General features: G+C 39.9%; 1 protein-coding gene across 18 annotated transcripts; it reads left to right on the top strand.

The window, feature by feature from the left end:
• Positions 1-32,336: 32,336 nt before the first annotated feature.
• On the top strand, positions 32,337-59,079 carry LOC308066494 (uncharacterized protein). 18 transcript variants are annotated; one of them, XM_080393849.1, is made up of 11 exons: positions 32,337-33,547; positions 35,773-35,862; positions 41,244-41,372; positions 50,386-50,509; positions 51,179-51,239; positions 51,517-51,579; positions 52,773-52,871; positions 53,585-53,689; positions 54,927-54,950; positions 55,540-55,619; positions 56,279-59,079. In XM_080393849.1, the coding sequence occupies exons 5-11, from the start codon at positions 51,185-51,187 to the stop codon at positions 56,384-56,386; spliced, it is 534 nt and encodes a 177-aa protein (XP_080249975.1). In that variant the 5' UTR covers positions 32,337-33,547; positions 35,773-35,862; positions 41,244-41,372; positions 50,386-50,509; positions 51,179-51,184; the 3' UTR covers positions 56,387-59,079. The 18 variants fall into 18 exon arrangements, 10 of the variants coding, with proteins under 10 accessions (XP_080249975.1, XP_080249978.1, XP_080249980.1 ...); XR_013929172.1 differs by lacking the exons at positions 32,337-33,547; positions 35,773-35,862; positions 41,244-41,372; positions 52,773-52,871 and having other exon boundaries at positions 50,306-50,509; positions 51,543-51,579; positions 53,564-53,689; XM_080393852.1 differs by lacking the exons at positions 32,337-33,547; positions 35,773-35,862; positions 41,244-41,372; positions 51,517-51,579 and having other exon boundaries at positions 50,306-50,509.
• The last annotated feature ends 13,010 nt before the right edge of the window (positions 59,080-72,089 follow it).

The raw sequence follows: 72,089 nt of genomic DNA, 5'->3' as shown, positions 1-72,089 counted from the left end.
CCTTACTCAAAGGTTCTTTTCCTTCCTGTATTTGCATGTTAGGACAACTGATTGATTGTTGCAGGAATAGATGTAACCAGTCAGCCAGTTGCACTGATAGATAACTTAGTTTTTAATGGCCTGAAGCCTATCAGTAAAGCAACCCCTGTCAGAAAGTTGCAGAACCGTGAAAGTTCAGTGCAATTTTCAAATAAGGTTGTATTTTCACTACTGGTTTCATTTCTGCTTGATGGAACATAACAGTAAGTTTGGGGGTGGGGGTGGGTTTTTTATCAAGTCAATAAAAATATAACTCAATAATAACATGAAATAAGTGATGCTTTTCTTAAAAATGTCTGTCAAGTGAAATGAATGATACTTTACCAGCAGTTTAGCAGAGTAACTACTATGACAGGATCAGTGTCTTGTGCTTTAAAAATAAACTTCTTTGCTCAGAGTCAACATCTGCTTTGCCTTGGCCTTCATTTAGCAGCAGGAGACCATTATCCTGTGATGACTTTCTATTCCACTGACATCTCATCTGGTGCACCGATATTCTTAGTATTTTACTCCCCTGCTGTGCCCTTTCCCCTCAGCCACACACACACAAACACTCTTTATCTCTGCCTATAGAATGCTATGTTCTGCTCTTTCTATGAATAGGAGATTACACATAATGTAATCAATCAGTTGCTTCTACCACTAAGGAAAAGTGTGTCCTTCCAATTAACTTCTTATATCCTAATACGCAAACAGCAACAGTCTTGGATAGGTGCCTAAAATCACAAACATTTATCTAAACTGCGCTGACATTCAGAATCTGAGGTGTGGGGTTAGACCATCAGAGAAGGCAAACTTTCTTGCAAAAAGTTCCAGCCTTTCAGACCTGGTATAGTTATTCCCAGGGATAGGAGAATGGAAAATAATAATGAAATAAACCAACTGGCTTTTTACAAAGGCTTGACTTGTTTTAGTTTTTGGGCAAATATTTGGAGGCAAACTTGTTTCCCCAGACTCATTTGAGATAAACTATTATTCAGATTTACTAAATATGTTAAGTTTATGGTTTTGGGGCAGTTAATTTCTAATTCTGTGTCGTTTAATACAAGAGAATAAATACATCAAAGCAGAAGTTTCTTCAGTTTGACTTCATTTTTTCTTTTCTTTTTTTTTCCTCCACAAAGGAAAAGAGAACATAACGTCCAAATGTAGCAGGGCTTGTACTGGAGCAATCCGGAGGTCTAGTTAACCTAAGATGTCAACAAGAAGATGCTTCAGGAAAAAGTGTAAGAAATAGGGTGAGGATTGTGTGATTCTACAGCTTTCCTGCTTTTATGATGGTGCAAGAACTAGATGAACCCTGGGGGCAGGGCAGGGAGGGGAATTGCTGTTATGGTTTGCAGAGCTTCTGGAAGCACTCAGTGCCTAATGGGGTGAGAAGTTTCCTCCTTCTGTGTCATTGTCTTTTACACAGACATGCATATGCCCACATGGCTGAAGTAATGGAGAACCACTATGGGATAGGAGCTTGTGCATGCTTTAAGTTGGTTTTTTTGGATGCACCCTGAAAGCCCACTGGGTGAGTCAATCAAAATGCACCCAGTTTCACTGTGTGTCCTTTTGAAGTGCCTGCAGTGAATACCAAAGCCAAAACCTATCCTTCAGTATTATTATTTTTAATCTAAGTAGGACTAAAAGAGGATGTGTTATATGATGGGTTTACAGGCATGTTTTGAACCTATCACCAGCAGCAAATTTTATCTCTCACATTAAAATATAACCTCCTCAATACTGTTTATTATACCTGAGTGTAAGCTGATTGTGATGGACCGTGATTGTCAACTGATGCAAGTAAGCAAGACAAAGATGCCTTTGTTTGGTTTTCTTTTTTTCTTTGAGAGGTTTAAGCTAATGCATCTGTATGTGAACAACTGAAAACCTCTTTTATTTACTTTTTTCAATGTGAAAGTATGATCCCTACATTTTCTTTTCTATCTTGCCTTCTTTAAAGAACCACTGTGGGAACTTGCAAGATAAAACTGCTGTTGCTGCCTCCTGCTTCAGATTATTTAGTCCATCCTGCAGAACCACTGTGTGTATTTTTCTTGTTCATGGGTGGTTGTTTCACTGACTCATACTTAAACAGCTAGAATGAACTGGCATTTAGGATTAGTAACTTACTCTAGGTGAAGTTAACATACAAGTCTTTACAGCAAGTCTTTTACTAGTTTCCATTAAAACAGCGTTTTTCCTAGTTCAGTTTTTTGACTGTATTGTAGATTCCTACTCTTCATCTATTGCCAAATGTTACTGACCCTTTTGTGGAGGTAATTAAGATGGGAAAAGAGAGAGAGACTACAGACTTTCTTGCAAATGTGTCCTGGTTTTGTTTGAAACATTGTCAGAAATGGTATTTTCATCCTGTACTTGAGCATCATGTATGTTGGGTTGTTTACAGTCATGTTATGGTATATACTCTGCCAGGTCAGGTGGTCACATCAGGAGAAAGGTCACCCAAATCATTCCCTTCTGTGTTCAACCTTGCGGTAGATGTAGGCTTGGTGCATGGTATCTCTTGAGATGGCAAGACACGTCACAGAAAAAAGCTGTTGAAAAATGCTGATTTATCCTGGAAGACAAACTGAAATGAAGCAATTTGAATCGAAGGCTGTGCTTGAACTCTGCATAGAATGTACCTAGTTTTTGACTAACTTAGAGAGCATCCCAATTAAAGCACTGTTTCTGTTAGTTCTCACTGCTTTACCATAAGAGGAAGCAGATTAATGTGACAGTGGGATAATGATACTCATATTTTAGACTGTTTTCCATATTGTCTTACAGTTCATTGCCATATTGAAAAATAGCAGTTTTCTGACCTTAACCTACATATTTCAAAAAGGTGGGCTGCCTGAATTCAGCTTGGGGTAAGGTTCTTATACTTGTATCTCAGGCATCCAATGTGTAAGCTGCCAAGTTTACACCTGAATTTTCTGGTAGAGGAATATATACGGATACAGTTTAGAGCATTGGTAAAGTATGTGGCAAATACTTGATTCAATTTCTGGACACAACAAAGTAGTGCACATGAGCAGATGTATTTGAGAAACATGCATTTATTGTGCATGCACAAATCAAATGTATGATGCAGGGCAGTAAACCTGGTACTTCTAGAAAATCACACCCTCTTTTCTCATGCATTGTGCAGTACAAATGTCCACCTGCTGTGGAAATGCCGCTTACCAAACTGCACAAAACTACCAGCTGGACTGCCAGGTATTCAGAACTTGCAAAGGCAAAACATCATTGTCTGCTTCTAGAAGTAAATCTTCAATGCAGAAAAAAAGAGCTTGTCTAGAAAAATAGAAAGTTGTCATAGCTTAACATGTTTTTCCTTCATATGCAAAACTGCTCTGCTTTGTGCTTGTGTGAAAAGGAACTATTTTCAGAAGAAATTACTTTGCCATTTTTATTGACATCAAGGAAGATAAGCACTTACCCAGTTCATTTACAAAAAAGTCCCTCGGCCCCACCTGTACATCAAGAATACCAAAGGAAAGATGAAGAGGAATGAAGGGTGAATAACCCAGTGCTTCAAAGAAGTTAATGCCTTACTGTGGAAAAATGTTAGGATCTCTCTCACTTGCTCATGACTGTGAAGTTGTGTCCTTGGAGAATGAGATTGTTTCCTGCCTTAGAAAAATAAGGCTGCTTTTATTCCAGAGAGGTGCTACAAAGAGAAGACGCAGAGAGGTTAATATGAAAAAACAATGACCTGTGAAGCAGGAAAAACTGGCAGCATGATTCTTTCCCTCCCTTCTGGATTGGAAAAAGTACTCTGTCAAGGCAAACTATTGACTTAATGCACAGCAACATACCAACTGTTTTATTGGAGGAAGACATTAAGCTATCTAGGCCAGCGCTCTGTCTTGACAGTGACCAATAGCAAATGCTCCGAGAAGAAACAAAACCAAAGAAAGAAACCAAGAAACCCAAACAACAAAAAAAGCCATAGTGGAAGACTAAGAATATTATGTCCAGAAAGGAACTTTCTATCCTAGGATATTATGGTTTAGCGTATTTCCTAAAGTACATGAGTTTATACTGTTCCTAAAAAAGAAAAAAAGTAAAATTGAATGCAACTTTTGATATTTTCATCATCCACAGACATGTCTAATCTTGCTCTTTCCTGAATTCCCCAAGAATATAGTTATTTCCAATTAGGTGACTTTGCTTTGTAAGGAGGAGAACATCTCGAACAACTCCAGCAAGCTTCTTTTCTTTCAAGGTTGGGATGGGACCTCTTTAAAGGAGAGTGTAGGAGATAATCAACATAGAAAATTTTAAATGTTAAAAATGCCAAATTTGTGAATCCTTGATGTTAAAATATGTCTTTATAGGAAAGGTACATTTATGGAGCACACTAATTGTTCAAGGAGTCAGGCCAGTGAGGTTCAGGGTTCCGTATGCACAAGATACCTTGTTTTGATAGCTCTATTCATGCCTTTGGCCTTGATTTTGGGAATGAGGCAGTCCTTACCGAGACAGTAAGGCACTGGATACCCATTAGACAGTTCTTTGAATGCTCCACTGAGGCCACGTTTGCTGTCCAGGCAGATGGTGAGCCTGCAAGTGTGGGAGCCAACGTGTGTTACATACATGTTGACTCGCATTGTTATTAGGTGGTTTGGTATGCCACACAGATAATTGTGCTTGCAGGCTGTCTGAGGAGGTGAAGGGTACATGTATGGAAGGTGAGAAAGTCAAGAATATTCATACTTTTGGAGTGTTTCCTGAAAGGCTTTATAAACATAGTTGTTGCATCTCATCCTTTAAACAACTGTAACTTCCAGACACAAACATTAAAGGTATTGTTTTGTGTTTAATATTCTCAAAAATACTAATGGAGATTTTTTTTTCTCTGCAAATACAAGTAATATTCATTATTTTGAGTATGAATGATGAGGTAAACCAAATACCATCCAAAGCACTTTGTGGTTTTATTCAAATGGATGTTTGTAAATACTTCTTGCAAAGGGTTTCTTTACCCTGTATTTGCTCAGCATTAATCCTTGGGAAAAAGAAAATCTTGTGTGGTCAATGAAGACATCCAGTAGAAAATTGATCTGCTGAAGTACTTCTCTTAGAATAAAATCTGGTTATATAACATTCTTCTTTAAACTTTTTTTTTCTTAAAATCATACAAACTCCATATGTAATCTATTCATACAACTCTCTCTCTCTCTCCTATCTTCCATGCTGTCATTTCATCTGCCTAGTTCCTTTTCTCTGTTCATTTTTTGTCTTCATGTTTTTTTCCACGCTGCTGGTTGAACTTAGGATATCAGCTTTTTATTCATGTGCTTTTTCTAGTTCTTAGTCCAGCTAACTATGTAATATGTATTGAAAAATATAATTTCTCAATATTTCCCAGCACGGATTCTTTTCCAGTGTTGACAGTACACTAAAGGATGTGTGTAAGCAACAGCTCTGCTGGGACATTTAATGTCCTGTCTGGCTACAGCTATGTCACACTCACACACACACACAGAGCAATCACACACACACACACACAGAGCAATCACTCACAGAAGTTTTAGTCTTCTTCAGCAGTCATTCTTTGATGCTTCTGGAATGCAAAGGATTCATTTCTAGTCCACACAAGATATATTGCAGAGTATATAGATGTACGGAAATCGGAGCTTAGCTGTTTTTTGGGACTGCCAAAGTTTCGCTGCAAACACAACTTCAAACAGAGCTGCTTTCTCTAGACTTAGGTTTATCCTGAAATTCACAGCTTGTTTTCATTGTGAATGTGCTTGTGGGAGAAGTCTTTTATACTGTAGAGAATTTTCATGGTTGCCCAGAAATCGTTGCTGTACAGCTAGGTACGAGTAGACTGTTTGGGCAACACAGGCTGTTCTCTCTGGATTTTATTTGACTGTGTTGGCACTGGATTCGAGCCCGGAAGGTAAACTTGATGGTTGGTGTTATAAAGGCCTGTTCCTGCTTTTGCTGAGGTTGCAACTGAGTAACTGTAGTAGTTTATAAACTATTGAAATTTTCAGCAGTTCCAGGTCCTGGATCCCTGTCTTTGCTATACTAAGAATTCTTCCTAGTGTTGGAACAGCAGAAATCTTCAAGAACCTGGGCTGCCATCTCGTTAGCTTGAGGCAGCCTGTGTTCATGAAAGTCCTGCATCTGTCACTCAGCACCAGTAATCTTTGCTCAGGACATCTTTCTCTCACCTGAATATCTCTCTTATTTGGCATTCTGTGTCAGGTCGAAACAGTCCTTTCAACAGCTTGAATTCTTTGGCTCCGTACACAAAAAGTAAACATGGACAGTGGGTTTCCATCTTGGCTGAAGATAGATTTGAATTGATATGCACAATACACCTGAATTCCAGGGTGCTCAGAACCTTCTTCTGATTCATTAACGACCATCATTAATCTTGATAGAACCTCTAATGGACATAGTAATATTTGCATTTTGTCCAATCCTATTACTCAGATAACTGCCAACAGTCAGGCAGTACTGTGTTATCCTAGAATTAACAGATAAATCTTCCCCATGCGCTAATGCCTAAGTAGCTGGAGTTTGAACAGAACAGTTAATGTGACAAGTCTTATGATGTTAACTGGGGCAGAAAATGAAATATTTCTACTCGGTAGAAAAGAAATAATGTCCCAATTTAAGATGCAGACAAATTCCTGACTTGCCTGCAACTTAAAAAGAAATGCATGTGGCCATCTTTACTGTTGTGTGTGTCTAAGCTTGCGTTATGCAGGTTGTCAGAACTGTTTTTCTCAGCATAGTATTTAAAGGGGGGAAATAATAACTTGCAAGGAAAGATTTTTACTTCACACAGTATTAATTTATCTGAGCAGCTTACACGTACATTGGATGACCTGTAGTTCTTATAAAAACATAATCTGAATCTAAAAATTACCCGTCTTGCACAACCATGGATTTGAATTCCTTGCCCAAATAGGCATGTGAATGTCAGTACATAAAGTGCATTCATGTAGCATGTAATCTGTTGATGAGCACTGACAGCTTCACAGTAAAAATCCGTATGTAACACTTTTTTTGTATGCGTGTACGTTTGTGAATTTTTTTAACCATGAATTCTTTTAAATGCAACAGGAAAACATTTTGCTTTTAAGCTAAGTAATCTTCAGAAGAACTGGAGGTGCTGATAGAGTAATTGTGTTTATTCTTCCAGTTTCACAATTTCTGTCTTATAAACATTGTTTTGCGTTATTGGGCTCCACGTTTCCCCTTCTCATCTGATGTTTTACAAATATTTTTCTAATTGCTTGAGACAGTGTGGTCCAATAAAATTACATCGACTTTCTGCTGAACTTGTTTGTCTGATCCACTGCCAAAAGTTGTAGGCAGCTAGGCAGCACACTTGGTCTCACTTTCTTTCACTCCCCCTCCTCTAAGGCAATGCTTTCAGACAGCCCTCTACCCTTTAAAGAACATGCGTGTATGTGAAGACTTAGGGTTGTGAAGCATTTACATTCCTAAGCCATTCAAATGCTTCAGCAAGGCACTGCATCCCAGCAGATTTTTAAGATGACTGAATCTATTTCTGTCTTTAGGTTGTTATGTGATGGAGTTAATACAGGTAAGTTACGCATTGTATTTTAAAGCAGGAGTACTTGTTTTGGCTCTGGGCCCGTTCATGTTTCTGCTTAACAGCTACTCTCAGCCTTAATGCATTTTTTCTTCATCTGATAAAAGACAAATTACAGCTAGAAGTGTCCAGAAAGTGAGGTACTGTGTTGCGTTATCACCCTGAGAGCCCACATAAAGAAGATACAAGGGGATATAACAGCTGACACATATAGCTATAAAGTGTTCTGTATTTTAACAGTGACAGGGATATTCAGAGGACAATTGCAATCCTGTGGTTCTGAGCATCTGAAAGAGCTAACAGGACAATGAGCTATTATTCTTGAGTCTTGATAAGAGAGGGCCTTATAATGAGAGATTAATTGTAACTAGCTGTGGAGTGAAAATAGATCCTTCCCTTTCATTGTCCTGAACATATTGCTGTTTATGATCAGTTTGCCAGGCATTTTCTTTATATTACAGCTTTTCAAATTTTTTGCTCTCATGTAATGAGATGAGTCTGTAATTTCTTTCTTACAGTACATGGTTTTGTTGTTTTTTCTTTTGGAACAGCCATGTGTACATTGTGCACCTCATTTCATGTGCATTTTTGAGCATTTGCTTACCATGTGCCACATTTTGTGCGATGGATCATGATCAGGTCCAAGTTCGCCTAAAATAATTGGTTGCTTGATACCTGGAAGCATTTTTAAAAGTACCTTAAGGAAAAAACCCAAAGCAAATAGTGCTGGTTTGCCACAGTGGAACAGATACGGTATGTGATCAGCTAGCTGCAGCCCCCAGATAAACACAGACAGACAAGCTAGCAAGCATAAACAGAAACCACATTATTGTTCCACTCAGACTTCTGGCCTCGTTTGTTAAGTGATTTCTAGGGTCTGGAAAGCAAAACAAGAATTTTCAAGTATGAATAGCTGAATTTGACATTATTTGATATTAGGCGTCTACAATTCTTTTTAATCTTCAGTGTCAGTCATTTTTCAGTTTTCTCTCCAGTTGGTAATAAAGGCGTGGGTTGTATAATGGATGTTATTTATCAATGCAACCTCATTTAACTTTTAAGAGCTGCATAAAGCATAAACATTGTATCTCTGGCCTGGGCATATTACTTGACATCCTTAGTAACATAAGAATACCTAATAGTAATTTCAGAGAGAGTTTGTTGGAGCCTCCAGATGTCAGGGGCTATGGAAGTGTAAAGTATTATTACAGATGTTTCTCATAATAATAATACATCTGATAGCAGGGCAGAAAAAGGAATTAAGGGCCAAGTACTGCAGTCATTAACTGAACTGAACTCCCACTAAGGTCTATGTGAGTTTTGTTCAAATAAGGATTACAGAATTCAAATGTAAGTAATTATTTCCAATATGGAATGATTTATACTGCTTTTCCAGCCTTGTCTTTCTAGAGTCTTGAAAACAGAGTCAGAGTATATTGACTCACTCTACACAGAAAGAAAGCTTGCCAGCATAAGGCTGGGTAGCATGAGGAAATTTTGACTCAGGCATAGATAGACAAAATCAAGCAGGGTGACTTATGTCTGCAAAGCAATCAGAAGTGTGCCTGCAGCAGGAAGAGACATATCCCAGCTAGCTTGAATTCAGCTGGCATGAGTACCACGATCTCATGGGGTTATACAGCCTGTGTTGAAATCTTTGCTGCTACATTTGCAGTGCTATTGGCAAGATTAGGGCTCACTCACGAGTGCTTAAACATACCCCTGTTGCACCTCTGGCTGCACTGTGGGCATGTTTTTTGTTAAAGACACACTAAAGAACGAATGGATAAGGAAGCTGCTCTTCAATTTAATAAATGTGTTTTCAGGGAGAGCTTCACCTTTGTGGATTTCAAGCTCTAGGTTTTTTTTTAAAACTATTTCATAAACAGCTTTAAATAGGCCATGTACTTGTGGGGAAAACACCACAAGTAGCTGCTTTCTGGCAAAGTCCAATTACAGTAACAGCTCTAAACACATTAAGACGCAGTTGGCCTTAGAGTATGGACAGCATTGAACTTCTTGTTCAAGCAGTGTTCCTCAACGCTATGAAATTCTGAGAAATTTTGGACATTTAGAATGAGGCTGAAACTTTGTAAAATGTTGCCTTTACAGGCACGTGGTGACCTGGTTCAGGAACGGCACGGCGGCCGACCCCTGGCCGTGCGGTCCATCAGCTCACAGACACCAATGTGGTGGATGGCAAATGGTGTTTATTGCTGAACGACGTGACACTATATAGCCTAGGTTTACAATGTCACTTCCGTCTGCTTACATCATAAACTAAAAGCTGTTGGCTACCTGGAGGGGGGGCCCTGTGTTTCCGTACAGCGCGAGATCTTCCGGCCGCCAGGCCCTACCTAGCAACATTTCCCCCCTCCCTTATGCTTAACTAAACAGGCTAAAATAGTAAAAATATTTCTAAAAAAGAGTATAAAGATAAGGCACACTGAGCAATTGGCACTTGGGAAACGACTGGGGGTAATGGAGTGTAGCTTGGGATACTTGGGAGAGCCAGGGAAAATCGGGGGAAATACTGATCAAGTACATTTTTAAAGCAGTTGTTGGTGTTCTACAAACATGATGTTGACCCTTTCTAGCCGGCTTTGGACAAAGGACACTAGCTTGTTTAATATACAGGGTCCGAAGATCAGTGTCAGCAGGATTATTGCAATCGGACCTACCAAGGTGGATATCAGGGTGGCTAGCCACGGAGATTGGTTAAACCATGATTCAAACCACCCTTGTTGGGCTTCCCTGTCTCTTTTTCTTTGAGCCAATCTCTCTCTTAATTTGGCCATCGAGTCCCTAACTACTCCGGTGTGGTCCGCATAGAAGCAACATTCCTCTTTCAAGGCGGCACAAAGGCCTCCTTGTTGCATAAACAGGAGGTCTAATCCCCGCCTATTCTGCAAAACAACCTCTGATAGCGAGGAGAGGGATTGTTCCAAAAAGGTAATGGATTTCTCGATTCTTTGTAGGTCTTCATCGATGGCAGCTTGTAGTTGAGACAGGCCTCGTCGTTGGGTCACTAGGGAGGTCACTCCCGTGGCCGTGCCGGCTGCTCCTAAACCAAGCAGCGTTGCTATTGTTACAGCTGTCAGTACTTCTCTTTTTTGAAGCCTGCTATTGGCTTCTCCCCAGTAGCGGTACATTTCTTCTTCTGGATGGTATAGGATCCTAGGAACAACCAGAATTTGTACACAAAAATCAGCAGAATCGCCAAAGATTTTGAGGGACACACAGGGGGTTACTCCTGATCGATGGCAGATCCACATTCCGGGTGCCGATGGGATCGCCCATTTACGGGTCCTGTCAACCGCAACGGTTCTTGCGCAGACAGCACTATCCCAGCTTGCTAGGGCAACATTACCAATACATACGCCCAGGCCCCTGACTTGGTTCAAGGTAACTCCTTTCCATGGTGTATCCCACCTACACTGGGTTGGATTGCTGTCTGATGAATGGTCAAAGGAAGCATCAAGGGCAATGCCCTCGTAAAAAGGGGGATAGACGTCATAACATAACCAACAGGAATTCATGAGATCTGGGTTTGACTGATTTAGCGACCAAAAGGTGGCATCTAACACGCTAAAAAATGACTTGTCGGGTAACTGGTGAGAGTTCATGTTAGGTTGGCTTGAGGGAACTATCTGCTTGGTTAGTAAGGGATCGGCTGGGGTGAGCTTGGCAGTCTGCAAGTTTTCTTTTCTTTGCTGTCTATCGCTTTTGATCACGACGTTGGGGCCAATTGCTGTTCCGCTTTTTACTTCCTGTTTTTTAATAAAAAACAGTCCCCCCCTATCTGTGCCGGGTTGCCAGTATCTAACGCCCCAAGTTTTGCCGATGGTCCATCCTAGGTTGTTTTCATTGGTTACGTTTAAAAAAATATATTGGCAGTCACACTTCCCTCGGCATACTGTCCTTCCCATCCCACTTGGTCTCCTAGGGGTGCAGCCTATTGGTCCCCAACTGGCCTTAAGAAACGGGTCTGGTTTCGCTACCTTCCAGCCAGATGCAATGGTTTCACAGCCCCAGCGAGAACAGTAATACTGATAAGGGACGTTACAGTAAGATTTGCTGGGGTTAGAGCTGGGACACATATAGTACATTATAGTGTTCGAACAGGGGGTTGAGAGGATTAGGTCACAGAGATATACTTGAAAATTAGGGGATCCCGGGGTAACTATCCTTTGCAGTATCTTTTGGTCTTCCCATCTTGCCAGTACCCATTCCCACGGCTGATGTTCATACAAGCCGCTAGACGGCGTTATGAACCCCAAAATTGAGATCACACAAAAACATCGCAGCCCCGCCTTGCGGGGGCTGTTTCGCCGTTGTCTGGACTCTGCCGGTGCAGAGCTCTCAGATGCGGACAGGCCGCTTGTCGACTCGTCGTCTTCTCTTGACACATGGGTATACTGGTTACGGGGGTGTCCGATGATCCGGTCCTGCAGATAAAAACTCACAGTTTTCATTAGTTTTATTCTGGAGGTCTGGCTTGATAGATTTAAGTGGACGCCATTTGATTCTGCTATCTTTTCTGACCGCAGCATACCCTCGCCCTGTCAGAACTAATTTCCACCCTTGTTCCCACCCTCCTAGCTCATTTCTGATCATGACGTACGGGCCTTCTTCTAGCGCTCGAGTGGCCCAGTGCTTCTGGGCAGGGCTATTCACCTCGTCTCCCCTGGAGAACTGGTTTAAAGCTAACAGGGCTGTTGCTAATAAGCGTGCCTGGTCCCTTGAGGGAATGACGTTGGTAAAACCTTCTGTTTTTGCTAATACCTCTAATTTAGATTTCAGAGTTTGATTTGCCCGTTCGACTATGGCTTGTCCTGTACTATTATACGGGATGCCGTGTATCAGAGTGATACCCCATTTCAGAGCGAATGCCTGGACTGATTTAGACACAAAATTTGGGCCGTTGTTTGTTTTGATCTGATTAGGGATGCCAAGCCACGCCATGGCTGTTAGCCAATGTTGGATGGTTGCCTTAGCGTCGGTCTTAAGGTGTTGGGTCACTACGATCACCCCGCTATATGTGTCTACAGTTACTGCTAGCCATGCTCGAGGTTTTAGCAATTGGCAGAGCGTAAAATCTGTCTGCCACACCTCGGAGGCTTTAAGACCTCTGGGGTTGACTCCGCTAGACCACAATGGTGCTTTTTGACAGTGGGGACATGTAGCTACTATATGTTTCGCGTCAGTGGCCAAGATCCCACATCTCTTTGCTAACGCTTTAGCTCAAATGTGGAGGGACTCATGTAATTGGCGGGCATCTTTCAGTGTCCACAACCCTTTTGCAGCGGCATCTGCTTTGTCGTTGCCGATTTGGAAAAACCCTTTGATTGGGTTATGGCTGTTGACATGGATAACCGATACAGTGCCCTTTCGGGAAAAAAGTGCTTCTTCTAGCATCAGAGCTATTGTGGATGTTGACACGCCGGGCCCTGACATGGCTAAGCAAAGCTTGGCCACAAACATTGAATCAGTTACTATGTTGAGATGTTCTGTTGGGAACAGACCGCATGCCAGCACTACAGCTGCTGCTTCCAGCTGTTGGACGGAGATCGCACGATCGGTCATTTTGACACAGTGCCATTCTCCTCCCGACTGCCATACTGCTGCCGCGGTTGAGGTCGCTGAGGATGCGTCTGTGAAGACCGTTGGTCCCTTTTGGGGCCGGTCCATGATTTTCCGCGGGAGGTCGACGTCGACAATAGCTAGCATTTGAGTCCAGGGGGGCTTTGTGGCATACCGGACTTCCCCCCCAAATCCGGCGAGGGCTATAGCTAGATATTCTGACATTGCCACTGATTGTGTTGGGAGCTGTTTGCGAAAGGGTAGGTATATTCTGGCTGGCTCAATGCCCAGATGCCTTAGGGCGAGTTTCCTGCCTTTCATGATGAGGTTACCAAGGCACTCGACTCCTGGAGAGAAAGCACGTGACGTTTTTCCCAGGACTACCCATTGTATTGGCTGAGCTTTTTCAGGAGGGCCTTGGGCCAGCGCTCCTACTCCCCCCCCTTCCGTGAAGTGCACATACAGATCGAGTGGCATAGCTGGGTTCCACCTGGCGAGCGTGTTTGATGACACCTGTTGTTCGATAAAGTCGAGAGAGTTTACTGCCTCTGTCGTCAGAGTTTTTTGTTCCCATGGGTGTTTCCTTTTCAAGAGATCGTACAGGGGGGCCATGATTTCGGGAGGGATCAGGACAACATTGCAGAGCCATTGCAAAGACCCCACTAACTGTTGCATATCATGGAGTGTTTTAACGGTTTGACGGATTTTTATTTGAGGAGGTGTCATATAAGAACTTGTGATTCCCATTCCCACGAAACTGACACAGGGTCCTCTTTTGATTTTTGCACTCGCGATTTCAAACCCATTTGTCTCGAGGGTTTCTGAAATTATTGTCACCAGGTGGTCTACCTGATTGCCTGATGACGCGGCAATCAGGATATCATCCATATATTGAATGATAGTCGCAGTCGGGTCACTGCGCCGTACCGGTGCCAGTGCTCGATCTACTGTGATTTGACAGATAGTGGGTGAATTGATCATTCCTTGGGGCAGCACTTTCCACTGGAAGCGCAAGTTAGGGCGTTGGCTGTTTGGAAACACTATAGAAAAAGCAAACCGCTCTTTGTCCGCCTCATGCAGAGGTATTGAGAGAAAAAACAATCTTTAATATCAAGGACAGCACAAGGTTGTCCCTCCGGAACCATGGAGTTCATGGGCAACAGTGTTTGAATGGGACCCATTGGTTGGATTTTTTTGTTTACCTCGCGCAGGTCGTGGAGGAGACGAAACCCCTCGCCTGCTCGTTTGGGTATTACAAAGACTGGGGTGTTCCATGGACTAGTGGAAGGCTCTATATGACCTCTTTGCAGTTCGCGGTCAACTAACTCAAGAAGGGCATCCATTCGAGGCTTTGACAGGGGCCTTCCGCTTGGGGAGGCGCCTGCCTTATAAGGACGGTTTTGGGGAGGGTCATTCTGATTAGCTTTCCGCCCCTCGCTCGTGATCTTTTCCCTTTTTTGGTCATGCCAATCACTCTTTTCCTTCCCATTCTCCTCCCACTCCCCTTTGTGTGCGCTTGTTAACTCTAGCGCTCCCCCCCTGCTCCCGCCGGGGGTGGTCTCGCCCCACCCTTCTTCTTGCTGCTCGGCGACATCTTGGGGCACATATGGTGGTGGTTCAATCCGTGTATTTTCAGCCTCGGCTTTCGCCTCAGCACCCCTGGCCTCTACCGCCAGTTTGCCCCAAAAGGAGTTCACCGAGGAGTCTGTGGGCGAGCTGAAGATGTTAGAGTCTTTCGGACGCTGAGTGGGCGCGTCACTTTTCTGTCGGCTTTGAGGGTCGACGGAACCCTCCTCAGCCGGGGGGCGTGAGGTTTGCGTAGCCGCCCCAATTCCCACCCGCGGGGTGGTTAACAGACAATCCCTGGCAGCTTTCCAGGTCTCCTGCTCGTGTCTAGCTTTTTGGAGAGCCTGGACGATTTTCCCCCACGCTTTCAGATTTTTCCCACTACCAGTAGACATCGTTTCATCGCATAAAGCGCGGGAACATTTGTCCCACACATCTGGGTGGAGTATATCCACCGGCTGGTCAATGACCCCCAGCTCCAAAAGTCTCGCAACTGCGAGAGTAAAATCTTTGGGCTTACAGTCAATACCCCACTGCTTATGCAGCTGTAATACGACCTTCGCAAGAGCTTCCATCCTCTTGGCTGGTCCGGGAGCGTCCTCCCCGCCGGGCTGGTCCTGCTGCTCCGGCCGCCGTTCACCCAACTCCAGGTGATTTTCCCGGGTTTCGGCACCACTTGTTGCCTTTACAGGCACGCGGTGACCTGGTTCAGGAACGGCACGGCGGCCGACCCCTGGCCGTGCGGTCCATCAGCTCACAGACACCAATGTGGTGGATGGCAAATGGTGTTTATTGCTGAACGACGTGACACTATATAGCCTAGGTTTACAATGTCACTTCCGTCTGCTTACATCATAAACTAAAAGCTGTTGGCTACCTGGAGGGGGGCCCTGTGTTTCCGTACAGCGCGAGATCTTCCAGCCGCCAGGCCCTACCTAGCAACAGTAAAATATGTTTAGGTATGTATTCATTGTAGAGCTTGTAGTTGTGCCATCTTGTGCAGTCAAATCCTGCAAAATACTTCTTTTTCTTGATGTGAGTAGTAGGTTGCAGTGGTGTACAGAGCCTTCTGAAACACTGTTGCTCGAGGTGATAGGTGGAAGATTATTTCTGGCAACTCTGAACTTTCTGAAAGCCTTCATACTGCTCCACATCTGTGTCTGTGACAAAATTGTAGTTCTTTAGCACTGGTGTATCTGTTTATACACATGGAGAACAAAAAGAGAACTGGTATAAACAAAATGTCATATACATTCAAATACGATAAAATAATCAATCTGACATCATCACAAAAATTGAGTGCCAAAAAATATTCATCTGCTAGCTCATGAAGGGCAAGCTTCACCTTTCTGTGGTTTGGTTCGTTGAAGCACTGAGAAAGTTAGACATGTTCATGAAACTTCAGAGTTCCAGGCCCTGTTCCTTCTTCTTCACAAAGTGTTAGAGGCTGAAACCATCATGTTCCTTTCTGTTCTTCAGTAGCTCCAGTTCAGGTATCCTGGGCAGGATTCACCTTTGCTTACTAGACATGAGCAGTATAGGACCAATATATGAACTATCACCAAACTCCCTTTAAAATCAGTGGTAAAAACCATAGGCATTTCTTGAGTGTATTTCATCTAACCTGTGTAACCTTGGAATGAGATGTCTCATGCCTTGATAGTCCTGATTTTTCATAAAGGGATTGTCTGATGTAGCAGTCTACGTCCCACATGTCTACTGGCTACCTTCCAGTACTCTCGTGTTCAGCAGCCTAACAGCTGAACTTCTTTCAATTTTGCTTTGAAATTATTGGCATTATTGTGGTGATGATCAACAGCAGGCAAGCAATTTGAAATTTGAAATTACTGCTGGAGCAGTTTTTTCACAATGCTCTAATTAATATTTAACATTATTTTGAATTTTTATTGTTTACCACTCTAACTGCTCCATGCCCTATGTCATGTAGTGCAAGAGAGTAAATTGGCTAGCACTGCTGTATTTCTGATTTTGGCAGATGTGTAAATAAAGACATTGTTTTCTATACTTCAGGTATTTATTGTATCAGATATTAATGCCTTGTATGCTCTATGAATTCAATAGATGGAAGTTTTTGCCTGGTCAGCTATAAGTAATTGTTTTCCTATAGTAGGATTAGTAGGATTTACTTTTCAGGAAGTAATATGCTCAAAAGCAAGTTTAGGAGACACTTCAAAATTTACTGGAATGGTGATATAAATTGCAGGATTCTTAATGATCAAAACTTTGAAATACTTTGGAGTAAGTCTCAGTACCCCATGATATGAGTTAGATGACAAAGCCAATGAGATATACTTGGTTGCTTTATGAGGAGCGCTGAAAGAAGCTGTTATTAGTTCAGGAACAGCAAGATTACCCAGAACTCACAATTCGACCAGAACTTGCCATGTTTGAATTACTTTATGGTTTTTGCTAAATTAACTCAACAATGTAAATGTAAAATGTGCATCTGGAAGAATAGTGATAGCTGTGATGCTTGATAATATCTTGTGAAAAGAAAGCGGTAGTATTTAGGAAAGATTTGATATTGGAAAGCAGAAGTAGGTCTCTTTGCTGAAGAAACATCTGGAAAATTCAGCTACTTGCATGAGAAGTGCTGGCAACCCTAAAGAAAACACCACTCCTCATCAGGTATAATAGATAACTCACTGGAAATTTTCGTTCCTTAAGTTCCAGCAGCTGAAGAATTACTTAACGTTCATCAGACAGCTATATGGAGTCAGGAATGAAGATTTCTAATTGCAGATCTTGAGTGATCTAACATATTTGTAGCATACTTTCATTATACTAATTTTCAGATTATTTTCATGTTTCAAGTGCTCATACTGAAAAGTAACTTGTGTGTTACAGAAAAAGTAGAGTGAAAAAATGCAGGCATCCTTTTTCTGATTGTACAGGGCACCCATAGGTGGCTCTAGGATATTTACCAATAAAAAATGTCAGGCAAGTGGAATTGTTGCCTATGCATTTAGTGTACGGTTTAAAAGGTGGAGGGACAGTTAAACCTAATACTAAATATGATCTTTATGGTTTTATAAAGAAGCCTCCCCAACCTGTGCAGCAGAGTTTCTTATGCAAAATCTTTCACCATGAAGATGAAGATGGAAAAAATATTCTACTCTGCCATTAAAAATGACCTATGTGAGTAAATTTTCGTAACAGCATTAGTAGATATTAAAGATGTGATGATTTACTGGTTACAGGTGGCCTCTTGAGTCATTAGTAAGCCTTAGCAAATATCCCTTTTATTTCAGTTATGGTCCTAGTGACTCACCATTTCATGCTTGCCACTGTATCACGCGTGCGTTATAAACACCAGCCTGCTCTTTGTTCAGGCAGGCACAGAGGAGTGCTGTGTTATGCACTACTCTTACTTAGCAGCCATGCTTCCAAGTCTTGAATGAAGATGGTAGCCTGTATATAAAATCTGGATGACAAAGTCATTTACAATCATTAAAAGAAAGAAAGAAATCACCCTTTGTCAAAAGATCTGATTTCTAGGTAAAAAAAGCAAAATAAGTTAATTTTATTTAGAATTCCATACTGGGTATCTATAAAGCAGGTAGTTTAGCGGCGTACTAGGGTCTCTTAAGTGAGAGAAGTGTCCTCAGAATTCTTACTAATATTTAAGAAGATAATTTTGACTAGAATTGTGATTTTCTAATGTAAAATTGGATTTCCAGTGAAATATAAAAAGTTTCTCTAATATTTTTGAAGGCTCTATGTCAGTTTTGTGATGTATTACCAATAGGTATGTAACTTCAGGAGAAGACTTCACTCAGAAATTCTGTAGTCTTCTGTGGGACTTTTTTTTCCCCCTAAACCAGTCCTATTTCTAACCTGGATAATGATTTTGACTGTTCGTAAATGTCTGTAGGCACTATCTCTTCCTTTTGAACTCTCTAATACAGAACTTTGGGTAATTGTGTCATCCCAGATTGCCCATGTGTTTTTTTCACGCTGTAAATAACCTCTGTTACAAGAGTATGCCACTCCTGGAGGATTTTCTGCACATCATAAGGGGTTCTTGAGGTGTACATTCTCAGACCAGATTTCACTGAGTCTTTGGAAATGTTTGTATAGCATTTTAAAATTACACATTAAACTATTTCATCAAACGAAATCCTTTTGCTTCTTTTGCTATCTGGCAAAGGAAGGGACCACCTCTCAGTAAGTTGTAGCTGTTTTTTATACTTGGTGCAATGAAATTAAGATTAGGTTCCAAACAAAACTATTTTACTCAACAGTAATAAAACTCCGATCATTATGTATGGAGAAGTCTGTATTTGTGCTTTGAGTCTTCTTCAGCTGGCACTTAAAAGTCTGTGTATAGCTGGATTTAAATAACAAAAAGATAGTATTTTTATTATATTTTTGTGTTTTATTGTACCTCTGTGGCTCACAGCACTCAGAATTTGGTTGTGTTTCCAAATGCTATTGATACTGGAAAACCAGGGCTTTTTACATCCATTTAAACCTTGACTTCTGAATGAACTGTGATACATGTACTTTCTTGTGTTTATCTAAAGACATTTCAGAAGCTGATCTTTTTTCAGCACAACTGTTACTGGATTTACATAGTGAATCTAATGCTGAGAATAGTGCTGCTGAAAATAATGGTAATGGTCAGTTGAGACCCATTATTATCGGTATTTTCCATTTTTTCATGAAAATGGGATTAATCATCTTATTTCTTTAATACAGTTGAAGAATATGTAGTTTCTAATGAAATAAAACCCCAGCCAGAAAAAAAGCAAAATGCTTGAATTGCACTGAAACATGCATTTCTAGCCTATAAAATGGCAAAGAAGGGAGGTTGTACACTACGTGTAGGAGCAGGTGGATTGCATGGAGCTCTGCTCTGGAATGGGCAACAGGCCTGTCGGAACATTGTACGTCAGCGGGGAGGCCAATAAAGGGTATGCTGAGGTGGGTGCTGCTACCAACCACCTGATCGTAGTGCTCCACTGAGCCTTCTCAAAAACATGCAAGACCAGATGGTGACATAATGGTCAATGGTGGCCTTCCCTAACTCTTACAGTTTGCGATGGCAGTGCCTCAGCTGTCATTGTGCCCTTCTGAAAACGTTCAACCAGCCATGTCAGTCTGAACAGAAGGGCACTGTAAGCGAAATATTCATGCTTTCCATTGATCCTCTGGGGTTTTAATACTGTAATATCAATAAAGGAAATACTTGCTCTTCTTTCTTGGGAAGTAAGATGATGGAACTGTAAATATCCTGTAAATATGTAAATATTATTAGTCTATAGATAAAAAAGATAAAGAAATAGTAATTTTATTCATCCTATATTAGGTTGTTAAACTATGTTAAAATACCGCTTTTTCCCTGACCAGCTTCTTGAGTGTAGTTGCCCCGTGTTAATAGTGTTCTGAAAAATTATACAGGTGGTCAGAGAGCATCTTTTTTAGAATTGGTCCTGTTGGTGAATTACGGTAAACATAATACATTTCTCATAAACTAGACTTGGTAGTTTCCTCTTTCTTCTTGTATTATTACTTCCGCTACGATGTAAAGAAAGTGGAAACTTACTTTTCATTTATTACAGCATTTGAGTAAATATTTCACAACAAATCATAGCTTTAGAATGGGTTTATATTTGTAATGTTGTCTCCCCACTTAAAAATCTGATGACTTTACCGTTTTCTGCTCTTAAGTATTTAACCCTGTGGAGAATCGCCAGAAAGGGAATTTCACTGTAGGATTCATATTTTATGGTTTCGTTTTACTTTGGGGCAAGAGATTGAAACCCTCCAGAGCAAACTTTTTAAAGTTTTGTCATTTTGCTTTTCTGTTCCCCAATTCAGGCTTTCAGAAAATCTGTATAAAGGGGATAAGACCACAAAGGTGTTTTTTTCATTCCTATTCATTGGCGATGGGACTTGAACATAATTCCAGTTGCACATAGGCACTAACTTGGAGGAATCTTACAGCCAAACCTTGAATTCATGGCTAAGGCAGGGCTGTAATGTGACCTGAACGGTATCTGTCAGATCTAGGAGTAGAATTTGCTAGCAGAGAAGAACTACTAGATTTCCTCCAAGAATGCTGTAGCTGACGTTTGTGACAAATGTCCTTTTATGTATATATACACGTAAACACATAGGCACACATGTATTTTTCCTTACCATAGGGAAATTAGTTTCCCATTTTCATGCTTTCACAAGATCTTGTAACAAGACAAGGAAACTACAGAAACGTGCCAAGGCATAGCCCACTTTGTATTCTTCAAGGTGGGTAATATGTTAGCAACATAGTACAGAGGATCTCTGCCACGTGAACCAAGAATTCAGAACGAACACCCTCGGGCCCACAGGAGAGGTTTATTTTATCTGAACTTGGAAGAAATAGACCTATGAAAACAAACCAATTTACTTTCAATCCAAATGATCAGCTGAAGGGCTGCTTCAGCAAAAGACCAGAAACAAATGTTGATGCCTTTTCTCAGCAATCGCAAGCCAGTCAGTTCAGTTTCCAGTGTTCTCCTTTTATGATAAAACCTCAAGTTCTCATCCAGATCAGGCAAAGGAAAACCTTGAAGCAATCTGACACCCATTTGGCTTTGGTTTTTGTCCTTGATGATACTGAAGGAGTTACCAGTCATCTGTATTATGTGGCATGAATTTACAGTATTTCCAGTAAATACTCTCGTTAGGAAATATTTTCTTCCTCTGTAAAAAGAATCTTTCTCCACAGAGATTTGAGAATTCCATTCCATGGAGGGTAACAGTCTCTGGAACAAAGGTGGCTTATGGATCAGCTTAATCTGTATGGCATGTAATACATTACTTGGTTTTACAATGGAAGACTTTAAATTCTAGACTTCAAACCTCACAGCCTGTATTAGTGTGTTAATGCACTGGCTTTTCACCTTTTAAAAAATTGGTTAAAACTTACTTCACTGAAAAGTGAAAATGAGTTTAGCAGCCTGGAATGACTCTGTTTTCTCTATTACACCATGTAGCACAGTTAGCACAACTGGCAAGACACCACAGAAGTAAAAATCAGAGACTAGAGCAACTTCTTCCCTTCAAAAGAGGTGCCAAAACCCACTCCTCAGTACTTAAAAGTAAACAACAAAGGGCAAGTAAGGGGTACTTGATGCAATTTCAACTGTATGAACAGTTGAAGTTTTACTGGTGTCTCATTGCAGTCTTTTGTCTTGATCCCCAGTTCTACGAGTCTTTAGTTCTTGTTGTGGAATGCAGATTCCAAATAGCAAATAGCAAAATGGCCATGGCTCTTCAAAACTTAAGCGCAATTCTGTTTGTTGATGTTTTAGGTTGGAAGAAACTTTGTATTTTTAAAGTCTACAGGATAAAAAGACACTTCTTAAATCTTCCATTTGTTTTAATAATGAAGCTTTAGTGTAATGTGCTTCCAGCGGGTGTTTTTAAAGCATTGGTGTCCAAAATAAATTCTAAGAAAGAAACTTTTATCCCCAAGAGATACCAGGAACCCATTAGATTCATAGGAAATACTGACATTTTCTTCGGTGGTGTGAGATTCTACCCCACATGTCCAAAAGAGCGAGAGTGCTGTTTTCTCAATGTCTTGAGCAGACACTTGAAAACGCAGATCACTTCTGCAGGGGAGAGTACCGTGGGCTTTGCCATTGCTAGGTGTGGTATAAACTATATTGCATGGTAAGCTCTTGGCAAGGTGTCTGTACAGCTCCACCAGTCAGACCGATTGCATAGCAGATTACAAACAGTTACTATTGGTTGTGTGTACAAGTATGTTACTGTGTTTAGACATCCTCAGGACCCATAAGTAGACTCAAGGACTAGATTCTCAGCTAGGGAATGTTTTATTTTCTGTAGTTGGACCCTCCGTACAAATCAAAAAAACTTGGCCCCCAAATATTCCTATTGATTAACTTGCTAATCCTACAGAGAATAGCAATGGAACAATGCAAAAATATTTATGTTAAAACAGAGTGGAATATTGGCAGAGAAGGAGATACAGATTTTTATTACTGTATGAAAATCTACCAAATTCTAGAATTTCTTGTATAAAATCTATGTACCATGAAATAAATGGAAAGAAAAATACATTTTCATGTGTAGATTACCAAATACTCTGAAAAGACAGGAAGGCATTATTGCACACTCTAGCTCTGAGTCACAGAGAAGTAGGGTAATTTTCTAAGCTCATAGAAGACTGCTAGGCTATCCAGCAACCAAATCACCCCAGACCCAGTCCAGTATTCAATGGACTGTCACCTCTTAAGAGCAATTTATTGTAGAGAACAGCCTGTATTATGTTAACAGGATGCTACACTGATCTTCATTGCATCAAAAATGTGGGAAAGTTATTGCAGTCTATGAAGAAATATTTTAACTCGCTCTGCTTTTGAGTCTGTGGGTGGGCCATTGGGGATCCACAACTATTTTCAGGTTTGGGGCACATTTCTACATCAGACTTATCTGGTTTTCCTTCCTTATTGTGGACAAAGAACAGTACATTATCTGTGGCAACTTGTAACTTCTATAGAATAGTCTTGAAGTGGCGAATTATGAGAAATATTTTCTACAAAGTTTTTCAAGGATAAAAAAAAATTGGCAGAGTGATTTTTAGGTTTTTTAAAGGCTTCACACAACTTTTTAGTATCAGCATCATTCAGTTTTCTGTGCTCTCTTTTTACTAGAAACACGCTTCCTGTTTTGATGGATTTGGAAGTACAATAATAGTCTTTCAGCAGCTTTGGTTTTAACTTCCTCTGTGGTCAGTGTTCTAAGTTCAATGGCTTTATTGTCACTCTTTAAGTCTTAATTGCTGCAGATTTTGTCTGAAAAAAATGCCTCATCTAGCATATTGTATTTTGAGGAATTCTGGGATGCTGTATTCACAGCAACTCAAATATATATGTATGTGTAAGTATAATCTTGTTCTATAAATGAAGGAGGAAGGCAACGAAAATCTAGAGACATCAGTTTCCAATGTGAATGAACAGAAGTTTACTAAGGCTGTAGTTGGTGGAGAAATGCTCTGGAGAAACCAAACCAAACATCTCTCTGTACAATTGGGTTCTTCTGGAGTAAGTAGTAAATGATAGACAGCTTGTAACGCCGGCCCCTGAGACCAGGAGTTATACAGGGAGCTCTGGGAGAACTTTTTTTTCTGGTGGTCTAAAAAATAGTCTAGGCAGTGAATGAAAAAACTTAGCACTGAAGGAGGAAAATAAGGAAAAACGATGTTACTTCCTGGAACTCATCTGCAAATAGGTCCTCACCAGGTCCCACCCTAGGAACATCCTCAGAGGAGTTTTGCCAGATGGCACAGGGAATGCAATGACTGATGGTTGTCCTTTTTTCTGTTCCTTTTCTGTTCCCCAGATATTCCTCGATTGTTTCTCCTTTGCTGGCCTCTCTGTACAAATCACTGGGTCTTCTGAGAAAGAGCTGGAGGAAGGGCTGGAATGTAATATTTAGGGGGGAGCCTGTCAAATGAAATGTCGTCAACAGGGAGCTGGGGTGCTTATTTGGGAAGGTTAGAGGTGTGGAGGAGTGCAGGAAAGCAGCAGCACAAAAGTGGGAAAACCACAGCTTCTTCTCTGTCTTCACCACCAAGGAAATCTCGGCTGGTTTGGCAAGAGTTTTGTGCTTGAAAACAATATGAGATATGTCTATTAGATATTTCATGTAGAAATTAAAACAGATAGAAAATGTTTCCAAAGAAAGCTATCATTCCATGCTTATGAGCACTGTTGTTTACTGAAGATCTAAATGGAGTTAGCAGTCCGTTGGCTGATAGATTTGTCATCAACTTTTATTTCCTGTGCTAATAGAAATTTTATTTTTTTAATGAAAAAAATGAAGGTACATATCATAGGAGCCAACTATAACATTTCCCTGAAGCTGTATTGCTCTGCTACTATGCTTTTAGTTGGCTTGAGATTCACAAACATGGATCTTGCTCAGCTTATGGTTTTGACATAGTTTGCAATTTTGTACTTGAGAAATATGTTTCTTGTCTAGGCAATAATTATTGATGAATGCTTTCAATTGTGGATGTTGATACAGTATAGTCAACTACCTAATTAATTCAGACCTGATACCGGCCATCTTCAGAAGTGCGAGTGTCATTCTTGGAGGATCCTTATTTTTTGTTGTTCTGTATCCTATGGACCAGGATGTCCTATCATTTATTTAAGAGTCAAACAATACGATCAATTATCTTAATAAAATCCACCAGCTGAGGAATATAAATACGCACACACATTACTGAAAATATCGCATATATGTGCAAACAAGGACATCTTTGCTAGCCTTACTTCTTATGGAAATCCTAAGGGCTGTATAGTGCCAGCACAGGAAGGTGGGATTCTGGATGGCTTTAAAGTAATGCAATCATTTATCTAACTATAAACTAACTGTCATGTTCTGAAACTTATTCTCCAGTGCAATAGTTAATAGAAGTGATCAAAACTTTGATTTTTTTCAATTTTATGAATAGAAGGTAAATTAATTGCAAAAAAGTCATCTTTCCGTTATTCATTCAGGAAAAAGAGAAGTGAAATTAAAAGTGAACCAATGGACATCTTTTTGGTAAATGTATTTCCTATTTCCTCTTTTGCAATTAGTGGTCATGATCAGTTCTTACAATTTTGGGGCTCAGCTTGTTTTGATTAGGATAAAAATGGAAAGATATTTCATATAAGAATTCTGGCTTCCTTTCTGATTAATTAATACCACACAATTTCAGAATATGTGAATAATAGAGTCTGCAAAGATACTGGTTTTATGTTTTCTCACAGACAGTGTAGTAGCGAGCCAGAAAATGAAATATTACATGTCACGCCACTTGATGGGATATAATTCTGTTACAGAGCTGAGTTTAAATTCTGCTTGGCAGATCCATTGCTCACACTGTCATAAAATAATTTAATTTTTATGCTTTCTTCTTGTGAACGAAAAAAAAAAAAGTTAAGTTTGAATCAGTGTGTGCATTAACTCCCCATTAATTCCCTGTCTCTAGAATGGTGACCTGCCTTTCAGTCTTTTCTAGAAGGCTACACTCCCACCTCTATATAAAATGTGAGGTGCTTTTAGCAAAAGAGGAAATTTCAGTTCTTTTACAGTGGTAATGCTAACTGGGGCCTCAGAAGTCTCCCAACTGAAAGGAAAGACTACAAGAAGACCCTGAAAGATGCCTGCTCTGTTTTTGCAATGGCCTTCTCTAATGAGGAGCTGACATTTTCATTCTGATGGAAGGGAATGAGAGAAAACTTAAACAGTGATGATAATTCCTAGCAAGCAATCTTAATACTGTCTATCAGAGGGGTGTCCAAGCTGTTGCTGTAGAGCTGCCTGCAATTATCAAGCAGTTCAAGCACATCTTTTGTGCCAGACTGTGTCAACTGATCAGCAACAACTGGGTAGTTGTGGGCTGCTGGTTATTGACTTCCCTGGCTACGAGAGGAAGCAAAGCGGTAGGAACAAGCAGGGCCAGTGCTGGTGGGTTGTCCTGGGGTCACGCTGTATGGCCAGCCCAGTCCCTGCAGTGACTCACGGTCGTCTCCTGGCTGTGAACCTTTTTGTGAGCTCCCTCTCTTAATCTTTGAGGTTTGTGCCTTTCAACTTTTGAAACGTGATAATGTGGGTTGTAGATTGAGGATATTCCCTGTAAATTTTGAAGGAAATTTTCCTGTAACATAAGGAGCACTCCTCCTCAATGCCCCACTCCCTGGCTACCATTTGGGGCTCCCATTTCTGTACCTTGGCAATATGTGCATTTTGACTTGCCTGTTAACATCCTTGCTCATTATTGATTTCCTTTCTTTCTTCTCTGTTTTATCCCCTCATTTTCCATACTCTTGTTTTAGGGAAGGTGAAGGATAGGGAATGATTAATTCCTTTATTTTTCTACATGGGAAAAGGAAGCTTCTACTGTCCCATTTTTTTAAAACCTTTTTCTCTCTCTTTTTCTCTCTCTTTTTGCTGAAATTCTTTGACTTGCATGTTCACATCCCCTCTTCCCATATTTTTTCTTGAGTGCTCAGCTGCTCCTTCCAAGGTGCATTGGGCTATGCTTAGAGCTGTTCACATTGCTTCTTGGGTTTTATTCCCTGTGCAGTCTTCAGTCCAGTCTTCTAGTACAAAAAAAAATCCATTGGGGCAGAGAGTACCTTTTCTATCCCTGCCTTCAGTAGCTTCTATTGTATCCAGAAAACTGCTTGCACTTATCTGAAATTAGGATGGATGAATGATCTGGAAAATGGCAGATGCAGCAGAACAAAGAGTAGAAAAGATGAGTAACTTGGCCACAGTCACACAACGAAGTGCTGACAGAGACAGGAATAGAAACCAGGAGTCCTGGTTCTCAAGCCTGTGTTCAAAACAGTAAACCATGCAATTTTTCCACAGTGTTATCTAGAAATTTCAAAGACAGAATGACATGCTGTTGTAAAACTGATAGTAGAAAACTACCATCAGGGAAGCACTATTTATAAATGAGAGGGTGGGAAGGCACACTCTATACTGAATGCCATAAACAATGAGCACCAAGGGACTAAGGGAAATATTTTGATGTTTGTGTGCCGTGGAAAGTTTTATTTAAACACAAACATTGTTAATAAACATGGATTTATATGTTTTCTTTGATTAATGAACTCTGATAGATTTTAGACGTCCTGCATTTCTCATTTCTGTGTGTCCAAAAGGAGAGAAAGACAGACTCAGGAGCACATTCTTAAATCTGTTGCAGTCTCATTTTTGGTACAAGTTTATGCTGGTATCACAAACAGAAATTTTTCTAATGCAATATGGGACTGCATTTTTAAACAAAGGGGGCCTAAGTTACACGAATTAAAAATGTGTCTGAGGACATTATCTCGCATTTTATTTTCACAAAATAGATAAATATACAGGTACAGATTGAACGTTTGGTTTTATAACCTGATTCAAAGCCTACTGAAAACAAGGGAGGGCAAAAATTTTCGACGAATTGGTTGTGTTTTGGATCAGGTCCCAGAATAGGGACTATATAACAAAAAATCCACCTGGAAGCTGTGTTTGATATGTGCTAAAATCAAATTGAGTAACTAACAATTATTTTTTTCCCTACACTTAAGTCCTTCTCTTGCTTTATCCACAGAAGCAGAAGAGAGGGTATATTTTATTTTAATTAGTCCCTTAACTTTCTTTTGTATATATTTTTGATGACCCCAGACCAGTGGATATTGTATCCCAGGGATGTTGTTACTGTTTATTCTTTGTCTCTCACTCACAGACTTTTATTCTTTTACTTAGTATGCTGCAAATTTCCTGCTCATCTGTGTCCTTCGCTGCCTGGATTACTTCATGCTGTTTACATAGCAAAACAAACTCTATAACGTCCCAGGGGCCCAATACTGCTGCCACAGAATACCGGTGAGTCTAATTGACAACAGGATGTGCCTGTGCTTTATGACAGGAGAACCAAGCCCTCATCACAGCCAGCCGAGGTGGAGCAATAACGCTCAGACTTCATATTCTCACTCCTTGGTCCTGGAGAAGCAGGAATCCCTGATTAGCAATGTCTCAGATTACCTTTAGCATGTTTCCTAATATATAATAATGAATATTAGTATCAAAATTTATACTGGTTCATTTAGGCTATTAATCCCATTGAAACTACTTTCAACAAGTTCAACGTTTAAGACAGTTACTTGTTAATTTCTAAGGCTTAATGTGAGGGTGTCATCTTATTTTAGAGTACTCCATGGTGTGAGTGATTCAAAAGTGCCTTGACTGAAATCCTTGCTTAAGTCTAGTGTTTGAAGCAATTTACAGCTGGATCATTTTCTATTGTTTTGCCATTCCTCCCCTCTTCTGTGGAAGGCGGGGGAGTTTTGTTTGCCAGTCTATTATTAATGAAGGAAACAGAAGATAATGCAACACTAACTGAGCAGACAAAAAGCAATTTAGCTCTTTCCTTGAAGTTCCATTTGAAGAAAAATTGTGCTTTTCTTGGGAAGAGAAATCCTCAGGAGCAGAATCTGAAGGGAACCTCTAGGTTAAGCCTGTGGCTACTACTTAACCACAAAAAGGAGGTGGTGGTGAACAGCAGTAGTGGGACAACTGCCTTTTGGGGTTTGGTCACATCTGCAGAGGAAGAAGCATTTTATTCTCACATGAACAGAAAGGAGTAAGGACTCTTGAGTGGGTGCATAAACATGCCGTAGATATCAGGCTACAGGAACCATCCAGGAAAACCTGCAATAGTTTTTTGGAGGGAATCCACACCATCCCTTGTGGACCTTTAGAAGAAGGCAGAGTCACAGCCTGACAGATAGTCCTGCCTGACTGCACCACTGCTGTTTCATTCCCTCCAGTCCTTCCTTTTCTAAGTTTCTGTTCACTCCCACCCATAAATTACTGCTCTGCCCAAGAAGGCTGCAAAGTTGGGAGATGAGATCTGTTCTCCAAGAGGGAGGAAAATAATTAATAAAAAAAGTGACCAACCAAACCCTTTTCTAGCATGACGATATATGAATTCAGACAGTTCAGCATGCAGCATACCACATACAGGGAGAATAGTGAGGCATGGAAATATCACTGACTCAGCTGTGATGGATTGCTCTAACATGCACTCTGACCTTTTACATGGAAGAAATCTTCCTTTAGCATTCACAAGCTTGTTTCTTTAAAATGAAACACTGAATCCCGTGAAAACTGTTTTCAACAAAATGGCCATTCACATGTAGGTGACGCAACAGAACAATTTCTTGTAATAACTTCAAAACAGAAATATTGATATTGACCTTTTATTTTAGTTGCTGCTGTATTCCATATGAGGAAAAAAAAAGGCATGGGATAGTGATGATGGTAGAGTACCGAATGTGCTCAGTGTAAAATGCTGCTTTTCTGTTCCCCAGTAAGAACTTGCCCGAAAGTCAAGTATTTAATCTCATTCTCTCTTCGCACCTCTGGAGGCCAAGCATGTGATGCAATGCTGGTGGTTTTGTTATGCACATTAGCATGACAGGCGGTGAAGACAAATATTCCAAACCTTCTTTTTGAGCAAGTTTACCCTAAGAGTATACATGTGTGTTATTGTGTTACTGTTTACTGGCTAGTAGCAATGTTGGGTGCAATGACAATCCAGATGGGTGAATTGCCCAGGAATTGGGGCAGTTTAATGAGACTGAGGCTTGAGTTCAATTTGCATTTTTACCTTCTGACAGCAGCACTGACAGAAACAACTGCTTCCTCTCTCTGTCCTCCACCAGCCTGGCAAATGTTGCTGTGGTAGCATGTATGAACCGTCAAGGCAGAGGTTGAAGTAGTGAGGTCTGCTTAATAGCCTGAAGAACACAGCTACTGAATGTGTAACTAAATCCCATGCCTGCATGTTGTAGGTCCAATTTAGGGGCCTTGACAGTTGTGATGACAATTTTGGTATGAATTGTGTTATTAAAGAAGTGTTGGATATGTAGTTCATCCACTTCTTGTGGAAAGAAAAAAAAGCATGGTGAAATTGTGTAACACTTCTCATCCTGTTTTTTGCCCATTGCTGTTTCTTCAGAAGAGTATGAGCTATAGGGTCTATGAATGAGCAAGCCCATCTGTTTCATCCTGCTGCTTAATACCCAGTCCAGCTTAGCAAGTGTTGTTTTGAGCAGCTGGCAATTAGACCATACCAGTCTGCAGTAGTTTTGAGTGATGGTGTCATGATCTCATGCCACATGCATGTTGACGTCTTTTCTTAGCTCCCCCCCCACACCCCACCCCACACACCCCCTCCATCCACTGTTCTCCTGTTAAGCTATGTCAGTGATGACAGAGGAGTGGGTCAGCGATGGCAAGGAAGCAATAGAGATTGGAGGGCGGCTTTTTTCAAAAGTGCTAATCCCTTCTGTTCAGAGTAACAGAGCATGTGTATCAAGGTAATGCATCACTCAGTGACTGGCCAGAAAAACATTCCATTAGGTTATAACTGAATGGAGAAACTATTGCAATAATTTTGTCTTTACTTCACAAAGTAAAAAATACAAGTGTACTCTTTATGCCCTCTTTATTTGGCCTGTTAAGAAAAGCATAGTCTGTCAATCAAGAAGAAAGCTTCCAATTGTGTAGCCTGTTAGAATCATTTCATTAATAACATGTGTTTACTACTGGGAGAAGCAGACTCAGTGTGCTAAGATTTTGTTTGTCAGTCAGTCATTGGAACCCCACTGTTAATCGCATACAATGGTTTGTGGTTATGCCACAATTTAACCCAGGTTTAAAAATACAAACTAGAGCCTTGGTGGTCTGCTGAGAGCAGTGAGTCAAGCAAAGGTATTGGTTGAACCTGCCTTGTGGGCTGCTGGCTTGAAGTACTGTACGAGCTAATCAAATTTATTAACTTGAATCATGACTAGAATGCATACACTGGTGAGTGTGGGTGGGTGCACCCAGGTTAGGCTACATTTTGGCTGCATTCTGCAAGGAGGAAGAAAAGCAACTCTTTGGCCTCCTTTCCACAAAGACAAATTGGAAACAGATATCAACTACATTTTGGGATCTCTGGCAGTCTAATAAGAAAAAGGTATTTTTTTGTTGTGGCTTTTACTTATTGATTAGGGAATGGCTTAGAAAAAAACTGAAGGAGTTTCAAAACTGAATACTGATGGCATTCAATGTATATGTGTCACTGTCTTATCAAATTGACCCCTGCATGCCATTTTAATAGTAATGTAAAAGGCAGAATTTCTGACTCCGCAATAATGAGGGCTGATTGTGATTGCCAGAAAAGGGAAAGGCATTTGGCTACTAAGGAAAAGAATACTGAAGAGATGGTTGTGTATCTTTATATGAATCTTGAACTTCTGGCAGAGACAGAAAGAGTCAAAGCGACTAAACCATCTTTCTTAATTATAGCTCGAATATGGTTAGCTAAAATTCCTGTTTACCACAGCACTGTGGAAAGTATCATTTGTAACTGCAAGGCTTATAATACTCTGAGAAGAATATATTCATCTCCAGAGAGAATTATATCCATTTCTCCATGTCACTCTACAGCCTAAGACATTTTGTAGGAACCTCTTCCAGATTTAGAGCAATGTAGGTGATATTTTTAAATGGCAACTTTAGAATGAAGTTAATCCCACGCATTCTTATTCAAATAAAACCACATTAGCCTTCATTCTTTTGTTCAGGTTTCATTTATACTAATCACTGAAATTATAACTGACCAAACTGCTGTAGATTTGAAATGCCTAAGCAGATTCATTCATCAAGGCAGTGGAAAACTTAAAATTATTTTAAATTTATATGGTTTTATTTTTCATGTTTCTGATATTTAGGTTATTAATATGCATTATCTCCTCACTGTTATGCTTTCTTGCTAAGAAATTTAATAAAAGGGTTAAGCTGGAAAATTCTTGTGTATTTGGGGCAATAACTAACAGTGAGCTGAGACCACCCTTTGCTCATCAGGTCATATTCCACAGAGAATCCTTCCTCTTTGCCCTCCTGCCCCATTTCTACCACTCACAATGTACTCCACAGCATACTTTTTTTCTGGTTTTATGGGAGCTAGAGGGGAGCTTTGGAACTGTACACATCTGGGACTGCTTAAACTGTGGCAAGGAAGCAGAAGACAAGTGCTAATAAGAGGTGAAGAGGTGAAGACTGAAACATCCTTACACCCAACCATAAATCTGCACCTACTATAACTATTGGAAGTCAGTGGGAATATTGCATGTGGTGGCCTTTTGGGATAAGCCTACTATAAACATCTCCCTCCCTCCCTCCCAATAACAGTGAATTATCTCTTAAAAAAACTCTGGCACTTGAAGCTTATTTGCATTTTGTCTGCATTACATCCGACTGCCCTTTCAAAGGATATTTAATTGATTTGTAGGTGTTGTAAAGGTTCTTGTATAGCACCAAGCCAGCTCAGTGGCAATATGCAGGTAAATTTCAGATGTGTGTTGTATTGTAAGTTTTTGAAAGACTGTTTTTAGCAAAAAAGGAAGGAAGATTCTATAGGTTAATTCCTTTTCAGAGTTGTAATACTGTTTATCTGCCCCACTCTAATTTCAGTATTTAAATTAGTTGGACTTAGGTCCACGATGGCCTGGCCTGGCCTGATGACTGAAATATAGTAGTAGCAACTCCAAGCTAGAAGTCAGTCGAGCATGCTGACCACAGTATGCTTTGCAAACAGGCTGGTATGGGCAACATCACTAGTGGAGGATGGTAGGACTGACAGAGAAATTCTGTGACTGTCATGAGAGTTAGCAATGGTACTTAGATATCATGAGAATTTATTCATCAGTTCTTGAATAAAAGCCCTGTAGATGGAAACAGATGTCTTGCTGGTGAGCAATATACATGATCTCTGATACCGATTCTACCAGGGTCACTTATTCTTTTGACAGCGTATGCTGACCATTCCTTTCTTTTTCTTGTGAACAGTATCAAACCATGACTGAGGCAGTGGCTTGTAAGCAACTGCAGCTAATGTCAAATTTAGGAATGTTTGTATTTTAGATCCAGTGTACCTCTCTGCAGTCATTAAATTCCCTTTGTTGCTCTACTCAGGATCTACCAGGAAAAGAGGATAGAGGCTGAGAAAAAAGAGGAAAGAAAGATCGTATAGGCTTAGCCAGACTTGGAAAAATACAGATGTATGAATCAGGACTACTCTTGACACTTGAGCTGTATCCGTACTGCAGAAAACCACAGTCTTATCTTGGACTGACTGAGGTGAGCTAAACCACAAAACCAACAACAAAAACAACCAACCAACCAAGACTCCAAAAATCAGTAAGTATTTTAATCAAATTAACATCTCAAGTTCAGCCTCAGCCACTTTATAGGCTCTAAGTTTTTTCAGATCTTCTGTAGATTTAGGTGGTGGATATAGTCCATTATTGTAAACGGCAGGCTGTCTTATGGTCAGAACTGTATAGTCTATGAGTTGGCATTTTTCAGCAATTTACGTTTTTCCTTCCTGTTTTCACATGTTCACTTTTCAAAGAAAAATTAAAATAATGCTTTGTGACCGCAAATGTCTTAAGTTTGCACGTTGTTAACACTTGGAAAATCATGTGTTGCTGACTATGAACCTCAAAAATGCAAATGATTGGGTGCTTATCCTCAGGTAGCTGTAATTGTAGACAAGGATAATACATGTTTACTTACACGGGAGGATGTATGGTAGGTTGGTACTCTGTGCATATTATCTTATTCTGCACGTGCAGAGCATGAGCTTGACTTCATACATAGTTGTCACCTTGTGCTTTAACCCCAGCTGGTAATTAAGCACCACGCAGCCACTTGCTTACTTCCCCCTCACCCAGAGGGATGGGGAGGAGAATTGGAAAGGAATGTAAAACTCAAGGGTGGAGATAAGAGCAATTTAATAATTTAAAATTAAATAAAAATGAAGGAACAACAATAATAATAATAACAGTTATAATGAAAAAGAGGGAGATGGAGGAGGAATGAAATCCAAAGGGAAGGGAGGAAAGAAAACAAGTGCTGCACAATACAGCTGCTGACCACCTGCTGACCAATGCCCAGCCAGTCCCTGAGCAATGATCGGCTGCCCGGCCAACCCCCCCCCCCCCCAGTTTATATACTGAGCATTATGTCATATGGTATGGAACACCTCTCTGGCTGGTTTGGGTCAGCTGTCCTGGCTGTGTCGCTTCCTAATTTCTTGTGACCCTCCAGCCTTCTTGGTGGCAGGGCCTGAGAAACTGAAAAGGCCTTGACTTAGTGTAAACTTTACCCAGCAACAACCCAAACCATCAGTGTACTGTCAACATTGTTCTTACAGCAAATCCAAAACACAGCAGTGCACCAGCTACGAAGAAGAAAATTAACTCTGACCCAGCTGAAACCAGGACACACCTATGATACAGCAGATTTTATTCTAGTCTGCACAGATGTTTGGTATCATACATCTTTGGTTTAGAGATGTTTGATATCAAGGAAACAAAATTAGTTAGGTGACATTAAATGTCATTGTTGCAGATCATACTTCTAGGGGTTTTTTATGTTTGTGTTTTAAAAGCTGAGCACAACTCCAGTATCATAGACTTCACATGAAATGAATTATCTTAGTTGTGTGTGTGTCATAACTTGGCTTTTGATAGTGCTAGATCGAAAAAAAGAAATAAAATCAAGTACTAGTAGGAAAAGAGAACATTTTCTTCCTTTCACACTATGCCATTAAAGCCTCCATTGTCCTGAAATTCAGGGAAGTCTGATCTCCACTCAGACATTTATGTTCATCTTTTAGAGAGGTAGCACAGTTCTGAGGATCCTTTCTCCCCTGTGAGGTGAAAAGGATTAAAAATGCTGTGGGGTTCTGGCTGTGTAGCAAGGTGAAGGTTCAGACCATTCAATTCACTGCTTCAGCACCCTCCTCCGCATGAGAAATGGCCCAACAAATTTTGGCAAGAAAAAGTTGCCACTATAGATTTACCAGTTGTTTATATATTTTTGTAGCCTTGTTTCTATCAGCAGCTGTATCAAATGCTGTAGCGGAATTGTCTGGAAGCTGACCTTGTGTACTTACACATACTCTGTGTGTGTATGTATATATATATGTATATGTGGTTTTTTAATAATATACACAGACATGCGCATATGTATAAAGAAAGCTCAATAGAGAATTTTTGTCTAAATTCTAGATAGTTAGGAGCTGCCATATGCTCTCATTCTAATGTGACTGTGAATAATACAAACGTTTCTAATCTTTCTAATATCTTTTGCCAAACACAAAACAAATAACATATTTCAGGTTGCCTTGCAAAAGAAAAGAGAGTGAACTCTTTTGGTTGAAAGGCATATCAAAACAAATATATTTAGTAGGTACTTACATGAAATTGAGTGGGGTGGGGGGAATGGCAAGCATAATGAATCTATGGTGTTAAACTCTGTATTAGTGTAAACAGAAGTTTGGTTTTGGTGGGTTTCCCCCCCCTCCCATTTGATCTTTAGATTTGTCCTTTGTTTTGCATGTTGTATTAATTTTGTAGTTAGCATTCCTGGAAAAAGAGTGGAATGTACAGAATTTGGATTCCATCACCAGAAAAACTACGGGTCAAGGAAGTCATTCTCCCAAAGCTGTAAGTATCTATTTGTGTGGATATGATAAAAAATAAAAAAGTTGGAACCAATCTGATAGAAAAAATAGTTACCGACAGCTGCAGGGACAGATTTTCACATGGCACTTAGTACAAAAGATCCATTAGAAGTATCATCCAATTGAAAGTGGCCTACTTTTAGAGCTTCAGGAGAAGGTAACATGGTCTTTTTCTTCCACATTTGATGACACTCCCTGTTTCTGAGTTTCAAGCTTTGAATTTTAGGGCCAGGGAGGAACACAGCCAAAAAATTCCCAGTTTTTTAAAAAAATGAATCCATATTGGTTTTACGTTTATCATCAACTCTGCCTTTCACCAAGTAGACTTTTATGTAAGAAAATCCAGAGAATGAGCAGAGGGGCTCCAAAACTCAGCCAGGTGTAGAATGACACAAAATTACAGGGTCTGCATGACTTGAGACATTTTTGCTGTTTTGAACATTCTGTGGTTCAAGACTCAGATCTACATCTGTCATAGAATTTAGCACTATATGTATATTTATATATAATTTTACTTATGCTAATTGGATAAACAAGAAATTTGGAATACAAAGGGAGCAAGACAATCTGGCAGTGTGACATCTGAAAGTTGGGTTAGCACAGCAACACATGGATGTACAGAAGTGCCTGCCAACTCTCATTTTCTCATTATTTCAGTCTATTGTCAGTAACAGAACTTCCCTGACTTGGGATCTATGGTCACAGGCGGGGGAAGGATTATTCACCACTTAACGCCTCTTTCGGCTCCCCTCTAGGATGGGCATCCTGTATGCCTAGGAAAGGCAGGCTGGTGCACTACTGCAGGACTTGTCCTTTGATTAAAAAGAAGTAGCAGTCTAGTTTTGCTTCTCTAATCTTTAAATTGTTAACATATCCCTGTTTGATTTAACATGGAGAGAAACAGCAAGGCAGTTAGTTGCCACAGAGCTTATGGCATATTTAAATAGGACCTGCTAAGGCTTTGGTATGTAAGAAGTTCACTTTTATTGGAGATGTATATATGTTCCATGGCCAATACAACGACTAATGTATGTTAGAGTAAGTGCCAGGGGTAAAATGCTTATGTACCCTTCTGGTTTTGTTCCAGCTATCTTTCCCTTGTGTCAAAAGTTTCCCATAGATAGAAAGGTGGTTCCATGCTGGCCCTATAGCCCCAGTCTGTACTAGGAGTTTGCACACACAGAGCAATGTTTGACTAATAATTCTAATTTATAAACCATCAACAATCCTAAAAACAGATTAGCCAGCAAGGACTTTTTGTGACAAATACCATGGCACTTTTCCATGCCAAACCACATAAAAGGACTCTGGGTCAGAAAAATGCATTCATTTAGGATCAAGTCTAGCAGAAGGCCCACGATTGCCAATGGAACAAGAATAACACCCCTGTTGCCAGACTTTTTCTAGGCAGTGGGTGGCCATGGATAGAGTGCCGTCCCTTCCCCCACCAACATAGTCTCTGTGTTACAAGTTGATTTCTGTTGAAGTCCAGCAACTACACGGTCTCGGGATAGCTGGCTATCAGCCTATACTTGCATTCCTGCCTTGACTGCAGGGGCTCCGACAGCAAAGGTAACCGTGATAGTTAGCTTCACTCCTGGCATGGCACAAGTCTAGTGGAAAACCCTAACTTTGGAAATACACGCTGAGGTTCATGAACAAAGCATACAGGGAGCTCTAAGCCACCTCTATCACCTCCCTGGCACTGCAGGGCTATGTGCTCGGGTCTCAAGTCTAAGCAGTTTATGTGTGCCAAAAGTTACCCTGGCTTACTCAGCAGAGCTCTTAAGCAACACTAGCAGCCAGGTTCCTCTGAGCCAGCATGGTGATGGGTGCAGCCTCTTTTCTTTAAGCACAGACCTGAATTCAGGTGAGAGGAGCTACTTAAAGCTATAGAGAGAGCCACAAATGCTCAAGTAAACTACCATACTCTGCAAGGTCAGTGCAAAGCAGGTAGAGCAAGGCTAAGGACTTGAGAAACACATTGGCCTTCTTGTGGAAACCACTGAGGGTTTCACCTACTTAGAGGAAAGAATCAGAAAACGGATGCACTTAGCCCATCTTTTGGGTTCACCAACCTCAACATATATTCTAGTCAGAATGCCATTTTCCAGCTGAACAGAGCTTTCTCATCAAGCAGACATTTTTAGGAAAAAAAGAATCTCCAACACAACAACTGAATAATTGAAATAGAAACATAATTTTGGAAGATGATGAAAGTTAAGAAAATGGGAAGGGACCAGAGACATGAAATACTATATTTGCCAGGTCCAATATTTACTTCCTCTAGTTCCAGAGCTATATGATGGGTGGATGAAGGTAAATGAGCCTTATTTACAGTAGATTTATGTAAATACAGAAGTGCTTTTCCAGGACTGACATATATTCACCGAATATGAAAACTGTAGTAAATTATTACAGTAAAAATGTCAGAAGCTTCCCTGAGATCAGCAAAGAAAAAATCCTTGGTTCTTCAAATCCAGTTACATAGCCCCATCTCATATGCTAATACCCTCACCGTCTGCTGAGACCCACATCCACAAGGCACGGGATGAGCTCAGTAGCATATCCTGAATATCAACACCTCTGGATGTTTTATGTTGAAGGGGAAATTTAAGGCCCACTCTCATGTTTCTTGATGCCAGCTTCTGTCTTTCACGGGTGTATTCATAAAATGCATGCTGCAGTTCAGTGGTGACTTTCCAGTCAAGCTAATTCAGATTTTTGCCAAAAGAATTGGTCCCATCCATCCCTTCCTGTGTTTGCTGTCTTGTGCCAGCACCAGCATTTGTGTCAATACAACACACACTTCTCTGACTGCAGGGTACAGGCAACAGAGAACTGATCCAGGTGAAAGCTAACTTTTGTCGTTGTTGTAGAGTGATTGCAGAGCTGTATCTCATAATCCAGTATCTAAGTCCCTTTCTTCACTGGTACCAGCCTTTTTATGAGTGCATTAAGTAAAAAAAAAATAATAATAATTGTTTAAATAAATCCAGTTTAGACTTACTGAACACGTACTGTGGGCAGTGAAGACCGTATCTGATATGTATTGATGCATTGTACAGATGGGTAGCCCAAAAGAAGCCAAAAGCAATTAGATTTGCCCCATGGTGAATTCCCCGTGCAAGCACAGCTCTCAGCTATTGCTGGGGCTTCATCCTCCCTCCCGTGTGCATTGGTCCTGGTATAAGAGATACCCTGGGTTGGGCACAGGCATGGTGGTATTTTGAGTATGCCACCTTATACTCTGCTTACACTCAGCTGACGTTTGCTGCGTGTGGGTGAAGAGAAGGGGAGGAGGGGAGAAGAGAAAAAAGCCGATGAGCAGAAGCTGCAGGAGCTGACAAGAAAAGACCCTCCACCAAGTTCTGTGTCCCAGATCTGCTGCCTGACTCACAAAGCTTCACATAACCCCTTGATAGTCTTCCCTGCTGAGCTGAGCTGTCTTCTCTGCTTACCTTTGATCATAAGTAGTGCATTAACTTGTATATTGCAGTATTCTTATTTTGTGTCTTGCTAATACAAGGATATATAAGATGTGGGCTAGACTCACGTGTGCTCTCACATTCCTTTCAGAAGGATGCAGAAAAATGAGAACATAGCCAGAAGTCTCAATCTAGTTTGATTTTTCTTGTCGTTAACGCTATTTAGGAGTCACAATACATAGGGTATTGTAGACCAAAGTTTATAGCACTGCGTTTAACTACACCTTTCACACAGCTCATAAAACAGATTTCCAATAGCTGTAATTTTAAATTTGTCTCCTTGGATGCAGTGGAAAATGTGGCTTTCATGCTGTTCTGTATGTTTACAGCATCATAAATAACACACAGATCTGAAGTGTTGTAAGTACATCAATATGCTATTTTAAACAAAGTAGTGAAAATATGTAGCATATAGTGTCCAGTTGTTTTTACTTCTTTCAAGGGTGAGATTTCTCCTGCCTGCCTAATTTTTAACTTCGCGTAACTTTAAAAATTCTTTATGTACTGCAGCTCAAAGTAAAAGGAGTTCAAAGTTAGATGAAACCTAGGTGAAAAAACCAAGCATGAAAAAAGCCTGTGTGGTATTGCTACTCACTGCAAGTTTCAGGATTTATAGAGTTTCAATAGACTTTTCACCAAAATCTCCATCTGTGATAGGTTTAATATCAAAAATCTTATGAAATCTTTTGACAAAACAGTCTTTGAGTTGATATTAACATGGCAATAGCTTTTAACACACCAAGAAGACTCTCTGTTAGCTAATACTGTTTGATTATAGTCAGTCTCCATAATTGCAGTAGTATGTTGTACCGTACCAGTTCAACACTTTTATAGAATGAATCATTGCTAAAAAACCCTGCTTCTTATTTAGGATTATATTAGTATCATGCATTATATAAATAGCTGACAGTGTAGAAACTGGATGGTTGTTAAATTTAACAAGTATTTTAAGCAAATGTCTGTCTTTTAGAGGTTAAAAGGTGTATATATTTTCTCTAAGAAGTGGGTGTGCTCTAGCATAGATTTCTGAGCATTTCTGAGCCTCTTCATATGCAAGAAGACTTGAGGTATTTTGTCACAAGTGTCACTTATAGAAATTGAAAGTCCTGAATGTATTCAAAGGATGGTGTGGTCTCTTCAGTCAAAAAACGCAACTGGTGTTCTTGAATGTTCTGCTTCAGTGAACCCTTCACACGCCACAGATGGAACCAGTAAAGGAGCACTGTTTCTTGCTTGAAATGGGCCATGCTATTTCGTTTGAAACAACATGTGTTTCTGCTGGGTGTTCTGTGGTTCTGTCTCAACAACATTACTCAGAGCTCAAATACAGCAGGTATCAGCCAAGGAACTCTCAAGTATCAGGGGGGCAAATAAATCATATTTTCAAGAGACACCCATCCCTTTCAAATAGATTCACAGCTATACATCTGAGACCTATTGCGCTTGAGAGAAATAGTTTAATCTTCTCAGTCTTCCAAAAATCGAGATGCCAAAGGCCTTCCAGTAACAACTTAAAGAATTCACAGAAGAGGGATTGAGGCCTCCGCGGGCACCGCTGCAGATCACAAACCCGGCCCCTTTCCCCGTGTCCGTGCCACTGGTGACCTCTAGTGCCCGAGGAAGCGAACAGGTATTCACAGTTTCTCAAAGCATTTCTTTGCAAGAACATGAAATACAGTAGCGTCGTGTTCTTCAACGATAAAAATTCTGACATCGGCTTTCAGTTTGTAGTATTTTGACTGAAGAGTATTAATACGGAAACTTACTGTGTTAGGGGAAGCAGAAAAATTACGCTAATTGTAAGACTCTAGAAGACCACTTGCTTGTAAAACTGAATGCTGTGCAAGAATATTCACATTTGGATCGTCTGTTTCAGGCATTTGTCACTTCCTCACACTGTGATAGGAACCAAACCTACATCGGAAATGTCACGCTTCAGGCAGTGCAGACTGCAGCACAGAGGAGGCTCAGGATGGCCTCTGAGCTATGCATGAGGCTTAAGCAGGTAACGCTATTAGCTAGTTGGAATTAGCTGAGAAAATGGAATGCCTAAGTATCCACTCAAAGACCACAGTGGTTCAGAACTTCAGATTTAAGTTATTATGACATTCCTTTTAAGGTAGCCGGCTGTGACGTGAGATCAGGCTGTTGTTTCCTCTGTTGTTTCCTAAAGATAGGAAAATGTATCTCATTTGTATTTCCTTCACAACAGTATCATTGAATGGAGATCAAACTGCAAAGTAGTTCAGAACTCCACTGCTACCCTGTTGTCAATGGAAGTGACGAACAATACAAAGATCCAGGCACTCCATGTCACTTGGGCAAAGTGCCTTGGTAGATGTAACTTCTAAAGGGTGTACAGATACCTCCCATGAAGCGGATCTCTGTATGTCACTGACTTCAAGTAACAAGGAATTTTCTTTGGTTAATGTTAACTTGGTGTTGGGCAAATTACAGATAATTCGTGTCTAACAGTGTTAACAGAAGCGTATTAAACTGTGCTCCAAGAGAAGCATACTAAAGGGAAGTACTAGAAACCATATATAAAGGAGTTAGTAACTGAACATATGCATTAATAATTAGTAGCTATGTATTGTAATAGAAACAAGATAAAACACAGAAATTATATTTCTAGCAGGGGTGGGAATCTCAGATCTCTCCTTCCAAGAGTGTACCCTAACCAACAGCAAGAAGAGTTTTGCTCTGGCATGCTGCCCATCATTCTTAAGCACTTCGCTGCACTGTAATTCAATTTTTAAAGAAAGACTCACACTTGCCATCTTGGTGGTGGTAAAGGACACTGGCAATGTGGACTTGAGTCTTCTCATATTGATAAAGGAATCGAATCTCTGAGTGCTCTGAAATGCAATCTGTTGCAGAAGAGATGGGCAGTTGCCCTCTTCTCTGATTACATTTTAAAAGAGAAGGATCCTGAGATGGATCCTTAATTGAAAATCTGGATGAGTGAAGGCAGTTCCTGCAGCACTGTGTCAAGTGTCTAAGCTGCAGAGAGGCTCCGTGTTGCAGTGTTGCACAGTCATTGCTGTTGCAGGGTGGACATTCCCTGTGGTGTGGTAGCACAGAGGTCGGCGTGCAGGCTCTGTAGGTTGCCACTCCAACTTGCCTTCACCTCACTTGTCACCGCACCGACATCTGCAGAGTTCTGTTGTTTTCTCCAGAGATCAGATGCCTAAAACTCTTAGCTGTTCCAGTTGTTTATTAGGTCTGTCCTGAGAGGGCTAATGGCCCAGGGTCAAAGAACTTTAGCATTAAAGTTATTTAACATCTCTTGAGTAAAAGCATGTGTATGCATGTGTGAGAGAGAGAAAAGGAGAGTGTGGGAAGAAAAGGAGGTGTGTACAGAAGCTAGTCTTCCCTTAATATAAACCATGCCAAATCCACTTACACATTGAGAGAGGTAAGTGCAATCTTAAAATCTGTGTGTTGGGTGGCAAAGCCAATTACATGACTTCATTTCTGACATAATTTGATGACTATAGGCAGGGAACACAAGCCACCTAGCTACAATCTTTTAAGCTTTCTGCAGCTTATGTAAGAACTGAACAGGACAGTAAGTTACAGTACCTGACTATATACAAAGTACAGCAAAACTCTGGAATGGGGAAACTTTTGTATTTTAATAATGGGATAGGAAGCAGCTTGCATGTTAATTCAAACATGAGCAGAATATTCTTAAGGTAAACGTTTTTATCCTGTTGTCACGTCAGCTGTCTAGCAGTAGTCCTCTGACTAGGGTCTGTAAGGTGATAGCAATCCAGTGCACACATTGCCTGAGGAACGCAAGAGGCACGTTTTTGGGAGCAGTGCAGGGGTACAACTTACTACCAGTGTGTATCGACACATGTGTCACAGAAAAGGAAGTGCATTGCTGTAGTTAGCGCCTGTGCCCCTAGAGTCATCCCTGCTTGTAACACACAATTTGCCTGACATAGCCGAATGAAGATGAAACCTGCATCAGTCTCTATTTCTCAGGAGAGTCCGTGAAAAAAACCCAAATTTGGGGATTTTTGATCTGTTACAGTAGATTCTCCTGCTTATTCTTATAGCAGTTTATTACTAGGCTTCCTGTAGGGCCTTGATTCAGTTGCCTACCATGTGTAGTGCCACTTGGCATGTCTTACAGTACCCTAATATTCTAAAAGGCATTCTGCCATATGTCCCATGTCATACCTAGCAGCTGAATCTGAAGCTTGGGAACTTAAATTGAGGGATAAGTCACTGTTATACATTTTTTAAAAAATATATATTTACGGAGAAAAATAGTACTCAGGTAGTAAATGTGCACTACTGGTGTTTTAAAGAAACCCAAAGCACTGCTCTGGTGAGGGCATCAGTGTTCAAGCACCTGGAGGCTGTGGGTACCTTAGACCTATTCTGACAACAGCAGCCTCTTCTAAGGATTCAGAGGGGATAGTTCCTGCCTTTAACATTGTGATAGCAACTGGATCATCCACAGTCTGAGCTAGAATGAGAGAAAAAAATCACGAGATGACTCATTATTACTGCAAGGTTATAAGATCTACTAGTTTTAGAACTTTTATGTATTTTCAGCTGGAGGCCAGTTTCCTTCCAAGTGCAGTTGGACAAAAAAAGCAAGTAAAAATGAACTGTTGTAGAGGACATAGAAAATGATTCAGTCAGCATTCTCAACCAGCATAAAAATTAGATTTTTAGATATGTTCAAACTGTATTTACTTACATTAAAATATATAGCTATCCTCCTGCTTGACCAGAAGGATGGAGGTATTCAGTTATATCAGTTAGCAAGGTAAGATAAGATGAATGTTTTAGATAAAATTTCCTCTTCCTATTTTAAATCCTAATCAAAATTTGTAATTTAAATCAGTTTTGTCTGAGCTGCACTCAGTAAACCACTAGTTAGCAGAAGGAGCACCATGTGGAGTATAGTTCCTGCTCTGCTCCTCTATGGCTCAAAGCAAAACAGACCCAGTGCTGGCCTCTGAACACCAGGGCAAGCACACATGAGGAGCACCCTTTCAGGGGATCTCTGTCACATTTTATTCTTCTAAGGGTACCTGAAAATTTCAGCTTTCAGACCATCAAGAGCTACGTAGGCTTGCTAAATTTTGGGTTTATTATTCTATTCCACTTATACGGTTGAGAAGAACAAACTGGGCACAAACCCCCAATTTTGAATAGGTTAAATTTAAGAACGTTGCAGCCATAAGAAAAATGAAATGCTTTACTCTCTAAACATTCCTACTAAACATCTGGGAAATCTTAGCTTAAAAATAGTGCAGCAGGCACAATGGAAAATCCTTGAGAGTGATGACAGCTCTGATTTCATATGTATTTATAATCCTGCACTTCGTTTATTTTCTTGGGATTTCTGAATTTGACAGAGACAGATATTTGAAAAATAACTGACATGCTAGCTGTCAGCCTCTCCTTAAAATGTGTGGTCAATAGATCAAGGGAACTAAAACACAAGGGACTCAATGTTATTCTCCGTTAAAAAATGCTGAGAGTATGAAGCATTTTATAGTTCCTGAGTGAAATGCTCATGTGTGAAGAAATAAATAGCTGACAGTCTCTCACTTCAGCAACTTGTATATGGCACAGAACTGAAACTACTACCTGCAGTCTGTGAATGAAGGACTATGCCACTGTAAAACAAACGTAGAAACATGAAAATGAGAGCTGTTGCTACAGGAGGCAAACTTACATCTGGTTTAGGGGTTAGGATTTCACCAGGCCTGTGAAAGACCCTTCCTCAGTAAATGGGAACATTTTTTGGAATAACTTCAAGGGAATTTAATTCAATATACAGATCAATCTCCTCTGTTCCTGTAGGTATTATGGGGAATTCATAGTTTTGGCAGGTAGGAGGAGCAGGACAGACCTAAATGAAACTAAAAATGCTTTGAGACAGAAGTTTTGTATTGTACATGTCCGCAGTGTCTAGTATAAAGAGGACAGTTTCTTTGGTGCCCTAGTACAGACAGCTGGGACGATGAGTTAATATAAAAAGACAACATGTTAGTTCGTATTCAGAAGGCAAAGATAATGAAGTGGATTTTGAAGTTCTCCCGATACGAGGCAGAAGACAGCTGTGATTTCTGCTTGCTGTCCACAAACTGAGACTTCTTAGGTGATGTCAGTAGTTTATGCCAAGGTAAGCAGGAAGGAGGAATGAACTACTTACCTCCACTTCTTGTATCTGCAAGGTGCTGCATAAATTTTCAAGAGCAAACCTACCAGTGAGTCACTGCAGATCAGACTAGGCAAAATATCTTCCACATGTGACAACCATGTCGCTCATTAACCACTGAGATTCAAGAAGTCTGCTCCGTTCAGTTATCTCGGTTGTAGGTGATGGCATTGTGTAACAAGAACACTGTACAAGTCAGCAACTGATGGCAACTGGTTCCATGAAAACCTGCAAAAGGGGGATCCTAGCAGCTCATTCCCCAGGGGGATAAGTCCTGCTTCCTCAGTGAGATGATTCTGAGGAAAATTCAGCAGGAATATCCATGGGGCTTCTCCTTAACCTCACCTGAAAAAAACCAAAACATAAGTGTGGGTGTACGTGTATGAGAACCAGAAAAGAGATCAGTAGACAACAATGTGTATGACATAATCTGCAGCAGCAATGACTTTGAGTCACCTTACAGGTAATATCTTGTAGCAAAGGTCTGTTGGTTTAGGAGGTATGTCACTTGTTATTTTACAAGTAAATAGAAGCTGTCTTGTGAGTAGATCATTAAATGTAGTACAGTTTCTTATGTAATGGTTATTATTTTTCCAATCACAATTTTCTGTTCATACCAATCTGCTACTCTGCATTATTTGCAGCTCTCAGCCACATACAGTAGTACAGAAATGAAAATCAACGTGTGTGACACTTGATGTAAAAACTGCTATTTGCAGTCATGTGATACTTGAGAAGTTTCTAAGTATATGGAGGGTTCTGAACTATTGAATATAGTAACAATCACATTCTGTATGTAGAACCTGACCTGCTACGTAGGATGCAAAGCAGTGCTGGTAATGCAGTCATGTGAGTGCTTCCTAGTGAATTGGTTTTTTAAATTAACTTTAAGAGGTCTGTTTAGAAGATGGAAAGAATCACACATTGATTTGTTTTGACATAACATAGCATTACCATGAGGTACAGGGAAAATAAGAGAGGGTTTTTTTCCACTTACATCTTGGACATTCCTGTTGGCAATATTAGTCTGCAAAAATCCAGAATTGTAGAACTCCAGGCTGTGTGGTTTTTTTAAACCCTGAATGATCACATGACACTGAAGTCACTGGAAAAATATTTAACTCTTCAGACATTTTGTAAGTTACTCTGAAAGGATAATTTTACCCTATTCTCCAGTATTTGTTGCCAGGATCATTTATTACCAAAGACGGTTGATTTTTTACAGCCTATAGAAGCCAGCTTCTTTATGTACAAATCTGGAGACAAGCTTTCTGTCCCATAGAGCTAGAAGTTTTCATTTCATGTAAAGAGAATTACTTCTGTAGGCTAACAGGCTCTAGAAAGAGAAGGGGCAACTTTTATAGTAGTAACATACTATACTTCATTGCTTTTTGTTCTTCGTACTTGATGGTACTCTTACCTTTTACAATTCAGTTCCTCAGGGGCAGCAGCTAATGCAACTCCACTGATGTTAATGGCTGATCATTTCCTCCAGAGCAGGACTGCGCATGCTGGCAGTAAGTCATCCACTGCAGATTAATGTGCTGAAGTGAAGAGCTGTTAAATGTACTGATTTAAGTTCTTCCTTGCATTACCTTAGCTCAATTGTACATTCACCTAGTGGCCTGCATTCACATGAATCTCAGGGCACTGAGGCTTTGTTACTGGCATGAATATGGTCTCTTTTTGTGGGTAATTATTTCTCTATTGCCTGTATCTGTATTTGCTGTCACTAGAGGAATCTTGAGTTGCCTATATTTGAAAGTGTGAATACAAGAAAATGACTGCAAATGAGAACAGAAGGACTGGAGAAGGATCCCAGATATTTAGACAACTTACTAGGGAGAACTGGGCTAACAAAAGGCGTCTTAATTTTGCAGTCTCAGCAAAGTTGTTTACAGATGTCTTTCTGAATTTTCTCCTGCACTTCCACTTTGCTTCTTAAGTCACTGTTGTTTGTCATAAAGTACAGCTATTGCTGCTGTGGCGCTTTTTAAAATTGGAAGACTGGATTCACTCTGGCATTCTTGCTAGTAATGACAAGGACAGGACATTTCAGAAGCGCAAGATACAGCAACCAGAGTAGAAAAATTGACAGGTGTGAAGATTAAGAGCATTCTATAGAGAATATGGGCTCTAAGAGAGACAGAGGAACTGAAAGAAGGATCAAGATCATAAAATCACACTAGGAGCAAAATTCACCTCTTCTTCAGCAGTCAATAACCAGTCAATGACAATTCCACTGATATCATGGCTGTTGATGTTCTTTGGGAAAGACCTGTATATGTTGCTACCTTCAGGGGAGACTCATTCCCTGCAAGGGAGAAAGGAAAATATATTAACAGCCTGTCTCTCAGTACTTCATCTCTGCACTTAAGAACAGAATTACAGTTGAATCTGAACTCACTGGCCTGGGATCAGGTCAGGTGAGTCCGAAACATTCATTCAGGCAACTGTGCTTGAATCCAGATGTCTGTAGACTTTGCGTCTGGTATACAGAGTCAGAGATGTGAGGGTCAAGCATTTCTTAAAGAAAGCATTGTTTCCTGGTCAAGCATCTACAATGCCCACAGAACAGCAGTGCACACTCTGGTAGACCGTGTGGAGTCATATGGTGTCCATCAAGTATTCTTTTAGACAGACAACTCATAATAACTACTGCCCACTTTTTAAACAAAAAAAAATTGTCTGTTAGATTAATTATTGTTTCTATGATTTCTACTGAGAATAAATAACTTTTTGCATACGTGGCCAAATTAATATATAAACAACCTCTACAAAACAAAGCAATTCTGCTTGATTTGCCATAGCTTTTGTATCATGTTTGATTTCAGAGATACATGACTGCAGTTTAAGCACCTTACTTTTTTTCTTTTTTTTTTTTAATGTAGAGGTGCCACAAATGCAGCTGTACAGTATTGCTGACAAATCCCTGGATTTAAAGGCTCACTTCAGGCTCCAGATGACAAAGGGATGGAAATCTGTGAAATATGCCTTCTCAATTAAAACTTCTGAAGTTGTTTCTTGCATATAATACACCTGGGAACCCTAAAAATCCTGGCTGTGGGGCTACCTATCATTAGGCTGCTTATGAGTCTGAGTTCTGTGTGTTCCCATGTCCAAAATAATCCGTGCGTATCTGTCATGAAGCGGCAAACTTTGGGAGCACAGCTTTTTAGGCAGGCAGAAATGTAATGGTTTTCTATTAGAGATTTATCAGAACTGAACCACCCCCCAAACTATTTCAAAATCAAAACATTCTAACAAAAATACATTGTTAGGGGTTTATTCCGAACAATTCTAGTAGGAGCAAACACAGCAAATCTCAAAACTTCAGAGATGAGCTAACAGGAAGAGGACCTGTACCAGTGGCATAACATCTAAGTGGCTGCTGCAAAGTATGAGGTGAATTGACAATACAGTAGCCACCAACTGTATAATTACCTGGCCGTCTAACTGGCACTGTTTATTAGAAATGGAACTTTCCAAAGGCAGTGTGTAAGAGAAAGTACTTAGAAAAAGCATACACATGCACACAGTCATATCTACCTGTATTTTTCCATCTTCTGTAACACTGTTTAGAACTTTTATCTTTCAGCAAAGTGTAAGGGATCTAGTAAGCATGATGTCTATGTGATACAAATTTGGTACAATGTGCAGTGATCCTAAAACTTTGATGTTGTTTGATGTAAAACAAATGATGACGTAAAGAGATGGAAGCATCTCTCCTACGCACACTGCTCCACCCCCAGTCCTTCCTTCTGAAAGTGCTGTGTGACCGGCAGTAATTCAGGAAAGGTCATGAAATGATAGGGCTCAGTACTCCCTGGGAAGCCAGGTTGCCTAGATGAGGAGTCTCCCCTAAAGCAATGGTCTGGGTCTTTTGGTACCATTTTATAAAGTGTAGGTTGGAAAGAAATTTTGTCAGTACTGAGACATTTTTGCCAGGGAACAGTGGGCTTGAGGGTTTTGCACTTTAAACCAGGGGAAACAGAAGCACCAAAAATACAAAGCTGACCTTCATGGTTTACAGAGTTCTTCTGCGGTCCAAGGGAAGCTTTCTGTTATGTTTAGTTGCAAATGAGCATCCTATAAATTTTATATACTCTCTTCCTCTCTGGTGGGTAGATGCATTCATTATTTGTACCTTTCCCCTTCTCAGGGTTTACAGGTGAGTGTCTGAAGGTAGAAAACGTACGCAGAATAGACAGCTTTTAGAGAGTTAACTAAATAGTCAGACTTCAGGTAAAAGAGGCCAGTCTCCCCTAGGATGCATCTGAACTGGCGGACCGTCTTTGGCACTTCAGAAATTCACAGTGCCTTTTTGGGGTCTCCCTCTGAACTGCCTCTTTCTGTTGGCTGTAGAAGGAGCTGTGGTTCTCCACTTGCATAGTGAATTCGCATGAATACTTTTTTGGTGTACAGGGGAGATGCATGAAGAAATTAATTTCTTACTCCGGTAGAAACGTTCGTAAGACATTATTGGCAGGGACAGAAAACATAATTGTTATTAGAAATATTCTTCAAACAAAGTCTGAGAAGAAAACATCTGTCACACAATGAGAAGAAAAAGGATGCATAATGAAAGTGGTTTCTTGTGCTGGTTAGCAATAGACTTGGAAGGCAGAAAACTCTATGCCAGTATTTTGTACTGCAAAGGTCTGCTACAACCTGATAAAGAAATGTTCAGAAGAAAAGATAAGGATGTGTGCACTGAAAAAAAGCTGTTAATGTAACAGTATGTAAATAGTTATAAAGTAATAATAATGTCATAGTATGCCAAGCAAAAGCCTTTTGCTTGAGAATTTTATATTCTTTTTATTAGAATTGTCAATGGTTAACTCAACATCACCTGCAGTATACCCTTGGATGAAGTACGTACCTGCGTCAGACCACCTGGAATGTTGACCAACAATTTTTGAGATGCACTTGGGAAGCAGCTGTGGAAGGTATAATATTGTTTCTTTAAATGATCCTAAATAACTAGACAGGTGACTAATCATTGCACTGTACAGGCTGGCAATGTTTTTGCTTTGAATACTTATTTTTATGGTGCGCTGAATATTTAGAAATATGATCTGTGACTAGTGCAAAAGAAAATGGTTGTCTTTTGTGATCAACAGGCATTTTACTTTCAGATGTCCAAGCTTTTCCATCTGTTAAAGGATACATTTTCCATGCTTACAAAGAGCTTTGAGATCTACACAAAGTCTCTCTGTAGGCATGACATACATGAATATCCTCATCACAACTAGAGTATTGTATTAAAATGCACAGTTCAGAACTTGTTTTACATATGAATAAACTTGCCACTTAGCTGTTGGGTTTGTAATTTTTGTGCTTCCTGCACACTTCACTTGGTAGTAAGTAAATTCTTTTCAGTACATCCAAAGCTCCTGAAGTTACACAGCCTATGTGGCATCTAAGCCCTTGTGACAGCTGTTTTAGGAAACAGTCTGGTTCAGCCCGTTGGCAGCTGAGGAGGTGATAAGTGCAGCAGGGTTAGGCTTTCGAGGTCAGTTACCCTCAGGTGGTAAAAAACACAGCTTCGGTGCTCTGGGTGCAGTATCCTGGGGATTTTCCAGGTTTGTTTTCTGTTGGGTTTGCCCTTTTTCCAGATACAAATGTTAAAAATGAAGATGTGTAAGACAATAACTCTGTTCATTCTGCTGTTGACAGGTAAGTGAACATTTCTTTGTTTTCTCACCTATTATTTTCTCTTCAATACTTGTAATTGCTTTTTGAAGATATTCCTAAGTATATTCTAAACGTTAATTCATATAACTTGATCTATAAATGGTTGTACAATCATTGTAGATGTTTTCTCTATGCATTATTACATCATACCATGTGAATGATTACTTCAGTTACTTCTCTAGAATATAAATCACTTTAAAATTATACAGTTATTTTGCTGTACAAATATCTGTAACAACCCTAATAATAAAATTTCAAGAATATTTAGGTTGTCATATTTTAAAGAAATCTGCAGGTACAGAAGGACACGTGCCAATAAAAGGTAAGACCTTGCAATATTAATGAACGTAGATTCATTAATGAATGTCAAAAGTAAATGTAAATATCAATAATGATCAGTATTCTAACAGTCAATAGTAGAACTGGAGAAAAGATACATACAGCTCATTCCTTTTTTTTTTTTTTTTCTTTTGTCAGCACTGCTAGTTACAGGTAGAGTGGCAGTATCTCAGTGATGCTGCAAAGAAAGCAAAACATTGAATTATTTCAGGCTATTTAACAATAAGCACCAGGTCTTCCTAATCATCCCACGAAGACTTTGTAAATTTACTGAATAGAAATGAGAAGGGGTGGTATCTCACTCTGCAGGTTTCATGAACAACTTCCCAACTGCACCGTTTGCATTATTAGGACTGGCAGGACCCCAGCCCCTTATATAATTTCTGTCTAACGGAAATGTTTCTGTTTAATACTTGGAATTTGTGACTGGATATGATATAGCAGAGACGCCTTACATAATTTCTGCTAATATTAGACAATAATGAAAGGATTTATTTATTTAGCAGTTAGAGTTTGCGACCGATTGTATTGGTTTCCCAAATTTTCACTAGAACATTATTTCCTTGGGACAAAGGAAAGAATAGTCTTAGGTTGGTGTGAAGACGTAAGGCATTTTCTTCTTTACACCTCTGTCCCACTAAAGGCAGCCAGAGAGAGAATTTAAGAAGGTGCAAGAGGTGGAGGGGGCTGGCTGATGGACCTTCTTATCGTGAATGTACATGCGCTCTCCAGAGCACGAGCCTGGATGAGAATTTATGCCATCCCTTTTCAAAGGAGTTCATGAAGATATGTATATCATCAGGCCCCTTCTGTAGAGCTGTACTGCGCTTGGCAGAGTCCTATAAAAGCTTTGAAGTGACAAAGCATGTTTTTCTCCTAACCACTGAGCAACTCATGCTAACAAGTGCAGCATATTCTCAGAGAAAGAGGCAGCATCTGCCCATAAGTACTGTTAATTTTTATTCCAACATCACGGGTGCATCTGCTTGCTCCCTTCTAGAGAAGCTGTAGGTGTTCTATCTGGAGATGATGCTATAATTCTAGGAAGATCTTTCTAGATAACGAGATCTCAGGGGAGACCAGAATTAGGTAAGATGTTTCATGGTGCCAATTTCTTTTTACTTGTATATCCAAGAACCTCATGTGGCACAGCCTTGTCCCCCTGTGCTGTTTCAGAGTCAGTCACTTTGTGTGGAACCTCCTGGCACTTCACTGGCTCAGCTTGCTTCCATGGAAGAGGTGGTGTTTTGTTTTTCATGTCACAACTGAGACTGTGTAAGAAAGCGTCTGCTTAATGCTCAAAAAACTTAACAAAGGGTATAGTTTTCCTTTCTTCCTGTCATTCAGAAATAGCTCAGGGAAAGTATCTTTCACCCCTTCCCAGATCTTTTTCATTAATCTGCAACTGAAATTCAGGAGGAATGTGAAAGAAATGTTAACTAAAGCAAGCTAGTGTCATCATCTGTGTTGATGTGATTGCTTCCCATTTGAGAAGCATACAGGGCAAGAGGAAAGGTGAGAACAAGGATGAATTTCACTAAACAACCCAGACTGATTTAGCTGCTGTATACTATTGAGCCCCATCAAACCAAATGAAAATGGGTTTGCTAATTTTCACAGAGTGCCCAAATCTAGTAAAGGCTATAGCTCTGCTACTATTCCTTTGTGGATTTCATTTTCTTACTCCAAAGCAAGGAAACAATAGCTGAGAGGAGTATCTATGAAAATATTTTTTTTAAGCTTAGTAAATTACAGTCTTGTTTTTTCAAAACTTTTTCTGAGAATTCAATTTAAATGTTCATAGAGAAAAGTCAGATGGACGGAAACATTCCAAACATAAAACACCAGGTAAGATTGTCCATCTGAAAGCAAGATTTTTCTAACTGAAATTATTAAGCAACCTTAAGAATAAATGATATGGCATACTCCAGCAAGGGTATGATTGGTTTTTTTAATTATTATTTTAGGATATTTTTGTAACAATGCAGGTGTTACTGCAGGCACCACACCATCATGGCTTAAATCCTCACCTGCTTCCAAAGTCAAGCAAACTCCTGAATCGGAAGTAACACATGAGAGCAATGATGTTTCAGGTCTGGTTTTTAATTTATTTCTTCCTCCAATTCCTGGGTCAGTTCTTCCCTCACTGTGCACACCCGAGTCTTGTGAATATGCTGTTCCATTTCCCCCCTGTTGTTTTCTACCCAATGACTCTTTCTGTCCAAAAGCCTTAAAAAAATTGTGAACACAAACCAATTTAGCAGCAATATGACCACGTGATCGATTTAAACAAGTTGCCCCTGTTTTTACAGAGGCAGAAGCTGAAGCACAAAGAATATTTCAGACATCTCAAATAACACAGCCTGAATAATTGTCTGTCAAGAAGCAGAAAATACGCCATTTGGTATAAAATGTCAGGCATTTTGCATGATCAGTGGATAGCTTGGTATTCTGTGCTAAAGACAGAAAATTGATGAGGAAGATAGCAGGTCTGAGGGGCCTTTTTCTGCTGTTCAGTTCAGTGTCTTGGTTCCTTCCGTGACACTCCTCTGTGCAGGATTACCAGCACCTGCCTCTGTGTGTCTCAAGCGATGCCCTGCTCCTGCTGATCTTTCTGGAGGCTTTCTGTCTGCTTTCACAGGCCTCGTCTTTGCTCTTCCTATCATAGCTATGAACTGCATGAAACTTTATAGGTATAGGCCAGGGCTTCAAAACACTAATGATTTCTTAATTCCTACATTTGTGAGGCTTTGTGTGGTGGTGGTCTGTAAGGCAGCTGCTAGAGCAATGTTGCTAACTGAAAAGTCAGAATTTTACCTACCCTCTTCCTTCCTCATGTCTTCTCTGTGCTTCTTATACCAAGATACTACTCCAGGTTCAGTGGTGAAGATGAGAGAAAGGCAAAAAGGAGGAAACTTTTGGCGGCAACAGTCTTCCCTGCTTGCTTCCTCTTTCCTTGTTCAGCATGGCAGGATCTGAAGAAAGCTGCTGTTCTGACTTGGACTTAGTTATGTTACTTATGTGTATATGCAAATGCACAGCTCTAAACATATGAGAGAGCTCCAGCACACTAAAACCTTACCTGCCAAAAGACCAAGTACGAAGCAGGATAAACAGAAATCGGTGTGCAAGTATGGTGAATGTAGGTACAGAGTAGTTAATAGCTGCCATCTATTATTTTGGTGGGAGATAATGAGTTAGTTTCCTTCTAACACCTGGCTGTAAATTCAGTGCTTTGTAATCACCAAAAAAAAGATGGGGAAAACAACTTCAGCTTCATCATACAGTTGTACGATTTTCTTACGTTTCTAATTTTCATTTCTTTAACAGAAAAACATCTGGCAACTGAATTAGGTAGGTTGATAACTTCAATATATATACTTCTGCTTCAAAATTCTTTTTTCTTTACCTAATCTGAAATTTTAACTTCTTTTACTGCAATTGGTTACAGAAAACAAAAGGTATGTATGGACTTGCCTACATTAGCCTGAAAAACTCTGTTTTTATAAGAGTATTAAAGACACTCCTTACTTGCGAATCATGGTATTTCTCTGGTGATTCGAGTAATAAAAATATTGCTTTACTAGACTAAACCATCATAATTTACTTTCTTATTAGCTTAATTAATATTTTGGACCTTTTTTTTCAGTAAAATCTGTAGCAGCAGTAACTGTCCGCATATTAAGATGGGAAATGAATATAACATGTACTTTGCACTGCCAAAAAATCGTTGACTGTAATGAGCTGTAATATGCTTGGCTCATTTCTGTACAAATCCAGACCTGAATGAGATTTTTGTTTGCAGGAAAGATAAATACGTAGATTTTAGTGTCACGTGTAACGATTTTATGCTGTATAATTATCCACCACAGATGTTGGTGGTACCTTTTTTATTTTCTTAATGGCTCAGAGTCATGGGTACCGTTCTTTTTTACTCTTCTAGTGGCAGGAATCAGCATTACCTTTACGCTCCTTTTTGTTGTTGTAATTATTGGTGTTTGGTGTGCACGGACGAAACCAAAGGTAAGCCCCCGTTTTTACCTTTGGATATTTCTTTATGTATGTATATTTATCTGTATGTATCACAGACTATGAAGTGTCAGCTTCCCAATTTTTTCACTTTTCACTCAGATTGCTGGTGTTCATTTGCACTTTAGTTGCTTTTCCACTGCAATTTTTTTTGCCACTGGATGGCATTCCTAAAATGAGTCATCTTGTAATCAAGGTTTAATTTACCTCAGCTGATCTCTCTTCCTGGGTAGGACCTGCTCACATTTTAGTAGGAATGGTTCCTGGTTTGCAGTTTTATTCTCCCTTTAATGACAGGGTTTTGTTATTAAAGGTCCTGCATCAGACATGACAATTGAACAGTTCAAGTGAGTTTTACCCGAGTTATTATGGATGCTATAATTGTTTTGCAACCACAGTCTTATCTATGATAAGTTAATATTGCTAAAAATTAAAATGTTACATAACTTACATATGAATAAGAATAAATGCAGTAACACTTACTATAGATTCAGGTATGCAAAAAATAGTCTACTGTTTTAATGAAACAAGTTAATATAAGGAAAAATATCAGCAGCACTAATACTAACATTATGTTGACATTATTGATCTTGTATGTGTGTAGTTCAGATGCATACTGCAGTGTTAATAACGTATTTGTATTTCTTGCACAGGGAAGTTCCGCTGAAATTACTTCTGGCTCCTCTGCTGAAGCTGGAGTGTCCTTAAGAAACATGTCAGCATATGAGAACCAATCTGAGTGGCATTTTGAAAGAGCATGACAGTGACAGTGGGAGAGCTGTTACATGACCCTTTGGTCTGTGCATCTGTATGGCAAAACTGCACATACCATGGGACTTTGAGTCAGTAATTTTTCCTTTTTCAGTTGAGTGTTTCAAATCACTCCAAAATAATTTTTAATGTCAATTCACAAGAAAATCCCGTTACCAAAAGAATCTCAGTCAGTGGTATTATGTAAACTGTTAAAACCGGGGAAACATTAAAATCAGGGAGGTTCTTAAATGCCACCTGATGTGGCATGTGTTGCCTGCAGTGTAAGAAGAAAAGGTCAAACTGCTGCAGAGCCTCAAGCCTTATCATCTCTTTCCTCATCAGTTCTGTAATTAAATTGAGTTCTGAGAACTGTGTGGTTATAGGGACTCTGGGAAACTTAATCATTGGTATTTATGGCCTTTGCTGTGTGTTTGTTGTATATTGCAATGAGTTGTATTGCCATCCTACTCTTATTTCATTATTTTTTTCCACGTTTTTCTTTTCTTATGTCCTTTTCAGGAGGAAAGAAGAAATTCCTTGCAATTGTAGCTATTTAAACAGCAGTCTCAAAAGAGCTGTATCTTAAAAAAAGCTAAATTATTGAAATTATAGAGATCCTAGTTACATAAAATGGCACACTTAGGCTGTGTCTTTTCTAATAAAATAAACCGGCACAGGAACATTGCTACCATTGAGACTAGCTGGAATAGCCCTTGTCTGTGCTTGTATATGTGTGAGCTACCTATTGGAAATGGCTCCTGGAAGGCTTTAGCTTCCAAAATTTGGCTCAGGCCAAAACCAGACTTCCAGCATAAACTGTGCCATTCCAGTGCCTGGGAATTTCCTAGGCATTGTTTAGTTTACTCGTCTAGATATACAGTGTTATTATTTAAAGATATTTTTACATTACATATTTGACGTGCCTACTCATTGATATTACTAGCAGCGGTTAATCAAATCTGGCCACCGCAAACTTTGATTTACTCACTCACTGTGCTCTGTTTCTCTGCTGCATTGTAGCTGTCTAAAATGCCAGTTGCTTGAATATAAGGCTTGTTGCTAAAAGCTTATTATGGTGTCTTAACAGGCATGTGAATTTACAGACTTAAACTGCATTGTACTCTCTTGCTAGATAGACACTGTTGTAGAAGAGAGTAGCAGAATAGCCTCACACCCTGACCTTGGGCCAAAGCTCTCACATCCTTGCCGAGTGAATGCAGAAATCACTAGTGCAATGTAAATTCATATCCTGGCCTATGGCTGTGCAAGGCTGTGTAAATTAATCTGTGTAAAAACCTCATGTTGTGACAAGGCTGCCACTAGTAACCAGAGAAATTCCATAGCCTGAACAAAGACATGCAATTCAGTGTTCAGCACACCATCCATTTTGTAAGAGAGGAAGTAAGGATATTTCAGAAAAAAAAAAAATTATAGAATGCAAGAAAGAAGTTCATGCATTGATAAAATTATGTCAGTTAAAATTAACAACTGTGTGGCTAAAAGGTTAACTTGTCGGCTGGTATAAACTGGCAGACCTTCCTTCCCCTAATTCTAGCCCATGATGATGATGATGATAATCAAGTCAGCTAATGCTGAAACCCTGAATTTTATTGGATGATACCATCATTATTTCACTACTTCTTCCCCTAACTGAGTGGCGCTTACGTTAGTAGGCGTCTGGTGTCAGATGCTCTGAGCAGCAAGTGACTGCTATATGGAGCTCTGCTTGAGCCAGGGCTGGGGCATCTGGGCCAGAAGATACACACCCAAAGGGCTGCCCTCGGGTAATGTGTTAGGGGAAAGAGGATCAGAGAGGTCAGGGGATCTTCTGAGATGGCTCTACCAAGATATTCCTGTGTGAGCTTTGGCAAGTGACCTTTATTTCTGAGAATGAGCCTCTGGTCTATAGGACAAAACCAGCAGTATGTCCTTACCTCATTTATCTGTGAAGACAAATAAATTGAAAAGCATGGGGTGTGTAAGTCCCACAGTAATGAAGCTTTTGGTAAATTTGCAGGAAATCACAGATTCTGTTTGCCTTTAGATCTTCTCAAATCATTATTATTTTTCCCAGTAACAGTAGAGAAGAATGCTATGTCAGCTTTCAATTTTGGGTGCTAATTGACATTCTCTAAAAATAAAAGCAGTTTCTTGCCAGGGTCTGCACTTCATGAAAGCTGAAGAGATATTTTCAGTTGACTTCAGTGAAACAAAATGCAAAGGAGTATTTGAAAGATCACCAGTTTTTCCATCTGCTCAATATTCAAAGATATCTTTTTCATTTTTGTGTGTTTATTCTGAGTTTAAGAATGAGGTAATTATATTAATTATATCTGCAGTAATACTATTTGGGGTGTGAGAGTTGTGCTATAGCTGCTTCCTATGTGTTGTGGTTTTTTTAATGTACACCTTCTGTTTTCCTTCCATTAGATAGAAGTTCAGTAAGTGGTTAAATGCTTTTCTGGATTATAGATCAAGAGGGCCCTGGGCAACAGTGTTAGCTGACTGCAGACAAAGTAAGAATAACAAACATTTGACCATTTGCTAGGAATAATTCATATAAACCATGTTCACAGCGCTTTAATTGATATTTGCAAGCCTCTGTGTGAATGATTCTGGTTTTGGAAATGTTTTTGGAGTGGTTGTATTTTATCTGAACTTTTGCAGAATTTGTACTCGAAATAATATTTGTTGTTTGTTACTTGGTGTTCGCATTTTGTTACTGCACTGTTTAAAATGTTTGTGATTGTCAAAGTAATGGTGACCAGTCCCACAAGAATGGATGCTAATTACTTAGCAGTTAAACTACCTGTGAACTTGGAATTATTGTGTCAATGAAGTCAGTGCAACATATGGCCTGACAAATGCGTTCACAAAGTGGTTTGTTTGGCTCATTGCACTGCGGTTTCATTGCACGCTGATCAGCAGAGCGACTGACGGGCGTTACATACTGATGGGGTAGATGGCAGCAGCAGCTTGCTGGGAAACAGTGGGGAGATGGTATTGAAAAAACAGGTTTAGACAATAAAGCTACAGAAAACTTAAAAGAACAGCATTCTGTGGCTCGGTTTGGAAATGAGGTATGTATTATAGAAAAGTTTGAGGTGACTGGCGTGAAACTGGGGAGGTGAACCGTTTGTTAAAATGGAAAGGGAGAAGTGTGTGGAAATCGGGAAAGGCCTGATCTGCAGAAGCTGCGGGCATGGAAGTCAGAGCAGCAGTACATGCTACCTGTGCTTTGGTGGCCCTGACGTTCATTGGAATGGTAAGCCCATTTTCAGTTAGTTTATTCATTCCTTTTTGCCAGCATAGGAAAGATGAGAAGGAATTGCCTTAATTTTCAGGAAATAAGTTGTAGATCAGATAGAGAGAAATCTTTTTGAGTACAAGAAGGGAAAATCAAATGACCCAAACTGGTGTCAAAACCCTGCTCAGTGGAAATGACTTTTAAAAATGGATTACACAAAATACGCCTATTCCCAGGACAACGCAAAGAAGATTGTATTAAATAGTCTCTGCAGGTCCCTTCAAGTTCTGAATTTCCAATTTATAATAAATACCCCAGCTAGCTAGTTGTGTTTGTACAATAGCTAGCTCCATTTGTGAAAAACTTGCAAAAAGTGGAAATGCAGAGAGACCGCTGAACCCAGTACCCTGCAGCCAGCAACACTAGTAACAGGCATCTTAGGAAAAATAGGAGCATAGAGAAGGTGTAATCTTCCTCTTTACATTCAAATTTACTGCCTTTTCAGCAGTGCAGACTTCACCTATACAACATGCTGAAGAGGTGAGTTCCGTAGCTCAAAGTCTCTTTTCTCTTTTTTTAAATCTGCTGTCTAATAAGCTTATTCACTATCCTCTTCATCTTTTTACTATGATCAAACCCATTCTTTCCCTTTTCCCTGTCATTCATGATATTATAAACCTCTAGCATAACTGCTTTGTCCTTCAAAGTAAGCATTGCTTATGTTTAAAATGTTTAAAAGTTAGCATCTGCACTTACAGTGTGGAACACAAGTTAGAAAAAAATACACTGCTTCAGTTTGAGTATGTTTTGCTGAAGAGCATCAATATTATTATATATAGTCACTCAGATTAGTTATGTGTCATCCCTGTTTTTATACACATTAGCCATCTTGATCAAACTGAAGACTTAGTCTTACTTAATATAATAATGAACAGACATTGAAGGATTCATCCACAAGTTGCATTAACCTCTCATCATCAGAAGAAAACATTTTCAATATGATTAAAATTGAGAACCTGGCAGTAAAAGCCTGGGCATTTTTAACCCTTAAACCATTTCTTATGCAAAGTCATCCTTGAGGCTTTTAAAAATTTATTCTATCTACTTCTTTTCTATTCCCCTTCCGCTTGTACATTCTAGAAGCAGGCTCAGCAGCAGCCAGCATGTTTTCCTGTTTATAGGGGTCTAACCAATAATTGAAACCAAACAGGATACAGGAGATGATAAATACAATACTGGGTGAGACAGGACTGAAGCCCCCAGGGTGTTTTTAACAATATTTAGACAGACAGTAAGTATGATCACCACTGCCAGGCCATTTCACACCATCTCAAACAAGACTGTGAAAGCACCTTGCAGTGGATTGTCAGGAATCAGTAGGACTGCTTTTGTTCTTCAGTAGTCCTTGCCAAGAAGCAAAGCATTACAAAGACAGGCACACAAACATATGAAATATCTTTCTGTGTCATAAATGTTCCTGCTAGCGTTCTCTGAACGAGGCTGGATGGCTGAAGGCAAGCATGTTGGAGACAACCTCGGTGCTTTTTGTTGATAGCACTTGTTCTTTTGATAGAAAGACATGTGTCTGTTGACAGAGAATTTCAAACCAGTTGTTTTCAAAGTACTAAGTTTTGCTGTCAGACGTCACTTGATGATCATGTTTTAATACTAGTCAAATAATTGACTGTGACTTTCTGTTCCCTCGGATGTGTGCTCAAATACAGTAGAGAGCAGTGCTGGATTAAAGTATCTGCGCTATCTGCTTTAGAGACTCCAGCTGGTGTACAAGAGCAGGAGAGGGTGTATTCTAATGTATGCCATTGACAGGCTTTGTGTGAAAGCCCTCTGTAGAGATATGTTCTCCTGTGTCCTTCCCTTGCCTCAATTAACCCAGGAACACCATTTTTCACTTTATGCTGGACTTAACCTTTTTTTTTTGCCTACAGGGGGTGTTTTGAACAAAAAGCAGCAGAGGTGCTTTTGCCAGGTTTGTGCTATCAAAAGTACACCAGACAAGGAAAATTTTTCCTGAAATCTGTAGCTGCTTGAGTAGCTGTAGTGTAGCCTTAATAAGTGGAATGCCTGGGCTAACTTTAGTGGAACCACCTTGTATGTATTTCAGGTATACCTGGCAGCAGTTTTGTACCTCCATTTAAACAAAAAAGGAAAAAGACATTTTTGGAGGACCCTTTACTTAAATTTTTCAGTAGGCTGTTATATTTTGTAGCTACTTCCAGCAGGAATTCTGAAAGTGTAATAGTACAGACGGGGTGGGAAAACATAGGGATGTATAAGCAATGCAGAAAAATTTCTGGTTTATGCTCTTGTTAACATAGTTATTAACTATATATGCTGTCATGAATTTACTGAGGAGATAGTCTCCTGTCCAGTGTCAGAATTCTTCTGAGTCGAACTGTAGGACATGGATTTTGACTAATTTAATGAAGTCTGTTCCACAACAAACATTACCAGGGATGGCACTATATCTCAATAATTGCTTTCTGAGTGAAAAAATAGATTATTTCACATCTCCAAGAAACGAGAGATCATGTGTAGAATGCTAATTGCTGTATGAAACTACAGGCACTGCCAGTAAAGGTGCAAGAACGTGTCAACTGTAAAGGCTGTGCTGTGATCAAAGTCTGGAAAAACCTGGATTCTGAGAAAGATCATCAGGGAAAATACGGTGAGTGCCTGAAAAAGGCTCCATCCTAGCAAGGCGCCGTATGTCTATCAGGAATGCTTTGGTGTTTTCTCTTATTTCTGTTGCAGAGTGATGAGGGACAATGGAACTTGCTGCTTACTCGGTAAAAGATTCTCCACAAGGGTAGTCTCACATTCACCGTTAGGATCAGGAAGTTTTGTACGCATAAACACCTGGAATCACAGAATGATTGAGGTTGGAAGGGATATCTAGAGGCTGAACTTGTACAAACACTTTGCATTTTTATTTGTGGAAGACAACATCAGTAAAAAGTCAACTCAGAAGCAAAACAAAGTCCAGCCCCTTCTCTTCTGTACAAAATATAGAAAAATCACTGCTGTTAGCAGTGACTAAAAATACGTGGAGGAATCAAATCTTTGTAGTCAGTAAGTGACTGTAACAGGCTTTCAGATACATAGCTACTAACAGGGCATTCTGGGATAGTAGCAAACTACAGTCATCTAGTGTTAACAAGCAGTAAATAGTGGTAGACACACTGTTTAAAGCGTGAATCACAAAGTGTAAACTAACCATTGATTTCTAGGTAAAAAATGTATTTTGACATTATTTCTTCCCTCATTTGTAATAGTTGGCAAAAATCTAATGCTTGCGCAAAGACCACTTCTTCATCTAGCACAGGTTTTGTAATGTTCTGCAATACTCATGTCCAACATTGACTGGCGTTAAGCAGCTGTGTGTCCTTTCTAGAAGTCAGCCATACTGCTTTGTGCCTCGCAGGGTCAAGCCCAGAACATTCAGCAGGTTTCAGGAGAAGTATTGCCAACGACTTCTAAAACAAATTAATTTTCATTATAACTGTGGGCCAAACTGCAAAATTTTCTCACATCAGTAATCCATTGGATTCATCAAGACCATTCATTCATGTGAACAAATTACTGAGCTTCATTTCTCTTGCCCTGTGCTATAGATATTTGCTATTTTATTCTCCAATACCACTTATTTACAACTAAAACTCTAGTTTTGATCTCATTTGTATTAACAAAGGACTTCATTTTAAAGTTTCATCCGGTTAGACATGTTCTTTTAAGGAATATAATTTCACAGTTGCACGTTATTCTGAGCTTGCGAAGTGTCTTCTGACAGTAAAAAGTTGATCTCGATTCTCACTTAAAACAAGGAAGCGTAGATCCAGTGCCTGCAAGTTATATGAAATGCAAAGCGCTGTCTGAATAATAGAAGAGAAAAAATAATCTACCATTCTTCAGTACAGATTTGCAATTTCAGCACCAGATGGCTCAGATACGGCAGGGTCTGGGTATATGAATAGCAACATTGTTATTCATCCATCAGCCTCATTACACCTAGGCAGTCTGTCTGTGCCCTGTTACAGGCACTCTATTGTAACCCAAGAATACATTTTGATCAAGATGTATAATCCTGGCATTAAACAAGTACATTTTAAGAAGGGATTACTGTGAGGGTGATTAACATGGCACCCCAAATTCTGATCCTGCTGTGATTAGAAGAAGAATGAATTCATCACCACTGCGTTTTGAATCTTAGCACCTTGAGACAGTCTAGTGACTGAGAAAGCTGGATTTGCTTTCCTGTCTGCATATTGAATTTCAAGGCTAATGATAGACCTTGGTGATAGAAAAATAGTCTACAATCATTGGAAAGATTCTTATTAAAGTAATGACATTGGAAAAAACTTTCAAAGCAGAAAAGGAAATAACTTCTTTGAAGCCCATAGATTCAATACTAGACAGAGGAGTTAATTTAGTAACTGAAACGGAAACAGGGAACACACACAACTGGAATTAGGGCATAGCATGTTTAAGGTTTTCAAAGATTAAAAATACATTCTGTTCAGGAGCTGCATTTGTTATACCGTCAGGCAAGATGTAGAGCTGGGCAGGGAAAAAAGCTACCTTTTAAAAGATGCCTACCTGGTATTTTTAGATCTCATTAAACCCTTTAAATTTCTGTTCGAAACATGTTTGTAATACTTTTGTTTAAGAAGCTGAATTGGCTTCTGGGATACATACTGACTGAAATTTCCAAATGTTTGCTTACAGACATGCATTTTCAGGATCATCCAGTATGCATGAAAAGTAACGAACAAATCAGAAATAGAGAGAAAGACTGAGGGGTGGGTTGCCATACCAGAAAGTAGAAGGTGGCCACCTGCTGCAGTAAGTGCAGCCAGGACTGTCTAGTTCCCCTTAAAAGTCTACCTCGCTAGGTTTGGCATACTGGAAGAGAACATGGGATTTATGTCAAAAAACAGCTTTGGGGGTGAGAATAGAGTCTAAAATAAAGATTTACATATGCACATGCACTCATAATTGAAAAACTCAAAGCTCAGGAGGGCACTGACTGGAGAGGACTGGAACAGGGAAGCAAGTCAGGAGAGACTTAAAAAGACAGGGAGGGGATGTCAAGTGGCTGTGGTGCAGAAAATGCCTTTTTGGCTCTCACCTAAGATATGAGTCGTCAAAGAAGGCTCATATCAAAGTAAAGCTCACAAATTTTTGAGCACATGGAGAAGAAAGTATTAGCTGGTGAGGTTAATGCGGGAGAGAAGGCAATTTCAACAGTGGCTTAGTAGTGACAGGACAAAGTAGCTGTGATTAAAAGGTATAAATGATAAATGTTTAAGCCACATTGTTCAGCAAAGAGAACTACTGAGGTGGTTCCTGTTACATAGTTTGGCATAGATGTCCTTGATCTGTGTACCTCTTAAACTATCAAAAAGCAACCTGGGCATTCAAGCAGCCAGCTTCACAAGAAATTGTTTGTTCTGCTGATTCGCTGTTTAAGGTTGGACAAACCAACTACTCTTCTTTTATTGTGCTGAATTCTAACATACAAGGTGAAGCATCTATACGTTTCACAGAATCAGAGTGGTTGAGGTTGGAGGGGACCTCTGGGGGGCATCTGGTCCAACTGCCCTGCTCAAGCAGGGCCACCTGCAGCCAGGTGCCCGGGACTATGTCTAAACAGCTTCTGAATAATCTCCAGAGATGGAAAGTCCCACAAACATTCTGGGCAGCCTGTGTCAGTGCTTGGTTATTTCCATTTCTCTGTGTTCCATTCAAACAGAACTCTGTTTGTAGTTGTGGGGTTTGGTTTGGGCTTGGTGGTTTTAGTGGGGGATGGGGGAATGACAGAAAAAAGCCCAAACATGTGACTTCATATTTAGTTTTTGCAAGCTTCTGTCCTACTTTTCACTTGGTTATTGGGGTGTTGCTAAAATAGATGCTATTCTGGTAAATTAGGTATTTACACCACGATTTTAAAAATTCCCACCATTGTCATTTATATATAATTACCGTGGATGTCTAAGTTGGAATTATAGGGTTTATAAGGGATTGCCTGTTCCTAGGTTTAAATAATTTCTTATGGGGCTTCCTTTTACGGAGAGAAAATGCTTTAGTCAGTGCTCAATTCAACCTGTGATTTAAAAAGTTATTTTAATGTTGCTTTGCTCACTATTGCAGTTTATAAGGGTCTTGGGTAGATACATGTCATTTTTGAAAGCTATTTAGGCATTTAAGACATTAAATCAAAATTTATTTGTGTACTGTTGAAATGAGATTTAGCAATCAAAATTTGTCAGATCCTCTGAAATGCAAATTGTTGCCTCTGGAAACCCAAAATGGTTTCTTTCCAGTAGGCTCCCGATGCTGGTGTGGCTGAGATGGAGAAACTTTGTTCTGCTTATTTTATGCTAACCAAGCAAAAGAGAAATGTGGCTCCTTGGTCACAGTTTACTTAGTTATTTATAAGGAAACTGAAACTGTTTCTGGAATGTTCGCAGGTGTTTCACTATCATTGGAGATCTGGACCTCAGTTCTCATTCACACATTTTACTAACAACCATTTTGGTTAGTACCAGTAAGAGGCATGGTTTCTTTTTTTTCCCTATACACATGTAGTTGCTAGGAAGCCAGCTGAGAAAATGAAGCAGGTTTGCATGTGCTAATTGTAAATACGATTGGCAACACAGTTGGACTGTGGGAAAAATGGTTGAAAATTTAACTTCAGGTGGAAATTATCCGGAACATTGGTAGATGATTTGGCACTTTTTTATGGCCTACCAGTTCAGCTCTTCAGCCGAGTTGGAGCTTTCAGTTTGTTGCTGTACCAATGCCAGCTAAGGCCACCAGTTTCTCACTGATAATGAATTCATGGCAAAACTGCAACTTGTATGCCATTCTGAACTGTCTGCTCTTCTCTTGTGAGTAGAGATATGAAATGCACAAAAATCCTGACATATGAGTGCAGCTGTCATCTGCCTAAATAATCTGCTTGCCCATACAAACGTAACAAGCAGCCATAGATGAGTAACAGAAAGATATCTAGAATCCAAAATAAAGGTAGTTGCTTTCATTTTTGCCAGTAATGGAAGTGTTTGCAGGGGTTAGCAGCAAAGCCCTTAACTTTCTTAAATGTAAATCAGAGCAATGCAGTGTGCTTGAGAAGTTGCAACTGGCACAGCTGTCCATATCTCATAAACGAGCTTGAATCAGCAACTCAGATACGACTGTGCAAAACTAACAGCTGGGGTTTAGAGGAGAAAGCAACTACTGCAAGCAAGGAAGAAACAGCTTTACTTTCCATTTTCCTGGCTCCAGAGTCTTAAAACTTTCTTCCATGCACTGTTACTTCATGGGCAATGAAGGGAGTTCACGAGAATGCATAAAGTGAGATGTAAGCATGAATGGGGCCTAGCAGAAAGGTCTTGGAAGAAAATCATGAACCCTATGACAATATTGTAATCCTTGTCTCTGCTTTTCTCCAAAATGTTTGTATTGGATTCAGGTACTCTGACAACTGAACTATATGTCTGAGCCCAACCTACATGGACTTCATTAATGTTGCAATTAATGAGTTCTGTTTATTGCTCTGTTCTGAACAAACAACCAGTCAGTTACAAAAAAAAAAAAAAAAATTAGATCAGGGAGTGCATCCATATTCATCAAGGAATATGCTTCATATCTTCTCCTATTAAGGCACTTCGTTCTCAGCCCTTTACATTGGTGCAAGTGGGAGAAAAAAAACAGGAGCTTTCCCCTACTGTTTTTTTACCGAAGCTCAAGAAACAAGGCAACATCCCTTCCTCTGCCCCGGGGGATGCATTGCACATGGGTGAGAGATTGTGTGCTGTAGGACTGAAGCACTGCGGATCAGTCCTAAGTCCTCATAAGGCAACTGATGGCAGGGTCTGTCTTTATGAGAACATCTCTGCTTTTCACAGAATCTTCAGTTTCCTGTCTGTAAGACTTACTAGGTATGTTTTAATAACAACTCCAGACTAGTGGAGGCTGGCACTAAGTATTTAGCAGCTATATAGATTATGCCAAATTAAAAAAAAAAGCCACAAGACTGAAGCTGAATTTCAGGTTAGAGGTAGATGTGGTTGGGCCAAGTATTAACTGAAGAAAGTGGATATAGCAGCAGGCCTTTGAATGCTAGGGTTTGCTTGGCTTTTACCACAAAAAAGTATTCATTTGGACTCGCAGCTAAAAATGTCACTGATGTGTGTACTCACTTCAGCTCAGAATGAGCTGTCAGTGGAAAATACGATCTTCTAAAATTCCCTTGTGTTTTTTCACCACACAGAATCCTGGAACCCTCGGAGGTGGTGTGGAGACACAGAACAATGCAATTTTTATGTAGTCACACAAAGTGCATGACCAAAATGCTTTCTGCATATAAATAATACAGATACAGATGCCCCCCTTTGCTAAGATGTAAGAAATCAAAAAGTGCAATTCTGAAATGCTACGGCAAAAAGCTGTGTTTTCAATTTGAAGCGAGAGCTGGGAGCATGTGAAGAATAAATGAAATGGAGAGATTAAGCAAGACTATGGGATAAATATTCTGGTTCTAATGTAAAGGCTTTAGTGACAATGTCAGATGCCCAGGGGACAAGAAGCAAAGACAGAAACAAGGCTTAGAAATAGTTTGCATAGGTGGAAGAAACAGGTCTAAGAAGTCCAGAAAAGCATAAAGGATGAATTAGCAAAAAGAGTATAAAAAGACCAGTGACTAGAAGAGCAGATGGAGAATTGAGATTTGAAGGCTGAAAGCAGCCAAGATAGTAAGCAACCAACAATGATGAAGTCTGAGAAGCAGAGATCTCTGAAGTGAGGGAAGGCAACTGGAGATGGAGCCTTGGAATGCTGAAGGTGTAAGGTAGAAGGAAGTGAAAAGGAAATGTTGAGATTTAGAAAGTGAAATCAAGGAACTCAACATTTATCCTTGGAAAACTAAAGATGAGTGCAAACCAATGTTAGGAATATTGATCTGAAGTGTCCAAAAGTTAGAAAGAACCAGCGTGTTTCAGAATAAGAGGTTACATGTGACTTGAGTACTGGAAGCAAGGACTGTCTTTATAATGGGAAAACCAAAACTGTAGTCTGGAGTTATCCTGAACTCCCGGTGTTTTGGCCCAAATAGTGATGATGTAAGCATTCTCCTTTTTTAAAAGAACAACGTATTTTGTACTTCCAGCAGCTTTGCAAACACAGCTGTTAGGCATAGGCTTCAATTATATTTCAGTCGGTATATTGGTACCAGCTTGCTGGTTAGAGGATGCCTACCAGTTTTTTTTTTTTCCTTGAAGGCCTTTTAGTTGACAGAAAAATCCAAATGAAGTGGTATTTCCAGATTGAAATAAACTCAAAAAACCTGTTTCATTTCCAATGTTTTTTTCACAAGATGGAATAGAAAATCTTGCAGTTTCTGAATGTTACATAACAGATAAATAACGAAATAGGAGTTTTGCCTGAAGGAGTGGATATTTCTAAATACGAATCTTATTTTTTTCCGAATGGTAGAAGCCCTTTCTGTGGTGATTTCTACACAACAGCCCTGCTCTCTGGTTGTATGGACACACATGCAGATTTCAACAAACAAATGCAATGCAAGTTAATGATGCATACTATATCCCTAAGTGAAAGATTAGTAATAATCTTTCTTTTCTTTTCAGTAGAAGTCTTGCTAAACCTTCATATTTGGAGTTTTGGTGAGGGAGGGTTTTTTGGGTTTTGTTTGGTTTTGTGGTTTGGTTTTTTGTTTTGGTGGTGGTGGTGGTGGTGGTTTTGTGGGTTTTTTTTGTTTTTTTTTTTTTTTTTTGTCAGGATCCAGTTTATGCTTTATTACTCATTTCTGTGTCAACCTGACTTAATCCCTTCCAATGAAAGAAGTTAAACTCTAGAACAGGCTCATTTTTTTTTAAGTTGTGTCCTGAACAATTCCAATAGGCGTGGTGCTTGTGCAGATTACTTCCCTTGCTTCATGAAATAACTGATAAAGTTCTCTAAAAATACAAAATTCTAGAAATTCTGTAATAGAAGTATCTAAAGAAAAATGTGTTTGAATATTCTGACTATGGCACATAGGCATTTTCACTAGCAAAGTAAGTGCCACGGTCTCTTCAGATGATAGTAAGATGAACATGTCTCTTCACAAAACAAAAGTGAAACTGATGGACAGCTAACGTAAGGGATGAAAATAAATTGACCTTGAAGTGATACAAGGCTGAATTGGCAGAAATGTTAAGAATACAGATAAGCGGCCAAATCTGGCAGTGAAACTGCAAGAGAGTGAACAGCTCGTAATGAGTAACTGCTTTGCCACACATAGACAAATTCCCAGGTGCTTTGCTGCACGTAGGCACATTCCAGGGCAGAACTTGGGTAGATAAGTGTTTGTATATAACTAGCACTTATGTATGCAATAAACGATATCACTTCTTCCCTGACTTGGGTTCTGTGCCTTCATATGCCACAAGCTAGAAGTTTCAGGGAAATCTAATTTTATGCTCCAGTGTGTGAAATGCAGTTCTTTATGGGCAGGAGGTGGTGGTGGTAGTGCACATTACGTCAAGGTGACATGCTGATAAGAGGAAGAATTCAGATGACAATTTCTCCTGAAAAACCTGACTAGATGTTTGGGCAAAACCGTTGTTTTATAGTAATTCTTCCAGTCAGCCTGTTGTGGACTTCACTGAAATTTTCCAGAGGCTTTCAATGATTGAGAAGTATATATTTTTTGCTTGCAGTGGGATACAAAACCCCATCCTTTTAATAAATAAATAAATAACAAAATTATTCCTTGATTTTTCACAGAAAATAGTCTTGTTCTTGCCCCTGCCCTCCTGTGACTGTAGAACATGAAGCTGTTGTGTCTACTCTACTTCATCTATCGTATCTAAGTAATGGGGTGGAAGTGAAAAATGGGGCTAAGTAGAAAAGAAAATGTAATGTAGCTAAAACCAGTGAGCTTTAAGTGGTTTACTTTCGGTTGTTGTTGGGGGGGAGGTGGGGATGGGGTGTTGTTGTTTTCAAAACTGAAGCTAATAAGTTGAGGCAAACTAAGGTGAAGTGACTTGTCTGTCTAGAGTCACCCAAGACACAACCCTGGTCTCCTGGAACACAGTTGATTGATGCCTGCCCACCCCTTACAGCGATGGTCACTACAGTACCTGCCCCAAGAGGTAAGAAGAGGGCAGGGCTGTATTTCAAGGCTGCGTCCATCTAAGGTAGCCTGAATGCGCGTTTCAGGAAGGTACTTCAGCCACCAGGTACTGTGAATTCAGAGTGAGGGATTTTTTTCTTCCCTCCCTTAAAGGCTGGCCATGCTGTTACTTAAAGATTGAAATCAAATACTCAAAAAGCTAGCAGATAAGAAGTTGATGAATTCTAGTCCCATTGCAGAAGCAAGTAGGGTGTAGGTTCAGCCCAGCAATATTGATGAATCTTGACAGCTGTTCTCTCCCTTAGGGTTATAGCCTCTGGTTTTTAGGCAGGGACAGTGTAGGGTAAAACACATGCACTTGCCTGGTAGCAGAGTGTGATACCCACTGCTGTGCCCTCTTTCAGATGAGAGCACACAGAGTCCTGCTTGCCTACTTTTCTTCTGGCCCCTGGCTGGCATCATCGACTGCATAGCCATGGGAAGGCTGGAGAGCACCCCCTCTTCCACTTCAGCCCTCCCAAAAGGGCCTTCACCTGCTGCTTAAGATAAAACTCTGTGAGTTGAAAGGTTTAAGTTCAGAGCCTTTCAGGTTAAGCAAAACCAACCTAGAACATAGATTTTCCACTTCCCAGAAAATGGTTTTATCCACTAGACTATTATGCAGAGAAACAAAACAATGTTAGGCCTGGTGCTGGTGTTGCCTCATGGAATTACATTTTTATTATTTTTAATAGCTATTCTCATTCCATGAGGCATCTGTATTCATGAAGTTAAACAGTCTGGATCCCAAGTAGTGGAAATCACCTAGTATTTCTTACAGCAGTCCTACACAACCAATGGAGGAACCTCTGGAGATCTTCAGAGGAGCTAATTTTTGTCTAAAGGAATTTTAGTAAATAGGGCCAGGTAGTCTAGAATGACATTTTCTGTCCCTTTTCCTCATCTTTCACCTACCTCCTGTTTTGGTACTTTAATTAAATGTGAAGTAATTTCTACTAGGCCATTACTTTTTTTTTTTTAGTGAAAGCAGATTAGGGTAGAAACTGGCAAAAACGTCTACATGTCTAAGGTATTTAAATAACTATGTCAAAAACAGGGGTATTGAGACATGCAACTGTTCAACTAGGCATCTGAGTATTATGCTGAGTTTGAAAATACCAGATCTTGGTGTGCAGCCACACATACAAATGTCCTGATCTTCAGATGCTTGCATTCTGTTAGGGGGGAGCGTCTTCATACCCGTGTAGTCAGATGCCAGTTTCTGCTTCAATAAAATGAAAGCAGTTTTCTCAATGTTTCCACCCTTGTT

The sequence above is a fragment of the Falco punctatus genome (assembly GCF_963210335.1).
Source record: "Falco punctatus genome assembly, chromosome: 1".
Classification (NCBI taxonomy): Eukaryota; Metazoa; Chordata; class Aves; order Falconiformes; family Falconidae; genus Falco; species Falco punctatus.
The sequence above is the reverse complement of the archived record's forward strand: the minus strand, read 5'-3'. Positions and strand labels throughout refer to the sequence as shown.

Coding starts and splice junctions, on each gene's coding strand:
- LOC308066494 (XM_080393849.1), top strand. CDS start 51,185: ATGTTAAAAATGAAGATGTGTAAGACAATAACTCTGTTCATTCTGCTG. Junction 51,240..51,516: donor GTTCATTCTGCTGTTGACAG/GTAAGTGAACAT, acceptor TAAAATTTCAAG/AATATTTAGGTTGTCATATT. Junction 52,872..53,584: donor CATGTCACAACTGAGACTGT/GTAAGAAAGCGT, acceptor GTAACAATGCAG/GTGTTACTGCAGGCACCACA.